Genomic DNA, 60948 nt, shown 5'->3' on the forward strand with positions numbered 1-60948 from the left:
CAGGCTTCAGCAATACATGAACTGTGAACTTCCAGATGTTTGAGCTGGTTTTAGAAAAGGCAGAGGAACCAGAGATCAAATTGCCAACATCCACTGGATCATGGAAAAAGGAAGAGAGTTCCAGAAAAACATCTATTTCTGCTTTATTGACTGTGCCAAAGCCTTTGACTGTGTGGATCACAATAAACTGTGGAGAATTCTTCAAGAGATGGGAATACCAGACGACCTGACCTGCTTTTTGAGAAACCTATATGCAGGTTAGGAAGCAACAGTTAGAACTGGACATAGGACAACAGACTGGTTCCAAATAGGAAAAGGAGTACATCAAGGCTGTATATTGTCACCCTGCTTATTTAACTTCTATGCAGAGTACATCATGAGAAACGCTGGACTGGAAGAAACACAAGCTGGAATCAAGATTGCTGGGAGAAATATCAATAACCTCAGATATGCAGATGACACCACCCTTATGGCAGAAAGTGAAGAGGAACTCAAAAGCCTCTTGATGAAAGTGAAAGTGGAGAGTGAAAAAGTTGGCTTAAAGCTCAACATTCAGAAAATGAAGATCATGGCATCTGATCCCACCACTTCATGGGAAATAGATGGGGAAACAGTGGAAACAGTGTCAGACTTTATTTTTTGGGGCTCCAAAATCACTTCAGATGGTGCCATGAAATTAAAAAACACTTAATGCTTGGAAGGAAAATTATGACCAACCTAGATAGCATATTCAAAACCAGAGATATTACTTTGCCAACAAAGGTCCATCTAGTCAAGGCTATGGTTTTTCCAGTGGTCATGTATGGATGTGAGAGTTGGACTGTGAAGAAAGCTGAGCATTGAAGAATTGATGCTTTTGAACTGTGGTGTTGGAGAAGACTCTTGAGAGTCCCTTGGACTGCAAGGAGATCCAACCAGTCCATCCTAAAGGAGATCAGTCCTGGGTGTTGTTTGGAAGGAATGATGCTAAAGCTGAAACTCCAGTACTTTGGCCACCTCATGCGAAGAGTTGACTCATTGGAAAAGACTCTGATGCTGGGAGGGATTGGGGGCATGAGGAAAAGGGGACGACAGAGGATGAGATGGCTGGATGGTATCACTGACTCGATGAACATGAGTTTGGGTGAACTCTGCGGGTTGGTGCTGGACAGGGAGGCCTGGCTTGCTGCAATTCATGGGGTCGCAAAGAGTCGGACACGACTGAGCAACTGAACTGAACTGAACTGAAAACATTAAGTTACTAGTCTTTTAAAACATGAAAATTCTCAAAAATATAGGAACAATGATTATAACAAAATAATTATGGCCAATATGCTTGTGATTTTTTGGGAAATGTTGCCGTGTTTATGTTTTCCATCATAAGTACAGTTTGAATGAATGTGTATAGCTCAAGAGGTCTTCATGCCTGCATTTTAAGATTAGGTAAATGACCTCATCTTTCAAGCTTGAATTCATTTTTAATTTTATTTTAATTTTAGACAATGTGTAAATGGTTCCTTGGTCTCTGCATTTAGAAGTATAAGTGATATAACTCTGTTGATTCTGTATGTCATTTTTATAATTATGGTGAAACTCTGTCCTTAAGATATTTAAAATAAACCTTATGTGTGCCAGAAAAACAAATAAAAGCTGTAGCATGTATTGTATTCCTTGGTAACAGTGAGGTCACCTGAAGCTTGCCTGTCTTTAGGCTCAAAGCCCTTCATCCCCTACACTGAAAATATACCATCCTCAATTCCTCAACACACTCAGATTTTCTTATACACACATTTTTGCGTAACTGTGGCTCCCCTGTGAGTACACTCCCTTGTACACTTCATTCTACATACTGAGTTTCTAAAATAAAACTAGAAGTCACTTTCAATTCCTTCCCTTCCCTGTCACTCAGCCTGGGCAGCTGCCACTGACTGCAGTCTATCTTTTTACCAACCCTGAACACCACCCTCTCCCCTGCCGCCTCCCACAGATCTCCTGCAGCACTCAGTCCGCTGCATGTCATCATGCAGAGGCAAAGACACAGACCCCTTGCCTGTGTCTTCTGTAAAGACACAGACACACCTTCCCATGGCCTTGTGACTTGGTCCATTACAACATCAGTTCAGTGCACTTCAGTTGCTCAGTCATGTCTGACTCTGTGACCCCATGGACAGCAGCACACCAGCTTCGCTGTCCATCACCAACTTACGGAGCCTGCTCAAATTCATGTCCATCAAGTTGGTGATGCCATCCAACCGTCTCATCCTCTGTCGTCCCCTTCTCCTCTTGCCTTCAATCTTTCCCAGCATCAGGGTCTTTTCCAGTGAGTCAGTTCTTCGCATCAGGTGGCCAAATTACTGGGGTTTCAGCTTCAGCATCAGTCCTTCCAATGAATAGTCAGGACTGATTTCCTTTAGGATGGACTGGTTTGATCTCCTTACAGTCCAAGGGACTCCCAAGAGTCTTCTCCAACACCACTGTTCAAAAGCATCAGTTCTTCAGTGCTCAACTTTATAGCCCAACTCTCACATCCACACATGACCACGGGAAACACCATAGCTTTGACTAGATGGACTTTTGTTGGCAAAGTAATGTCTCTGTTTTTTAATATGCTGCCTAGGTTGGTCTCCATGACATCATATTGCCTGGCAAATCACACCTTCCCATGGTCTTTGTGACTTAGTCCATGACAATATAGCACCTGGCAAGTCACATTATCATATTAAGTGAAGTAAGTCCAATGGAGAAAGACAAATATCTTATCGCTTATATGTGGAAACTTAAAAAATGATACAAATGAACTTAGTGACAAAACAGACAAAAAAACATAGAAAACAAACTTATGGTTACCATAGGGGAAACAAGAAGGAGGGATAAATTAGGAGTTTGGTATTAAAATATACACATTATTTTATGTAGAGTAGATAACAAAGACCTACTGTATAGCACAGGGAACTACATTCAATTATCTTGTAATAACCTACAATGGAAAAGAATCTGAAAAATAATATTAACTGATTCACTTATAATTGATTATACATAATTGATTCAGTTTATATATGACATTGACATTGAAGTCACTCAGTTGAGTCTGACTCTTTGAGACCCCGTGGAGTGTAGCCTACCAGGCTCCTCTGTCCATGGAATTTTCCAGGCAAGAGTACTGGAGTGGGTTGCCATTTCCTTCTCCAGGGGATCTTCCCGACCCAGGGATCAAACCCGGGTCTCCCGCATTGTAGGCAGACGCTTTACCGTCTGAGCCACCAGGTAAGTCCCAGTTTAAATCACTTTGGTGTGTTCCCAAAACTAACATAATATTGTAAACCACCTATATTTCAATAAAAATGTTTTTTTAAATGACATGTGTCCTCTAAGATAAGAATTATCACTTCAGATTAATTTGTTTAGTCAACTAGCAAGATTAAGAATGGAACACAGAATAGATGAGTTTTGATGGCTGACCAGGTCAAGTGAGATATATATCATAAAACCTAAAATCCCTAAGGAGGGGCTAGGTCTAAAGGAAAAAATCACAGAAATAAAATCCGAGACATTTAGGCTTTGCCTCTAGAATGAGATAAATCACAAGAAAGAAAAGTGAATACTTCGTGCTTGAGTCAGAAGTAAGAGAGACTGTTTCCTGTCTTGGGCCACAGCTCTTATGCTCTGCTTCCATGTAGAGCGATAATTCTCCTTTGAGACGTGAATTTAATAAAACCATGTGTTTGGGTTTCCTGGAATTTTTCTGACTGAATATGGACTTGTTCCCCAAAACTTCCCTGTCCCATCTGCTGTCATGAATGGGCAGTTTCCATGATGTCTGCAGACGGGACTCAGAAAGCGGCCTAATGGCTGCTGTGGCTGCTGGATGTGACACAGCGGCCGGTGGAGATTTATCCTCCTTGAGATCTACACACCGCTGAATTCACCTTTTAATTTATTGCCCGCAGCAAAGCAGAATGAAATAAGAGCTAATAAAATAACCCAGTTGGCCAGAAAATGTTTTCCATCCTATTTCTTCAGAGTGCTCTAAACGAGTGTGAATCATCTCCACATCTATCAGACGCGGTGGGTGGTTAGCAATGCTACAAGTCTCTGAGCTCCCCTTCCAGGCCCCACCTTCTCCTTTTCTGTTCCCTTTACCTTGCTTCTTTCTGTTCTTTTCTTCCTTTCCTCCCTTCCCTCTCCTGAAGCTTTCCTTCCTTTCTTTCTTCATTTCCTTCCATCCTTCATTCATTCAAAAAAAAGGAGGGCTTACCCCAAGTAAGGTGCTGCAAAGAGAGTAATAAAATTATTGCACAGAATCCTTTTCCTGCTCTCTCTCTCTCTCACACACACACACACACAGAGACACGCACACTCCTATTTGGGGACACCCCTGGTAACTCCTGGGCATGAAGTGGATACTGGCGTTGTCACGTTTCACTTGGTGGCCAGGCGCAGCTGATGCACACCCACGGCCCGGACAGGGCGGGACCGCGAAGGCGACTGATGGGAGGTCTGGGTTTGCCTCCTGGCTCCGCCTTTGCTTCTGAGTGAGGATCTGGCCCAAGGATCTGGGCCGTAAGATCCTAGACGGTCTTCTCAAGTCCTCTCGGTCTCCTCAACTGGTTACAAGATCCGAAAGACCTGAAGTGTTTGAGGATAATAATGAGAAAACTAGTCTTTCAAGGTCAGAAATGTTCAAATGAAAATCATTTTTTAAAACCTGACTTTTTGATATCCTTGTTTATCAGGGATTATATAAGAAATGGAAGCAATTCCTATTTCCCCTAAGGTGGTTGTTGTTTGGTCACCGAGTCATGTCTGACTCTCTGCAAACCAACAGACTGTAGCCCGCAAAACTCCTGTCCATGGGATTTCCCAGGCAAGAGCATTGGAGTGGGTTGCCATTTCCTTCTCCAGAAGATCTTCCCAACCCAGGGATCAAACCTATGTCACCTGCATTGGCAGGCAGATTCTCTACTGCTGAGCCACCAGGAAAGCCCCTCCACTAAGGTAAGATTTTCAAATTGTGTGGTCTGGCCTCTGCAATAGCAATGTGGGTGAGAGGGAGGCTGATGAACGCATCAAAAAAAATTTCTGCAGAGAAACGGCGCCACCTGCTTGGATATTATGGTGCTGCATGTGGTAACACAAATCATGAAGAATCGTGGAGTCTGAGGTTTCACTGAATACAGAATCCGGAGCATTTGTCTTAATCAGAAGCTGAAACTTTAAACTTTGACAAGACCATCAGACTGTGGAAAGATTTCTCCACAGGTTAATTTTAGCCATGTCTTAGATATACTTCCCTGGAGGAGGAAATGGCAACCCACTTCTTGCCTGGGAAATCCCATGGACAGAGGAGCCTGGCGGGCTACAGTCCATGGGATCGCAGAGTCGGACACAACTGAGCGACTTTCACTTCACTTCACTTCACTTCACTTCACTTAGATATACTTGTGTTTCAAACTGTTCATGCATGCTATACATCTTTCTTTATAAATCAACCTCAATAATATATACTAATAAAGCCACTTAATCAAAATTGATTATTTTGAGTATATAGCTAGGTTCAAAAGTTTAAAGTGTTCTTTAGTTCAGACTCCATTAATTGATCGACCAGCTTGTCAGATCTCCAAATCTCCATCCAGCTCTAGAATTCTACCACATGGAGAAAAACCTGTGTCTGATGAGTGCAATTTCACACAAGGCATTTTCAATACTGAGGGGTATATACAGTGTAAGACAGGCTTCCCAGGGGGCTCAGTGTGTGAGGAATGCACCTGCAATGCAGGAGTCACAGGTTTAATCCCTGGGATGGGAAGATCCCCTGGAGGAGGGCATGGCAACCCACTCCAGTATTCTTGCCTGAGAATCCTGTGAACAGAGGAGTCCATGGGGTAGCAAAGAGTCAGACATGACTGAAGCAACTGACCACACAGACTTGCACAGTGTAATATGCATTCCTGATGTCTCATTGTGGAGAATTGGCATGAAAACATACAAACATAAATGGCAACTATAAAGAATAAAAAATCAGGCTAATCAGCAAACAACGTAGGCCCCAGAGTGAAAAGGACCTGATTGCTTTGAGAACCAGGGCTGCAGGCAGGGGACCAGAGAAGGTTTTATGGAAAAAAGATTTCTGGAGTTACATCTGGAAAAATTGCTAGAATTCAGATAACATTCAAGGATGATGGGGGAAAATGGAGCAAACATAAAAAATAGAGGCAGAAAACATGTTAAAATTCTTTATTTTTAAAGAAAATGAAATGCAATGTGCTAATAAACAACAGGAAGATCCACTTAACCTGAGTAAGACTTTTTAGGAGAATAGAGTGAGATAAGGCAGGAAAGGGAAGTTGAGACATGATTAAATGATTTCATAAATGCAAGAATAAGGAGTTTGAGCTTGTTCCTGTAAGCCATTGAAAAGCATTGAAGATTTCTGGGAAGGAAAATAAAATGATAAGAACTGGGTTTTAAGATGACTCACCTGGCAATCAGACACAGGACGAAATGACACTAAGATGTGAAAAGATGTCCTGAATGTACAAAAGACACATAAGTAAAAAAGAAGGGTTTTCAAGATCACAAATGTATACACAAAAACCGAAGAGGAATCTGACTCTGCAATACTTCTCTGAATCAAGGCATATATAATAACTTAAAATAACTCTGAATATTAAACCAAGAGAGGCCCACAAAACAGGAAAGATTAAAGTTAAAACATATATATATATATATATATATATATATATATATATACACACCCCATCCTCACCAAAAAGAAGGTACTTTAGAGGAAAGAAAGAGATCCTGACCCAAAGCCTGAGGGAGGCAATAACGGTGTTAAGGCGTCAGAAACATCTGGATTAACAAGAATTGAGAAACGAATCCATTAGACATGGTTCCACGATGTAGACAATCCATAAATAATAAATGGGTTAACTGATTGATTAATTGTTTAATATGTTGCTGAAGCTGAAGCTCCAATACTTTGGCCACCTGATGTGAAGAGCTGATTCACTGGAAAAGATGCTGATACTGGAAAACACTGAAGGCAAAAGAGAAAGGGGCGGCAGAGGATTAGATGATTAGATAGCATCATCTGCTCAGTGGGCTTCCCTCGTAGCTCAGTCAATAAAGAATCTTCCTGCAATGCAGGAAACTTGGGTTCATTTCCTGGGTTGGGAAGATCCCCTGGAGAATTAAATGGTAACCTACTCCAGTATTCTTGCCTGGAGAATTCCATAGGCAGAGGAGCCTGGAATCGCAATTCCAGTCCATGGAATCGCAAGCGTTGGACACAACTTAGCGACTAAACCACCACCACTCAATGGAACTGAGTTTGAGCAAACTCTGGAAGATAGTGAAGAACAGGGAAGCCAGCATGCTGGAGTCTATGGGGTTGCAGAGAGTCGATTTACCTGTGTATCCATACAGTGGAATAGAAATTAACAGAAAAAAAAAAAGAGTAAAATATATGTACTGTGGCATGGATGAACAGCAAAACCATTATGCTCAATTAAAAAAAAAAGCCAGATACAACAGACAATATGTTATGTGAATCTATTTATATGAAATAGAATAGTGTGCTTGAAAGCCCTGCCCCCTCATTCTCTCTCTTTCCCTCTGTCTCTATCACTCTCATTTCCTCTCTTTTCCCACTTTGAGTTCCATTATAAGAACTCTCTTCTGTTATGCTTTGTATGTGCCCTGCCTCTCTTGGGAGAGAGAAATGCTTTAGGGAGGGAGGAGGGAGGAGGGTTCAGGATGGGGAGCATGGGTATACCTGTGGCGGATTCAATTCGATGTTGGGCAAAACTAATACAATATTGTAAAGTTTAAAAAAAAAAAAAAAAAAGAATGGAGCAGAAAAATCCAAAAAAAAAAAAAAAAAAGAAATGCTTTAGCAAGGGAAAACTGGAGAGGAAAACCCCCAAACCATCAGGCCACCAAAAATGTAGATTTAGGGTATTGTTAAAAACAAAATGCAACCAAGTAAAATTGAAAATGAAATTGGCTTAATTCAACAATTCATGAATGAGGCAGTATCCCATTGAGCAATTGGAAGAGCTCTCTGAGAAGCTGTACAAACTGGAACATTTGTAGAGAGAAAAGGGTAGGACAGGGAGCTATTAGAAAAAGAAAGGATTATTTGTGGGCCAGGACTTTTTTGCAGGGAGAAGAAAATGGCAAGGGTTTTAACTTACTAATTCATTAACAAATAGCAAGTAAGAGTTCTGCTCAGAAGTAATCACATTGGACAGAGGAAAGATCTGTTTTTATTCTTTTGGGGGCTGTCTTTTGTGTCTTTTGGGGGCTATCTGTTTGTGGCTGTTGCACTTTCTTTCAGTCAAAATTAGTCAGGACTGTGTCTCTTATTTCTCAGGAGCCACACCATTAACTAGCAAATCTGGGACAGAATCCAGTTGGTGTGCTCACGGGAAGGTCTGTGGTGAGAAAGGGAGTACACCCAGGGAGTATTTTAGAACTTTTCCATCCTTGTAACACATTTACTGTTAATCTGCTTTGCCCACCGTGTCCTCTCCCCTCCACCCTGCCCACCACTAATCTACTTTTCGTTCTTAGAGCTTTGCCTTTTCTGGATATTTCATATAAATAGAATCACATAACATGTCATCTTTTGTATCTGGCTTTTTTTTTTCATTGAGCATAATGTTTTTGCTGTTCATCTATGTCACAGTACACATATTTTACTCTTTTTTTTTTTCCTGTTAAATTCTATTCCACTGTATGGATACACAGGTAAATTGACTCTCTGCAACCCCATAGACTGCAGCATGCTAATTGCCTGCCAGTTGCCTCTTCTTCCTCAGAGTGGAGGTGGGGAGGTTAATGGAGAAGACTTGCATGACGGATCACCTCATTAGTGCTGACCAGAACATTCCAGATTGGTTGATTAAGATGACACTTCTGGAGAAGATGGAAGCTGCAATAAGGGCAAGTATTAATGTGGTTTTCTCTTTAACAGTGTTCACGCTGCTTCATTGCCTTTTTGTTTTCATATTATACCACAAACATCTTTTGCTGTATTAAAATTCATCTTTTGTTCTAGCAGTAGTTCTCACATTTAGTATTCACTCCACTGTGCTTTTCTGGTTGGAAAAGGATGTGACAGGCTAGGAACCCCCTACCCTCATCCTTCATAAGACCGTAGCATTAGACTCCCTGGGCCATACAGAGCAGCACTGGAAGGGCTGTAATCACAACATTCATTTTAATGGTTGAGTTGCATTTTATAAACTATGGTTCAACATTCAAAAAATGAAGATCATGGCATCCGGTCCCATCACTTCATGGCAAATAGATGGGGAAACAATGGCAACAGTGACTGACTTTACCTTTTGGGGCTCCAAAATCACTGGAGATGGTGACTGCAGCTATGAAATTAACTTGCTCTTTGAAAGAAAAGCTATGACCAACCTAGACACCATATTAAAAAGCAAAGACATTACTTTGCCAACAAAGGTCCATCTAGTCAAAGCTATGGTTTTTCCAGCAGTCATGTATGGATGTGAGAGTTGCACTATAAAGAAAGCTGAGCGCCAAAATATTGATGCTTTTGAACTGTGATGTTGGAGAAGACCCTTGAAAGTCCCTTGGACTGCAAGGAGATCAAACCAGTCAACCCTAAAGGAAATCAGTCCTGAATATACATTGGAAGGACTGATGCTGAGACTGAAACTCCAGTACTTTGGCCACCTGATGCGAAGAACTGACTCATTGGAAAAGACCCTGATGCTGGGAAATATTGAAGGCGGGAGGAGAAGGGGATGACAGAGGATGAGATGGTTGGATGGCATCACCGATCGATGGATATGAGTTTGAGCAAGCTCCGGGAGTTGTTGATGGACAGGGAGGCCTGGCATGCTGCAGTCCATGGGGTCACAAATAGTTCGACACGAATGAGCGACTGAACTGAACTGAACTAAACTGATAGCTTACATGCAGGTTTTCATTCTTTTAAATAAGGCTGTAGGAAGCAGCATGTAGCTAAATCATTGTGCATATTTAAAGCATTTTCTGAAATAAACTCCTAAAAGTATTACGGCTGATTCAAACTTATGCACACGTGTATACAGATTGAAAAATTATACTCTAAAAATGTTGTCCCAATTAAACCATAGCAGTAGTATATGAGAAGGCTTGATCCCTTAGTCATCGGATTTTGTTCTTTTTTTTTTTTAATATCCTTTAGGCTTATACGTGGCAAGTTGTATTCCTTGTTTAATTTGCAAATCTGTGAATACTCGTGCAGTTGCATAATTTTTCTATTTTTATTAGACATGTATGTTGCTAGGTTGTTCTGTGCTCATTAGCTCTTGGTTTTTAAATTCACAGTTCAGTTAAATTCTTTGAGAAGAAAGCCTTAGAACAGCAGCTTCCTGGAGCTCAGGCTCAAAGGAGAGTATGAACCCAAGACCAGCCAGCAAAACAGAGTCCAGGACTGGATTCCAGGCCAGAAGTCTGCAGTTCTGGATCACTCTCTGCCACTCTCAAACTCTTGACCAGCTCTTGAAGTATAATAGATGGTTTGGATACAGATAGCCCTTATCATAATTTCATAATAAAACCTCAAAGAGTTCTCTGTGCTACCTCTGAGGAGACAGACAAGCTCAGAGGTCTTAGAGTCTTTAATCAGACCGGTGCTTCCTTATTGAGCTAAGAATCTGGCTTGCAACAGACTCTTTGCAAAATAAATTTAAATAACAATAAACTCTTTAGTGTAAAGTTAAAGCAGAGAATGAGAGCCCAGCTCCCTTCTGCTCAGTCCTGAGGGTCCCATTGTCATTAATTAGTAATTCCTATCCTGCTTTCCTTCTTTTCTTCCTTCCCTTCCTCCCTCCTACCTTCCCTTCCTTCCCACCCCCCTCCCTCCCTCCTTCTTTTCTTCTTTCCTTCCTTCCTTTCTGTCTTCCTGCCTTCCTGCCTTTAGCATGTCCTATTTGGGAATAGGTACAAGGTCTTTGGAATTTCAAAACAAAGAAAGTAAGACAATATATTCTATTCCAAAGGTAGCCATAGAACACACATTCAGGAAATAATTTTTAAGTTGGGTGGGGAGGAGGTTTGAAAGGAAGTCTTTAGCTGTTTTGATACATTTGCTTTCCCCAGTTTAGTAAAAGGGAGCTTCCCAGAGGAGAGTTATTCATGGTTAAATTTTTGTATATATAAAAGTAGAAAAGGTTGTTTTCAAAAGTTAAGCAGTATAAAGCTGTGTAAAAAGTGGTCCATGCATGTGCATGGGGGATAGGAAAGAAGCCAAAAGAAGCCAAAATGTTTCACTTCCCAGAGGAACAGTGTGAACCTGCCCTTGGAGACATGTTTCCCTGTCCCCCCCGCCCCCCCCCCCCCCCCCCCCCCCGCACATTTGTGATGCATATGTAACAGAATGCTGCATGAATTCTCTGCCTTAGTCTTGAATGGCTAAAGTTCCAAAGACACACATTGTAAACAAAGCTGCTAAGGAGCTGCTCCGACTCCCTTCATCCTTCTAAAAGTTTGGCCGAAAAGAGCCCTGACCCTCAGCCCCACATCCATTCTCCAGAAACGGAAGCCAGGCTCATGGAAGGACACGGGGAGTCATCCAGGATATGAATAAGATCATATCCAGTTAGTGAAGGATCTTAATCCAATACGACTGGAGTTCTTATGAAAAGAGGAGAAAAGACACAAGCGCAGGGAAGTAATGGGTTCAGGGCTGGCCGCCCCGGTATGCTGCTCTAGCATGCACATTTCAAGCTGAAAATGATAGCGATCCAGAAGACTCAGGAAAAACCTTCGGAGTTTCTCCTCCTTTGGAGGAATCCTAACTGCCTTGAAGAATGTAAGACAGGAGGCCTGTGCCAGTAGGAGCTTTGAGACCCTGTGGATTGTAGTCCACCAGGCTCCCCTGTCCATGGGATTCTCCAGGCAAGAATACTGAAATAGGGTTGCCATTTCCTCCTCCAGGGGATCTTCCCTACTCAGAGATTGATCCCACATCTCCTGAGTCTCTTACATTGCAGACAGATTCTTTACCCACTGAGCCATCAGGGAAGTCCCCATAGACAACTACAGTAAAGTATTAATGTCAGGTGTGGGGGACAGGGAGGAACCTAGTGAAGCCCATTTGATCCAAGTCCTCTCCGTGCCTCATTGTCTTTGAAGGGCCCACAACATTCGTTTACATTAACTCTTTCTATCTTCCTGTGAATAACTTTGTGAAAGTGAAAGTGTTAGTTGCTCAGTTCAGTTCAGTTCAGTAGCTCAGTCGTGTCTGACTCCTTGCGTCCCCATGGACTGCAGCACGCCAGGCTTCCCTGTCCATCATCAGCTCCCAGAGCTTACTCAAACTCATGTCCATTGAGTCAGTGATGCCATCCAACCATCTCATCCTCTGTTGTCCCCTTCTCCTCCTGTCTTCAATCTTTCCCAGATCAGGGTCTTTTCCAAAGTCAGTTCTTGTGACTCTTCCCAGAGTCAGTTCTTAGCATCAGGTGGCCAAAGTATTGGAGTTTCAGCCTCAGTATCAGTCCTTCCAATGAATATTCAGCACTGATTTCCTTTAGGATTGACTATCTTCTTGTAGTCCAAAGGAGACTCAAGAGTCTTCTCCAACAGCATAGTTCAAAAGCATCAATTCTTTGGCACTCAGCTTTCTTTATAGTCCAACTCTCACATCCATACATGACTACAGGAAAAACCATAGCTTTGACTAGATGGATCTTTGTTGGTAAATCTCTACTTTTTAATATGGTGTCTAGGTTGGTCATAGCTTTTCTTCCAAGGAGCAAACGTCTTTTAATTTCATGGCTGCAGTCACCATCTGCAGTGATTTTGGAGCCCCAAAACAGCAGAGTCTTTCACTGTTAGTTCCTCAGTCATGTCCCACTCTTTACGATCTGTAGCCTGCCAGGCTCCCTGTCCATGAAATTTTCCAAGCAAGAATACTGGAGTGGGTAGCCATACTTCTGTTGCAGGGAGGAAGCAATTCTGACTCCATGTTGGAAACTGTTTCTTTAACTTGCTTTCTTTATTATAATTATACTCCATGGCTGCCTGGAGGACCCTGCCCTCTGCTGACTGTAAACTGAAGTGCCTTTGTTCAGCTCATGGAGAGAGAGTTTGTCCCGGTCACCTGTGAATAGAAGAGATTAACACACCCCTTCTGAAGGCTGGACATTCCCTTGGAGATGTTTTGCAAGACTGCAGACCCTTTCACTTTACTTCCCCACTGCATCTCCACCTCTATTCTGCCTTTTGACTTTAGTTCCTATTTGCTACTTTCTCTCTAATCCATAAAAGAATCTGGCATCCAGACCCCAATAAGATGGTTATTTTGAGGCACTATTCTGCCATCTTCTCAGTCTGCTGGCTCCCCGATTAAAGTCTATTCCTTGCCTCAACACCTCATCTCTCAGATTAATCGGCCTGTTGTGTGGCGAGCAGAGCAAGCTTGGACTCAGTAACACTCAGACCCCTTTCTCCTTAGTCCAGAAAATATACTTTGCCTTACCTTGCTGTCGTCAAAATTCTTCACCATTATGCAAATTCCTCATGCATACATAATAAATTTGATTTTTTTCCTATTAATCTGCCTTATGTCATTTTTACTGCCAGCAAAAGAACAAAGAAGGGAAAGAGGCGAAGTTTGCCCTCCCCCACAAGAGAACACATCGTGACAGAGGCAGAGAATGGAGTGATTCATCTGCCAGTCAAGGATGCCGAGATGACCGGAAACTAAGAGAAAGGTGCGAATAGAGTCTCCCCTAGACCTTCACAGAGAGCATGGCCCTGATGACACCTTGATTTTAGACTTCTAATAAATCTCTGTTGCTTTAAGCCACCTCGTTTGTGGTACTTTGTAAGAGCAGGCTTGGAACACTAACACAGAGGCCAATTGATGTGTGGGTCAAGAAGGAGAAGAGGGACGTCCCTGGTGGTTCAGTGGTTAAGACTACATGCTTCTGACACGGGGGGCACAAGCTTGAACCCTGCTCAGAGTACTAAGATCCCACATGCTATAGGGTGTGGCCAAATAAATTTTAAAAATTAAAAGGACATCAAAGTGTTAGTCACTCTCTGACTCTTTGCAACCCCATGGACTATATAGCCCACCAGGCTCCTCTGTCCAACGGACTTTCCAGGCAAGAATACTGGAGTGGGTTGCCATTTCCTTCTCCACAGGATCTTCCCAACCCAGGGATCGAACCTGGGTCTCCTGCATTCTTTACTGTGAGTCACCAGGGAAGTCCCAAAGGACATCAAATGCATTACCAAATTGCACTATTTAAAAAAAAAAAAGAAGAAGAAGGCAACAGAGAGATCAAAAGTGACCTAGATATGCCTGGCTTGGACCAGCTATAGAGGCTAGAGGCTACTACTGGATAGAAGCTAGTGCTATAAGCAGATGGAGTAGGGGGTCCCAGAAAGAGAATCAGGCAGGGCTTTCTGGGCTTAAGAGAAGCCATTTTTTGGTGTAAGCCTCTTGGTGATGTAAGCCTCACTGTAACACTTGTCCTTTAACAGGTCTGAATAATTAACCATCCTAATAGAATGAAAGAATGCAAGAACAAACCATTGTTTTCAGGCAAGAGAATTAACAATAGCAAAGATTTTTGCTATGTTAATCAAAGTCTTTAAAGACCCCCAGTTCTGTTTCAATGTTAAAGATCAACTGGAACCCAAGGGATGATGGTGCTGACCATTCCTGACCCTCAGTGACATCAGTCAACTACAGCTGTGTACCCTGTCGGCCTTTGCCCCAACTCTATGCTGGAATCCCCTCTGCTCATTCCTCATCATAAATAAGCATACACCAGACACTCCCCTTCATGAATGGGCATCTACTCTTAGCTCAAAACTTCCCCCAATTTTGCTGTTTGGGAGGACATCACTTTGGGAAAGATCTCCAGTGTTCTTCTTGCCTTCCTTCTCCTAATTGATCTCTGGCTTGGCTGTCTTTTGGCTTAATATCCTCCAAGAAGTGAACCCAGATTTCCTCACAGTACCCTGAACTGTAGTAATGAATATAGAAGATATACAAGGAGAGGGGCAGGGTGTGAGCAATGAGTTCGGTGTCTGACATGGTTTAAGTCATAGCCCCATGGTCCACCTATTTAGATATGCCCAGTCTGTGTTCAGAAGGAGAAGCTAAACTGATCGCAAGGAGTCTAGAAGTAGAGATAATAATGGGAACTGTCAAATTCATTTGAAAAGTGTCCATGTTCAAACTGGAAAGCTTTTGTTCGATTAAATTGACAGACTTTGCTTTGGGGTAGAGACACAAATTTCTTGGCAGATTTATACCCAGAACTGATCTGGTGAGTTCTGGGAACTAGCTTTATTTCCCACCCAACAAGGATCACTACTTTGAGCTGATAACTCTAGAGCTGATGTAGGTCTGCGTGGGCTCTGTCTGCCTCCGCATGACACAGGCAGCCCAGTGGCCCAGACTGTGTGGGACTCATTGCAAGAAGAGTGGGAGGTGGGGAGCCGGGGGACCTGTCCCTGACCACGGGGGCGGCCCTGGCCGGGATGCCTATCTCTCAGAGCCCCGTTTCACAGTGAGAAACCACAGTGGGCCAACAGATAAAGGAGAGTGAGAAACTGAGAATTTTCACAGTCTGCAAAAGCAGGTTTTTTTTTTTTACAGAGGAGGAAAATCAAACACAGAGAAGTTCAGTGGTTTATTCAAGGTCACCAACAATCAGGTTTCCAAGCTGAAGCTGGAAAGCGTTCTTTTCATTACAGCATTTCTAAGGTCTCTTTCAGCCTTTAAAACCTATGCTTTATAAAGGCAGTTTATAAATAGAATGGGGGTGCTAGAAGTTTCTAAATAGCACCACACACCAAACACTGCTATTTAAAAGAGAGAACTAATTGGAATTCATCAATCTCACAATTCAGACGCCTCACATTAATTTTGTGCATTGGAGCAAAACTCGAATGGCAGATCATTTGAATGCTGGTCAGTCAGATAGACTGTGTTTTCAGATCTTCCAGAACATTCAAGAGCTCTTTCACACATGTGAGATTTTCACTGATCTTCTCTGGGACACAGTAACAGGGCTGGTAAAAAAAAAAAAAAATTTCCCCAAGATGTCCCCAGCTCAAAAAGGAAAAACAACTGTGGTAATAGAACACATTTATAGATAGATTAAGCCATTGTCTAGAAATGGTAAAAAATAGCAACTGATGACTCCTCTGGCTGATGTACTCACTGGAAAGGGGCTTCCCTCAGGTCACACCAAGCCAGGCTTCCAGAGCTGGACTTGGAGTGAATCAGAGAGATGAAGGGTGGGGTCTCAAGAGGACCAGGCTGAGAGGCTCTCACCTGCCAGCTGCCACCTGCAGATGCAATCACAGACCCAGACTCGGCTGTGGCTGGAAGCCGCCAGCTATAGAGCTAACAGTGAAGCTTCCAGAGAACAGGAGACAGGAAGGCAATATGTCCCTCCCTGATCCCATCTCATTTCCTCTCTTACTCTTTTCTCCGTTTGGGGTGACCTAAATTTCCCCTCCATCATTTTCCTTTGTCTCATTCTTATTCTTCCTTCTCTGCCCCTCTTTCCCTTTCTTTCCCCCCTTTGCCATGCCTCTTCTCCCAGTCTTCTACTCCAACATCATGCTCAGGCGCTCAATCGTGTCTGACTCTTCGCAAGTTGACGGACTCCTATAGCCCGCCAGGCTCCTCTGTCCGTAGAATTTTCCAGACAAGAATACTGGAGTGGGTTGCCATGCCCTCCTCCAGGGGATCTTCCCAACCCAGGGATCAAACCCATGTCTCTTGTATCCCCTGCATTGCCAGGTAGATCCTTTACCACTACACCATCTGGGAAGCCCATTCTCTACTCCAACCCTGGTCTATTACTGGATGCATAGAAATGAAGTTGCTTTCAATCAGTATAACTCAATAATGTCAGTGTCTTCAAAAGACTAGCTTTATGGTAATAAGTGAGACCTGTTCTTCCCTCCTAAAAGGCTCTAGTGACTCCAAGTGATCATGGACAGAGCCACCAAGGGATCAGGGACCACCAGCCCTAGGAGGACACACCAAGCTCCAGAAAGAGCACCATCTTGGTTCCCTGGTTGCCTGGATGGCCAAGCATCAAAATCTTCAGAAGTTACTAATATGGATTCCAAGCTCCATTCTTAATTGAGATGGTAAACTGGACATATACAGGAACTACCCTTATCAACACATAGCATAGGTAGAAATACTGGATTAAAAAAATACATCTATTGTTGTTTTTGCTTAGTAACTAAATTGTGTCCATTCCCTTCATATATATATATATATACACACACACATACATATATATATATATAAATTTGCTATATAACATATGTATATGCTGTATAATACAACCAGATTCAAAAGAAAGAAATAAAATCTTGAGAACAAGACCTCTAAGGACATAGCTATGGAAAGATGTTTGACTCAGGTAATCCTTAGATGCTTTGGGAGGATTTATGTGTCTCAGAACTGTTGCTCTAGAGTTTTAGCCCCAAGCCCTTATTCAACAGGTGGCTAGAACTGGGCTCCTTGCATAAAGCCAAGAGTTAAAAAAGCCAAGTGCCACCCCTGATGAGTGACCAGAAAATTCTACCCCAAAGTGATAAAGCTGCTAGTATTCCTTCCAATCACTTTTAAGGCTGATCAACCAGTAACTCTAATAATGGGCCCTCTCTGAAAGTTTCAACCTATGCAGATGACAGAACCAGAAGAATCTTGCAATGAAACCTGCTTTAATTCTGTACTTTACGTTGCATGGGCTTCCCAGGTGATTCAGTAGTAAAGAGATGCAGGAAATGTGGGTTCCATCCCTGGGTTGGGAAGATCCCCTGGAGGAGGAAATGGTTACCCACTCCAGTATGGAAAATCCCATGGACAGAGGGGCCTGGTGGGCTACAGTACATAAGGTCACAAAGAGTCACAACTGAGCACAGCACAGCAACATACAGCAGCAGCAAATAAGCAGTTAGAGAAAGAGGCGCATGGATGTCTAGAGCCATAGCCTTAGAATATCACCTGGGATCAATCACTCTTTCATTTGCCCAAACCCTGTACCAGACACAGGTCATGTGTATCCAACAGGCACCCCTTACTGGGTTTTATGGATGTTAATTAAGAACTTTATTGGTGGCAGGCCATTCAGAGACACTCAGCTGGAAAGAGGCAGCTTCACTGAGGTTGTAAATGTGTCCGAGCCTCCCATGGAGACCTAACGGAGCAGCAGCATGGTAGGATGACTCGGGCACATGGTGATTTTGCAGTATATCTGTGAATCCAGATCATCCAGGTCAGTGAAATATGAATTTACAATAGGCTTTTCCATCCCCTTAGGTAGTAATGCCTTCACAGTAGAATTTGTGGTAGAATGCCTTTGTGGTAGAATTTTATGAGTTCACTACATACTTTCACAAGATAAGCCATTTCCTCTGAGGTAGAACATGGGGTCCTGGTTTCTAACCACAAATGAGAAGAAGAGGACAAGGAGGTTTGGTGACTTGTTCACCAAGAGCTGGGCTTGGGTCCAGGTTTCTGATTCACTACACCAGGTGCCCAGATGGCTTTTCCTTCCAACGACCATGACCTTCTACTATCCTTCTCTTGATACGTTGACTTTAGCTATCCCACACTTGTTTTTTATTGTAGTAAAATATACACAGCATATTTTAACCAGTTTTAAATGTGCAGTGAAGTTATATTAAGTACATTTCCACTATTGTTCAACCAACAGTACCATCCACCTCCAGAACATTTTTCTCATCCCAAACTGAAACCCTGTACCCATTAAACAATAATCCTCCATTGCCTCGTCTCCCAATCCCTGGTAACCACTGCTCTACTTTCCATCTCTGTGAATTTGATGATTCCAGGAGAAGGCAATGGCACCCCACTCCAATACTCTTGCCTGGAAACTCCCATGGACGGAGAAGCCTTGGTAGGCTGCAGTCCGTGGGGTCGCTAAGAGTCGGACACGACTGAGCGACTTCCCTTTCACTTTCCACTTCCATGCATTGGAGAAGGAAATGGCAATCCACTCCAGTGTTCTTGCCTGGAGAATCCCAGGGACGGGGGAGCCTGATGGGCTGCCGTCTGTGGGGTCGCACAGAGTCGGACACGACTGAAGCGACTTAGCAGCAGCAGCAGGAGCAGGTACCTCCTGTAAAATCATACACTGTCTGTCCTTTTGCATCTGGCTTATTTCACTTTGCATCATGTTTTCAGTTTCATCCATACAGTAGCAATGATCAGAACTTCCATCATTTTTTAAGGCTGGATAGTATTCCATCGTATGTATAGACCACATTTTATTTATTAATCTGTTTAAGTTGCCCTGGTAGGATAGGCACCCTACTACTTCCAGCTGTTTGCACTGCCGCCCCCTAGTGGCCATTGCCACAATGGTGCTATCACTTCCTACCCCAGCTCTGCGAAGCATCTGGACCTTTAATGCCTGCCCCACTCTTTTGGGGACAGCCAGTGCAGGGTCCTAGCTCTTTCTAAACTTTGACAATTAACCAGGCCATGCCTCAACCATACCTGATCCTGGCTGAACTATACAGCAAAACCACCTCTCCTTACCACCTGGTCCAAGCTCTTCTCAAGCCCCTATACATAGTAAATAAAGTTAGCTATGTGCCAAGAAAATCCCATGAACAGAGGAGCCTCAAGGGTGGGGTCACAGAGAGCTAAACATGCCTGAGTACACACACACGCATGCACACATGTTAACTAGGATTTGTGAACTCCAATTTAGATGTAAAAAATAATTTATGATTAGAGAGGAATTTTCCTTTCGTTACTTGAGAAGCACTTTTGTTCTCAGTGTATATTTCCTCAGCTGGTCAAGAAACATTCATAATGAAGCCATCTTCAGCCTGATGAAAGTCACACTGTCCACAGACTGAAAGAGACCAGGAGCCATAAACCGAGTGGCCAGATCTCACTCACTTCCCCTCCCTGAGGCCCACCAGGATTCCTGTGAGGACAGGCTACCTGGAGCTGCAATGCCCACCCAACTCTCCCACCCCAGGACTCTCCCACTCCAGGACCCTCAAGCCAGCAAAGAAATGAAAGGCATCATCTCTTCCTGTCTTCCTGATACAGAGCAGCCCTGTGCAGAGAAACAGCCAGCTCCAAAGGAGTGCATATTTCCCCAGACACCTTCGGTCACTGCACAGGGAAGGCATTCAGTGGACATCAGCTCATTGGCTAGGTCAATGCCAAGGACAACCAGCCAGGTTGGACTTTCCTTTTTTTTTTTTTTTTTTTTCTGTTCCTGCCTTTGAGCACAACTTGAAGGTACAGTGAGTTTCTCCTCATCCGTCCCCATCCCCTGCCAGCAACCAGAACAAAACCACTCAGCCATTTCCTTGAAAACTGCACAGCCTGCAGAAAGGCCAAGTTCAGAAACCACACCAGGGAACATTAGTTGTCACGCCACCTCACATGCTGTCTCAAGGATCTGTAACCTAATATGAGTCCCCATAATCTTCACATTTCATCTGACTTAGCAATACTCAGTGACAGATATGCATGTACAGATCACAGGGGAGCCCGTGATGCGAGTTCTGAGCACAGGTTGTTCCGATCCTATCTGAGAAATACCCAAGGATGGGGGAGGTGGATGGAGGGGAAACTGCATGATGATGCAGATCTAAAAAAAAAAAATCCAGAGACTGGCACACATACAAAATTACTCTGTAAAACACACCAAAAATAAAAAATGAAAAGAATGAGGTGTTCTACATCCCCAGTCCTGGATGAGGGGCTCCCAGTGGCATCACACTCATGAATGCAGTTCCCACTGCAGGCCCTCTGTCTGGTTCTATAGAGAGGGCTTCATACTGTTTGTAACAGGAGCCACCCCTACTTCCTCATCTCTGGTGAGCAGACACCACCAGGCCGGGAATACAAAGAATTATTATTTTGTTGTTGATGGTGGTGGTCATGCAGCTCACAGGATCTCAGTTTCCCGGGACCTGAAGCCAGACCATGGCAGTGAAAGCTCAGAATCCTAACCACTAGGCCACCAGGGAACTCCCAAACAATTATCTTCCAACAAAATTAAACTCTGAAGGCAAACGAAGGTGAGCAGGATGTGGTCCCAGAGCCCCCATCCCTGCCCTGCCCCCTACCACAGTTGTAAAGCACAATTCACTAATATCATTCCTGCTGAAGAGGATTTGGGGTTGGGGATAACTAGGTCAACTCTGGATTCTATTTCCCCATGATCTTAAAGCAGTGGTCCCCAAGCTTTTTGGCACCAGGGACCAGTTTTGTGGAAGACAATTTTTCCACAGATGGAGGAAGGGGCAGGTGGTTTTGGGATGATTCAAGCCACATTAGATCTCAGAGGTTGGGGACCCCTGCCTTAAAGCCACCTGCCTATTGTTTCAGTACATCCCAAACCCAGATAAACAAATCCCTTCCGAGCCAGCCACAGGGCTCCCAGGCACCATCTCAGTGTCAGCATTTTCCATCCATCAAGTAGCAGAGAGAGCCAAGTGGGACTCAAGGACTGAATAAGGCCAAGTAGGACTGAGGCACGGTGAGTCCGTAAATCTGGCCAGTTGCAGTATTTACAGCATTTCACAGCTCCAACAGAGGGCGATGGGTACAGAAATATTTGCATCTTAAAATCCCACCCTAACATTTTTGAGGTAAACCCTGCTAGAGAAATGGAACAGCCTACGAACTTAGGCTACAAAGGACTTACCAAGTTGTTAAAAGAAAGGAAGTTTTTCTTATGAAACATGCACTTTCAGGGATGCAATTATTTAATTCAGGAAATCTCCATTCAGTGAAAAACATCAGGTCAAGAATAAATATCCAAATGGGAAAACTCCACACCATAAAAATATCTAACAGACCAAGTGAAGATTAATGGAAAACCAGAAATTCCTAGAGGAAAGGAGATGAGGATATGAAAGTCATCATGAACCAAACAGCTCCCCAGAAGACAGCAAGTGTCCCCAAATTAAACAGAGATTCCCAGGACCAGGATGCATTGCTTCAGTTAACCTGCCTCCAAGGACCTGGCTTCTTTTAAAGAAACTCACAGTGAACACAGTTCACTCACAGTTACCTCAGGCTAAGAAAAGGGATAAGAGAGATATCTGTTTAGAAGCATCCTCTAAACCCACCAATTCCTGAGGAATGGAATCATCCTAAGGAAAAGGGTAACAGCAATGCTTTACTCAACTGTCTCCATGCTCGGAAATACATTTCCTTTTCTAGCATTTCAGTGTCCCACCCCTCAACAAAAACCTGTGATTTTCCAGATCTTCTTGATGGTTTCCCTTGGGGAGAATACCGCCTTGTGATAATATCTACCTTGCTTTGTATTGTATTTATTTACATGAGTTTGTGTTACTCAATTCTGTTTCTGTTGTTTAGTCATCTTTTTTCATTCTCCCTCACTTAAAACCTCTGTGAAATGAAAGACTCTGAACCTGTTCTTTTTTAGTTCCATTGTATGACCCTACAAATAGCAAGGGCATTCAAAATATTCCCATTATATATTGAAAATATAACACACTAAGCATTAAATCCTTGATGAAATCTCTGTTCTAAGTTATTACTGAAAAGATTCCTTTCAGATACGAAGTCTTGAGAAAACTATGAAATAGTGTCCACTTCCATTTCACACTCAGGACCTGGACTTCCTTACCACTTTTATTTTACGAATAAAATTTCGACTTGGTCAATCCCTGTGGGTAAGTTCAACTCCTTTTTTCATAGATCTTCTTAAAATGATGATTCTACCCACTAGAACCCACTTTTTTCATTTCTGTTCTTGAACAAGCCTGGAACCCAGAAGTGCAGAATCTGTACTAGCCTTTGCATTTTTTTGTTCAGATGCCACTCTCTGAGGACACGGGGCCTTGAAAACCCAGTTTAAAAACCTCAATTACTCACAGTATCTACATCACTTGCCCTCCAACTGGGTATGTTTTTCTCCCAGAATGTTCTCATCCAAGCATAAATACAAATATTTCTTCACTTAGCTGTAATGGGCATATTTTCTTTAAGTGATGGGAAATATACAAAATAAAGGGGAGGGACTTCTCTGGTGGTCCAGTGGTTAACAATCTGCCTTGCAATGCAGGGGACCAGGGTTCCATCCCTGGTCAGGAAACTAATAACCTACATGCTGCTCCACAACTAGAAAGCCTGCACACCACAACTACTGAGCCTGCATGACACAAAGATCCTGTGTGCAGCCAAATAAATAAATAAGTAAAACAAAGGTGATCAATATATGCCAGGCTTCCCTGGTGGCTCAGATGATAAAGTATCTGCCTGCAACGCAGGAGACCAGTGTTCAATCCCTGGGTCAGGAAGATCCCCTGGAGTAGGGAACGGCAACCCACTCCAGTGTTCTTGCCTGGTTCCATGGACAGAGGAGCCCGGCAGGCTACAGTCCATGGAGTCGCAAAGAGTCGGACGTGACTAAGCAACTAAGCATGGTATATGCCACGCTAAAGTACACTGCTTTGGTATAGGGATTATTTTGAACTGCAAACAAAATATTTACAAAAAAAAAAAAAAAAACAGGGCATAAATTCCTGTGTGAAGGTGTCTCCCACCCTCTCCCAAACCAGAAAGAGAACAACCTCTATCACAGAGACAGAGACTAGATGAGTCTGCCTGAACAACCTTACGAAATAATCCTCATTTACTGATCACTTCTGGAGGAGGAAATGGCAACCCGCTCCAGTATTCTTGCCTGGAAAATGTCAAGGACAGAGGAGCCTGGGGGGCTACGGTCCATGAGGTCTCAAAGAGTTGGACACGACTGAGCGACTGAGCACGCACACACTGTTAGCTTCCACCCGTGTATTTACCTCCCCACAACTCGCCATTCCCAGAAGCCCTAACTCTCTTTCCTTCTTCGCTCAGTCCTTTCTCCACCATTTATCACCTTTGTTAAGATGGCATATAAGCCCTTCCCCCCAAGTATAACTGCTGTTCAGAGGGCTTCATTTCTTTTCTCTGGAGCCCTCATACTCATAAAATTCAAATTGTCATGTCTTTGCTCTTGTTAATCTTTTGTCAGTTTAATATAGAGGCCCCAGGTATAAACCTAAGAATATAGAGGAAAAGTGTTTTTTTTTTTTCCTATGCTACAGAAATAAGGTGAAAATTTTTATTTCTCATCCATGGATGGAATTCAGAATTTTGCATTTGTCACAATAAAGGAACCATCATAGGAAGAAAGGGTTGAAGGAAGGAAAATAATGGCTTTAGGGTTTTCAGGAGATGAAAGTAGAAGTTGTGAATGACATGTCCAAACTCTGGCCCCAGGGACTTTTCTGGTCCATGATGTCACCTCTTCATTGAATGGCCAGATCACCCCGCCAAAAGGCTTCATTTGATAAGGTACAAATTATTGCTTTAGTGAGTTTAACCCAAAACACTTGAGTCAATACATATCTGATTTTAAATTCCCACAAAACTGTAGCTCATGCTACCAATTTAACATTTTGTCATTAGATTGACTTATCAGTACCTACACTCTCTCTTATGTCTTCAATTACAAAGTGTTTCTTCCTCCTTCAGATCCCAGACACACATTTTGGAGAGTATTACAGAAATTCAGTGAGTCATTCTAGGGGACCTAAGGCAATGGTGGTTTAACCATTGCCTTTCAGCCACATAGTGAAGCCTACGCCCTTCCTGAGAGGTGGTCTAGAGTTCACATTTAATGAACTCTCTGAATACTCTGCACCAGAACAAGACCTGGGCCAGGCCACACCTCTGAGTGGTCTGAGGGCCTGACTCCATTACCCACCACTTGGGCCACAACTCTCTGCCAAGAAACAAGCAGCCTGGCTTTAGATTTTACGTTGTCTGATGGGCCAGGACAACTGATTTCTGTACTTGTGTTTGTGGGATGGACGGGCCTACGCAGAAATCAGTCAAGATTAGCCTAACTATTACAACTCAGTCTCAGCCTCACTGTAAACCATACATTATTTCTCCAGAACAAAAGACAGTTGATAATAGTCATATAATGATCCTTATTTTTATTAAATTCAGTCTAAGTACAGTAAAGTTGTATTCAGTTTCCATGCTGTCAAAGGCACTGATCTAGGATCTGCAGGAATAAAGAAAAATCCTGGCATTCATCTAACGTAAAATACAATCTCTGCCTTCCAGGAGTTTACACTCCGCAGAGAATGAAACAATGTTGAAACTCATCTTCAGAGCACTGCCTGGAAAACACACAGAGGACACTTACATATGTTTCAAAATACATAAATGATGAAAAAAAGGGGGAGGGAGGAAACAGGACTGGGCCACCTTCGGATCCTACAGAACTTGAAAATTAAATGCTGCCTTCTATATGCTTGACCTCTAAAGCAATCCACATAGGATATACAAAGCTATAGTTGCCAAGATTTAAGTCATTTTTCCAAAATGGATTGACGAAGACAGAAGCAGGATTTTCCTGTAATGGAGGAGAGGTGAATGACAGGGTCAGTATGCTGTCTGGAGTAATCACAGCATTTATTTAGGTTTCTAGGGTTATGTGACTACTTGTGATGGATAACTAAGCATAAAGAACAGTCAAAAGGCAGAAATAGTAATGGCTCACCTTATCACGCCAGGGGACTGTCATATTCTTTTTAATAAACAATACGGTTCAAAGGTTCACAAGAGTGAGAAGTCTGGCATGGGGCAATGTTTTCACTACTCATCTCATTCTGACAGTTACAAGAAATCTAGGGAAGGGATTTTCTTGTCTAATTGTTTCTAACCTTAAAGTTCATGGAGTTAGTCTTACTCAAGATTAGGATGCACTAAGAACATCCTGAGGAAAGGGTGCAGTACATTCCCTGCAACCACTGTCCAGGAGATGTGAACTCTCTGGCTTTATTTAGGCCATCAGAGGAAGGGCAGAGGGCGGAGCGAGTGCGGTCACAGCTCAGGGCAAGTGCTTCATCAGCGCTTTATGTCGCTTCCACCGGGAACAGGGCATGTCCATCCTGATGATGGAACCGCAGTCTGACCGCAGACCGCTAACTCAGCCCAAGTGCCGGCCAGGGGCCATGGGATCCCAAGGAGTTATAAATAACCCCTTAGAACTGCTTCCTGGTGATTTATTACTACTGAGTGCGAGAGTGTATTTCCCCGAAGATACCTGAACTGAATGCAAAAGTGAACTCCAGAAGCATGTATTTTGCTGAACTTGAAACATCAGAGAAATGGTTTAAAAATCCAACCCCACTCCACCCCCACCCAAGAGATAAATAAGATGATCATCAAGTTTTTACCTGTCTTGATGATTCTTACACGCTTTGATTTCACAGGGATGTTGCAGGAAAATCAGATTTCTTCTGTTTAGAGACTCACCCGTCCCTGCTGTTCATTTCCCAGTGGCAGACCTTGTAATCAGATAAGCAGACCCCTTGAGAGGTTGCGGGGAGAGCACTCAGGGCCCGCTCAGCCACACAGGCAGCGGGCACCTGGGGCATAGGGTGCTGCCCTTGCTGTCAGACACTGTGCAATATCCTCCAGGGCTCCCCCACCTCATCCCTGCCGCTCATCTGCCCCTGACAGGGGCACCACCCTTGCTTAGAGCCCAGAAAGGGGTCCCCCCCTCCTCCACCGTTCCTTATTTCTGAAAAAGAAACATTGAAATGAAGTACTTCTTTTACATAAAAACTCAAACTGTTATTAAGAACCTCCCCCCGCCCCACCATCCCCATATCTTATCCTCAGTGGAGACAGAGGCCAGCTGCTTACTATTTATTGGAGGAAGTACAAAATACTTATCAGAACTTGCAATTATTTCCATTGTCCTCAGAATACCTCTCCCTCTCCCATACTTGTATCTCTGTATGTCCAATTCCACTGAGAGGCTTTGTTTGCTGTTAAGATCTTTGGCAAGTCAGGTAATCCCCCCGTGCCTCAGTTGTCCATGTGGGAGGAGAGGGGAGCTGGACACGGTGAGCTCAAGGTCCCTGGCAACTCTACCTTGTTATGATTCAATGACTCCCCCAGTCCTTACTGTTCCAAGGAGTATTTTTCAGTGCTTCGTTGGATACGGTTGAGTCACACTGGAATGGTAATTATATGAGATTGGAGAACAATGATATCTCCTGAAATAAAGATTGGGCCGAGGAATGTGGATGAGGAGGCAATGAGGTGTGGGATGGGAAAGCTTAATCAGAACGGGGAGATGGCATATCCGGGGCCAACAGACAAGATTGGGGCCAATTCCAGACCCTTGATGAATGGCCAGCTGCAGTCAGAAATACGACTCTTCCCAGAAGACTGCCTAGCGTTTGTTTGGCAGAAGCCGCAGAGTATTGACGCCAGCGGTTTGCACAAGGCCCCTGAGTGAGTCAGTACTGATGGTGGCACTGACAAGCGTGGCAACAGAAACCGACAGTGTAGATGCTTGGGACCGTTAGACGAGTGAACACCGGGACACGTTCCAGAGGCTTGCTTTAGACACACATGAACATAATGTCTTCCTCAAAGTACACCCTGAAACGGGTCATCCGCAAAGCCTGCTACGAGGGGCTCATCGTGAGACATTCTGGGGTGGATCCACCCACTGTTAATGGGGGTCACAGGAAGCTGCAGACACCTCCAAGAAAAAGATTAAGCAAATTTCCAGGAGCTAAGCAAATCCAAAAGAAAGGACCACAAGCTTTGGAGATTCTTTTGAAAGTCTGGGCTCTGGCTTAGGGCAACATTCACCACAGAGGGCCAGAAGGGCCTCTCGTCCTCCTCGTGTTTGTAGGAGGGAAATGATGGGTGAGATGGGAAGAGGATTCTCCTAGGTCGGCCTCTCTAGAACCTCGTGCTGGGCAGACAGGCAGCACTCGGGGCACTGGAGGACACCTTCCAAGCTTAATTTAGTTAAGTTTCCAAAATAGTTTGACTTTAAAAATTGAAAACCAGTAACAGATATTGAGATATTCAAAACGTTGTTATTCAGTAGCTAAGTCATGTCCAACTCTGCAACCCCATGGACTGTAGCAGGCCAGTCTTTCTTCCCCGTCTTCACTATCTCCTGGAGTTTACTCAAAAGGCAATGGCACCCCACTCCAGTATTCTTGCCTGGAAAATCCCATGGACTGAGGAGCCTGGTGGGCTGCAGTCCATGGGGTCGCTAAGAGTTGTACACGACTGAGCGACTTCACTTTCACTTTTCACTTTACACTTTCATGCACTGGAGGAGGAAATGGCAACCCACTCCAGTGTTCTTGCCTGGAGAATCCCAGGGATGGGGGAGCCTGGTGGGCTGCCGTCTACAGGGTCGCACAGAGTCGACAGGACTGAAGCGACTTAGCAGCAGCAGCAGCAGCATGTCCACTGAGTCAGTGATGCTGTCTAACCATCTCATCCTCTGCCACTCTCTTCTCCTTTTGCCTTTAGTCTTATATATTCAAAATATATAAATATTAATTTTACTATTAAGTAGTGTGTAAGGCCCATAAAGATAGAAATGTGATTTTTATATTACCGAAAATTTCCATCCAAAAAAAAAGATGGAAAAATGGATTCTTTTTACACTTACCCCTTCAATTTTTCCAAATCATGTCACATTTCAGTTTGCCTTGTCTTATCATGCTATCTGAATAGCTTTTTGTTTCTCTTATTCTAATGGATAGAATAGCCTACATGTACTTTTTTACATGTCTAAGATCTTCCAGATTATTAAACATATTTTTAATCAATGTTCTCCAGTCACTATCTCCTGTCTTCCCTGTTCTAATTTGAGCCAACTGCTTTCTAGGCCTGATTAACAGCTGATAACTTGAAATGTCTTTCCATTTTATTCCTCAGACAGTTCTGCTCATTGCTTTCAGTTTTATTTTTCTACATTCCCAAGTCATTTCAGGAGGAGGACATAGGAGAAAATTTCTGAGTCATTGGATAACTTGCTGCTGCTGCTGCTGCTAAGTCACTTCAGTCATGTCCGACTCTGTGTGACCCATAGACGTCAGCCCACCAGGCTCCCCCGTCCCTGGGATTCTCCAGGCAAGAACACTGGAGTGGGGTGCCATTTCCTTCTCCAATGCATGAAAGTGAAAAAGTGAAAGTGAAGTCGCTCAGTCGTGTCCGACTCTTAGCGACCCCATGGACTGCAGCCTCCCAGGCTCCTCCGTCCGTGGGATTTTCCAGGCAAGAGTACTGGAGTGGGGTGCCATTGTTGGACAACTTGCTTTGCCTTAATTCTGAAGTAACAGTTTGCTGGCTATTAAATGAGGCTCAAACAATTTTCCCTGAGAACTTTGAAGTCTTGCTCCATTGTCTTCTAGCATCAATAATATTAATGTAAAGTATGATGACAGTCTTTTGAGCTTTCTTTTTGTATTTTTTACTTTGTGTGGCCTTTGTTTTTTTTTTTTTTTGGTAGGTATCCTGGTAATTCTCTCCACAAGCTTTATATTAGGAATTTCAGATTTTCAAGAGACTAGTTCTTGGCACTTGGTGAATATTTTTCATCTGAAAATCTTTTTTTTAGTTCAGGGAAATTATCTTTTCTAATTTATTTCATTACTCATTTTTGTTCTCTGAGTGTGGATTATTTACATATTAATAAGTTTCTAGCTCTATCTGCCATTTCGGCTTTTGGACATTTTCCTTTTCAGTCATTCTGTACATTCTGAGCCATTTTCTCAACTTCATCTTCCAGATACTAATTTAGTTTTCAGTCAAACCAGTGATTCAATTCTACTGATTTTTAAAATGTATTTGGGGAATGTTTAATTTGTCGTGGCTTCTTTCCTGTTTTCTGCCTGCTCTTTTTTCATAGCAGCCTATTCTTTTGTGTGAATCCACTGTTGTCTCAGACCTCTCTGAAGATGCTAATTCAATTTTTTTTTTGGTTGTCTTCCTTTTGTGTTCCCCCTGTGGTGCGTCACTTTTCACACATCTTGATATTTCTCTTTTACCAAATATTTGATGGTCCCTGATTGGTCAGTAATACTTTTTTAATAAAAAAGCATTCTGGCTGATTATTATAGGTAATTGGCAAAGTTATTCTTTGCAGTTTGGAAGGACAATTTACCCATGAAACTCATCACTGAATGGGGGACTAACTTTACACGTCTGTGTGTGAGGGGATCAGAAACAGGCTTCTTTTTAGGGTATGTGGACAGTCCAGCTTGTATCCTCATAACTATAAAAGTGAGGAGGACTTCACCATGGGAAGTGAAATTCTTTGGTGAATTTCACTGCTAGGTGGGGTTGCCTTTCCTTCTGCCTCCTCTGAGTTGCAAGCAAAGGGCCTGAGTTATCTCAGGCTCTGTGCCAACATCTCCCTTGATTTTTTATTTCAGTTCTGAGCAAACTCACCCCGCCCCCTGCCCCCCCCCCCCCCCCCCCGCAACACACACACACAAAGGCAGCACTCCCCTCGGGTGGAACTCTGTAGTGGGGTGGGCACAGACACAAATGGTACCTTTAGCGGGTATGAGATGGCTGGAGAAGGATAAGGTCTTAGAACTAAACTCACCCACTTGGGACAGAACTGATGAGGAAAGGTCTAACAGAGGTGCTAAGACATTGTATCTAATGGTTTGAAGGACTGAGAACCAAGGCAGTGGTGAGTTGAGGGAGAACGGCCTTTGGTCAAATCTGCATCCATGAGACTGACATGTGAACCCAGAGGAGCTTCTAGAGACCACAAGAGACACAGAAACAGTAAAATGGCCCCCAGGATGTCTGTCGGCAGGAAGCAGGCACCTTCACAAGGCAGGATCCAGATCCTGGACAGGGCTGACTCCAAATTCCAGAGAGGACAGATTCCTGGACAGAAAACCAGCATGTTGGGAGATGGGTATTCAGGCACCAGGAGCTAAGAGCTTCAGTTGTCAGAATTTGGACTGAAGATAGGGCTTAGGTATTAGAAATAAGGATGAAGCTTGGGCCAGATCAACTACAAGAGTGAAGATGTAGATTCTTAGACATTGGAGCTACTGAATTTCTTCCTGCCGACACTCAGAATTCGTCCTAGACTTACTGTCCACATACCCTAAGTCTAGGATCAAGGTCCTAGACTTAGCCAGGGAAGAGGGAAAGTGAGGAAAGGAATGGGGGTAAAAGGTAGAAGCTAAGAACCAGGTATAATCTGACACTATCAGATCAGATCAGCCGCTCAGTCATGTCCGACTCTTTGCGACCCCATGAATCCCAGTATGCCAGGCCTCACTGTCCATCACCAATTCCCAGAGTTCACTGAGACTCACGTCCATCGAGTCAGTGATGCCATCCAGCCATCTCATCCTCTGTCGTCCCCTTCTCCTCCTGCCCCCAATCCCTCCCAGCATCAGAGTCTTTTCCAATGAGTCAACTCTTCACATGAGGTGGCCAAAGTACTGGAGCTTCAGCTTTAGCATCATTCCTTCCAAAGAAATCCCAGGGCCGATCTCCTTCAGAATGGACTGGCTGGATCTCCTTGCAGTCCAAGGGACTCTCAAGAGTCTTCTCCAACACCACAGTTCAAAAGCATCAATTCTTCAGCGCTCAGCCTTCTTCACAGTCCAACTCTCACATCCATACATGACCACAGGAAAAACCATAGCCTTGACTAGACCAACCTTTGTTGGCAAAGTAATGTCTCTGCTTTTGAACATGCTATCTAGGTTGGTCATGACTTTCCTTCCAAGGAGTAAGCGTCTTTTAACTTCATGGCTGCAGTCACCATCTGCAGTGATTTTGGAGCCCAGAAAAATAAAGTCTGACACTGTTTCCACTGTTTCCCCATCTATTTCCCATGAAGTGGTGGGACCGGATGCCATGATCTTCGTTTTCTGAATGTTGAGCTTTAAGTCAATTTTTTCACTCTCCACTTTCACTTTCATCAAGAAGCTTTTTAGTTCCTCTTCACTTTCTGCCATAAGGGTGGTGTCATCTGCATATCTGAGGTTATTGATATTTCTCCTGGCAATCTTGATTCCAGCTTGTGTTTCTTCCAGTCCAGCGTTTCTCATGATGTACTCTGCATAGAAGTTAAATAAACAGGGTGACAATATACAGCCTTGACGAACTCCTTTTCCTATTTGGAACCAGTCTGTTGTTCCATGTCCAGTTCTAACTGTTGCTTCCTGACCTGCATACAAATTTCTCAAGAGGCAGATCAGGTGGTCTGGTATTCCCATCTCTTTCAGAATTTTCCAGTTTATTGTGATCCACACAGTCAAAGGCTTTGGCATAGTCAATAAAGCAGAAATATATGTTTTTCTGCAACTCTCTTGCTTTTTCTATGATCCAGCGGATGTTGGCAATTTGATCTCTGGTTCCTCTGCCTTTTCTAAAACCAGCTTGAACATCTGGAAGTTCATGGTTCACATATTGCTGAAGCCTGGCTTGGAGAATTTTGAGCATTACTTTACTAGTATGTGAGATGAGTGCAATTGTGCGGTAGTTTGAGCATTCTTTGGCATTGCCTTTCTTAGGGATTGGAATGAAAACTGACCTTTTCCTGTCCTGTGGCCACTGCTGAGTTTTCCAAATTTGCTGGCATATTGAGTGCAGCACTTTCACAGCATCATCTTTCAGGATTTGGGTTCCACTAGCTTTGTTTGTAGTGATGCTTTCTAAGGCCCACTTGACTTCACATTCCAGGATGTCTGGCTCTAGGTGAATGATCACACCATCGTGATTATCTGGGTCATGAAGATCTTTTTTGTACAGTTCTTCTGTGTATTCTTGCCATCTCTTCTTAATATCTTCTGCTTCTGTTAGGTCCATACCATTTCTGTCCTTTATCGAGCTCATCTTTGCATGAAATGTTCCTTTGGTGTCTTTGATTTTCTTGAAGAGATCCCTAGTCTTTCCCATTCTGTTGTTTTCCTCTATTTCTTTGCATTGATCGCTGAAGAAGGCTTTCTTATCTCTTCTTGCTATTCTTTGGAACTCTGCATTCAGATGTTTATATCTTTCCTTTTCTCCTTTGCTTTTCGCTTCTCTTCTTTTCACAGCTATTTGTAAGGCCTCCCCAGACAGCCATTTTGCTTTTTTGCATTTCTTTTCTATGGGAATGGTCTTGATCCCTGTCTCCTGTACAATGTCATGAACCTCATTCCATAGTTCATCAGGCACTCTATCTATCAGATCTAGGCCCTTAAATCTATTTCTCACTTCCACTATATAATCATAAGGGATTTGACTTAGGTCATACCTGAATGGTCTAGTGGTTTTCCCTACTTTCTTCAATTTAAGTCTGAATTTGGCAATAAGGAGTTCATGGTCTGAGCCACAGTCAGCTCCTGGTCTTGTTTTTGCTGACTGTATAGAGCTTCTCCATCTTTGGCTGCAAAGAATATAATCAATCTGATTTCGGTGTTGACCATCTGGTGATGTCCGTGTATAGAGTCTTCTCTTGTGTTGTTGGAAGAGGGTGTTTGTTTGTTATGACCAGTGCATTTTCTTGGCAAAATTCTATCAGTCTTTGCCCTGCTTCATTCTGTATTCCAAGGCCAAATTTGCCTGTTACTCCTGGTGTTTCTTGACTTCCTACTTTTGCATTCCAGTCCCCTATAATGAAAAGGACATCTTTTTTGGGTGAGTTCTAAAATGTCTTGTAGGTCTTCATAGAACCGTTCAACTTCAGCTTTTTCAGCGTTACTGGTTGGGGCATAGACTTGGATTACTGTGATATTGAATGGTTTGCCTTGGAAACGAACAGAGATCATTCTGTCGTTTTTGAGATTGCATCCAAGTACTGCATTTCGGACTCTTTTGTTGACCATTATGGCCACTCCATTTCTTCTGAGGGATTCCTGTCCACAGTAGTAGATATAATCACATGACCTCAAAGGGACTTACAATTTTCAGCATTTGTAAACAAGCCAACATACGCTAAATCCTACACAAAATGACAAAGATTATTCTGTACACCTGCCCCAATCCCCCATACATTATGCAACCAATACACTAGGGCCCCAGGAAGACCTCGTTCTATCTTGTGACTCATTCTGGGCACCCTCTGTGCACAGCCAGGCACTGGACTGTGACTCTGAGACTTCAGAGGGGAGGAATGTCTGCCGTGACCTGTGGCAACTCCCGTCCCATCAGGAAGAGAGAGAGGTGAATAGATAGTCTTGGTCAGTGTGGGAAGAAGCATACCAGAACTTGGGAAAGGGCTGGCTGCATAGATTGGGTTGCATGGCTGAGTGGAGTAAGGCAGGAGAGAGGAGGGAGAGGCAAAGCAGGAGGGAGACACAGAGGGGATACCCAACATGATGTGTTCTACAAACCACTGAAGTGTGAAGTGTTAGTTGCTCAGTTGTGTTCAAGTCCTTGTGACCCCATGAACTGTAGCCCACCAGGCTTCTCTGTCCATGCAATTTCCCAGGCACGAATACTGGAGTGGGTTGCCATTTGCTTCTTTGGGGGTCTCCCAATCCAGGGATCAAACCCAAATTTCCTGCATTACAGGCAGATTCTTTACCATCTGAGCCACCAGGGAAGCTCTAAGGACTTCATTTTTCTGAAATATCCAAGGCAAGCATGAAATGGCCAGAGATCATAGGGTATGGCGTCTGAGAGCCCTGGATTCAAGTTCTTCCTTTCCCCACATTATTTGTGGGACCCCAAATGTGCTACTTAATGTCTGTAAATCTCAGATTTCTCCTCTGAACATTGTGAGATTCAGGAAAAAAGAGCTAAGAATATCACTAATACTTGGTAAAAAGTCTACGCTCCTAAGAGGATGAAGATAAGAATAAAGGACAATTCATGAAGAAGGTGACTGCTTGCTAAAATTAACATTTATTGTTTCCTTTAAGATTAGTAAAGTTTTTAAACTTTTTATTTTATACTAGAGTATAGTTAACAATTCTGTGATAGCTATAGGTAGACAGCAAAGAGACTCAGCCATACAGTATTCAAAAATTTTAAGTCTCCTGAGATACATACACTTTGAATTGGAATTGATTAGACTCCATAGTAGGAAAATATCAAACTCCTTGTTCTGAGTTTCTTCCAAAAGTAGTCATTACTTCATTTTTCTTTGTCCTCATAAAGATATATTTAGTAGGACCTACCATATACGGTTACTCTGACAAATCCCACATAAATTACATCATCAACATGCAAAGCACCCTTGCATAATGAGGTACAGTCGATTACTAATGAGCCATGCCAGTGGCTGATGGATGGAGAGACCATTTCTGCAGACTCCCCAAAGTTAGAGATTATGGTGATGTGTTTCTCTTTAGCTTTGTAGATTTTTTTTTTTACCATATACTTGCAAATGAAAAAAAGAAACTAATTATCTGTGAATTTTTAAGAATTGAACCAAAATGATGAAAAAATACAATAAAAACACAGCCTAGGAGGAGCCCAATGTTTCTGTGGCTTCCTTTGCATGCCTTCCTACTCAGAGATCTCTTCTTTGACTCCTCACTGAAAAGAGCAAGCATCTTTTCACCAGTCGGTAAAAATACTGAGTACAGAGGATAAGCTATAGAGAGAATCTTCTGCTGAGTCAAGACTTGGCTGAAATTTATGCAGGGATTTCTTTTCACCACACTGGACGACAGATTCTCTGCAGCCAGGCATCAGCTTCTGTACTGGCTGAGGTCAGTGTTTAACAGTGATGGTTTTGACTTCAGTGAAGAATTCGTAAGAGTCTTTGGCTCCTTCTCTGCCCACCCCAGAACTCTTCATCCCCCCGAAAGGTAGGTTCAGCTCTCTAATAAGCCAGCAGTTGGTCCAGACCAAGCCTGACTGTAACTTCTTGGCCACCCGGTGGACACGCCCCACGTTGCCTGACCACACGGTAGCAGCCAGTCCATATTTAACATTATTGGCTCTTTGAATCACTTCCTCTTCACTATCAAAGGGGACGACACACGTCACTGGACCAAATATCTCTTCCTTCATGCAGCAGGACTCATCCTTAACATCTGTTATCACCGTGGGAAGCATGAAGTACCCTGCCTGATTCCTGGGGGGAAGGTTCAACTTATCCACTCCCTCACCACACAGAATTTGGGCCCCTTCCATGCGAGCTTTCTTGATGTAACTTCTGACCTGGGCAGAGAAAAAACATAGTAACAACTTATCATTGGTCTTCACATAGCACAGAGAAAATTCAATATTTTTCAAGCACCTAGGAAAGACATATTGGAGTAGGAAATGGCAACCCACTCCAGTATTCTTGTTGGAGAATCCCATGGATGAAGGAGCCTGACAGGCTAGAGTCCATGGGGGGGCAAAGAGTCGGACACAACTGAGCATGCACACACAGGAAAGACATATAAGGTTATTCCCCCCATAACATCTATGGTTGATTATATTTTCACTCAGCTGCTAAGCCTGAAGGCAGACATGCTGTAACCATCATCTGGCCAGTCAGCCCTCACAGGTAAGAAAAGGAGAGTTGTTTATTTAAGGTCTAAGAGCCAGGCATGTGGATAAGTGCTTTTAACACATTCTCACATAATTCTCTCAAAACTCTATTAGCTACATATTACTGTTCTCTATTTGCTGATGACATAAGTGAATCTCCGAAAGGGTACATAGTTCATATGGCTGATAAACAATAAAGATAGAATTCTCTTTCTCCTGCTCTCTTGCCCCTATTGAAGCAGCACACTCACATTAATTAAAAGATGCCAAGAGGCAGCGTTCTGTGTGAACAGGGTGTGTGCAGGTGAGTCTGCAGAGGCCCGGCTGGATGCAGAGCCAGGACTTTTAGCAGCCATTCAAACAGTGCAAGGAGCGCTCTGCCTTCAGATGATCGTGTCTAAGCAAAATTACCCAATTCTCTCTTCGAAGCTTTTAGGATAATAAAATGTGAAGGGAAGTGTCGGTTTTCACATTGTGAATTCACCTAATTTAGCATATAAGGTGACTCACACGAAACTGAACTTCTTTTCTAGAGAAAATATCCCTAGATGACACAATGATATCTACACTCCTAACAACCTTGTGACTGATAAAGGTGATACAAAATGGAATGAACTATTCCTCTAAGACCTTTCCTTGAGAGGAGAGAGCAGAGAATCGTCAGCACTTGGTAATTTTGGACATAAAAGTCAAAGCCTGGAGGTTGGAAGAGCGGGCTTAGGAGTCCAGTAGAGCTCCGATCTCAGGTCCTTACCAGCTGAGGGATTCAAATGCTCTAGGCCTCGGTTTCCTTGTCAGAAAAATGGGATTGACTGTGCCACCTCTTTCATAGGTTCTTGCAAAGACTAAATAAGATAATATATGTAAAGTCCTTAGCGTGACACCTGACACATAGCAAAACTTCTGAGGGTCAGATGCTGCTGCTCATGTTGATGGTGATGATGACAGTATAACGCATAAACTGACATTCGCAAGCTGTGAGACTTGAAGGATGTCCCCTACTCTGTATGCCAGTTTTCTTAACTGACAAAGGAGGACAGGAAGCTGGATTTGGGGGAGAATGATGTATATGTATGACTGAGTCCCTTCACTGTTCACCTGAAACTGTCACAACGTTGCTAATTGGCTATACCTCAATACAAATGTTTTTGGTTTAAAAAAAATAATAAAAGAGTGGACCTTAGTTAGACCCAAAGCTTGGCCTTACTGGGGGATAAACCCATGAACTTCCTCTGTGCTTCCTCCAGACTCACTGTCAACATCCAGCATTCTCTCTCTCCAGTTACTTGCATCTTTGGTAGGCTGGCCTAGAGCCAGATTCTCCAGACAGTCATGTAGGTGAGGATTCCAGAGAGTAAAAAAAAAAAAGCAAAAAACAAAAACAAAAGGCAACCCTGTGAAAGAGACAAGGGAGACATTTCTGCATCCCCTGAGGATAACATCACCTGCCGTTCCCGTGCCTCCCCTGCCATCACCAGGAACCTGGGACTCCACGCCTGCACCCAGGAGCCCTTTGCCGTTACAGAGCATCCGTCACACGCTCCAGTTGGCTTCTTCTGTCACCACATCTCCATCTGTTGTGACAATCCCACAGAAGTAGGATGGACACAAAGACCCCCTGGCTAAGTTGGTTTGGAGATGCCAGAGACCCACTGCAGAAGAGGAGGGTCGGAACGCCAAGATGGCAGCCGGCCTCTCCTTGACTCGCAGCCCCACAGCTTCCTGGTGAAAGGTGAGGAAACACAACCACCAGTGGAGCGTGTCTGCTGCCTCCTTGATCCCAGACTAAGGTTTGGCAGACTGAACTGAGAAGAATCGCAGCCTGAAAAAGACACATATGTGCTTCCCGAGCTGTTTCCACTGGCTCCCTCTCAATGGGCAGAGACGCACAGGGTCCACTCACAAGACTTAAGCTGGCAAAGCCCCCCTCCAGGGGCTCATGGGGTGAGAGACCCAGAAGGTAAAGCTGCGACTCCTGGCATCCAGGCACACATGCTCTGGGCGGAGTAGTGAGGATGGCAGGTGTCCAGGGACCCTCTGAACCTCAGCAGGATGGTTCTGAGACTTTCAGTGTGTGTTGGGGTGACTACGAGCCAAGCTGAGAGATCTGCGCATGGAACCACAAAACAAGGGGAACCCCACAGCTACCTGCACTTCTGTGTGCATTAGAATAATGGAAATACCATCTGTACTGTTCTTCCCTAAAATACAAAAATAAATGGCTGATGATAAATACTATTTTTAAGTTCTTAACTGTGAAAAAAATTTTTTAACACTGCAACATCTTCTAGTAGAACCTCAGAACTTTTTGAGGTGTGTGTGTGTGTGTGTGTGTGTGTGCAGTCACTCAGTCATGTCCGATTCTTTGCAACCCCATGAGGTACCCTCTTTTCAAGATGGATGTTTTAAAAGGGCAGTGTGTTTGAGCTTAGCACAACCAGACTTTAAGTGGCCTCCTCTTGACTGTCTTGTCATCATGAGGCATCATCTAAAGGGCACCACAGGGTCAAGACTCTGAAGCTGGGAAAGACTGAGGGCAGGAGGAGAAGGGGGAAATGGGATGAGATGGTTGGATGGCATCACTGACTCAATGGACATGAGTTTGAGCAAACTCCAGGAGATGGTGGAGGACAGGGAAGCCTGGCGTGCTGCAGTCCATGAGGTCGCAAAGAGTCAGACACATGACTGAGTGACTGAACAGCACAACAACAGGGTCAGAAGCTGGCTTTGTTTACTCTTCTCCTCTGAATGGAACTAGGGCTCAGTAGACAAAGGTCCTGTTGCCCACATGGGGTAGAGTAGCTTACACAGCCTGAGGCTGCTTGTTGTTGGAGAGCAGAGGAGAGCCTGTGGTGGAGTTCAGGAGGGTGCAGGGGGGTGGGGGGCTAAAGAGAGGACAGGACCCTTTGTGCCAGGAGGAATATGCTGAGCATCACAAATATTGCATTAACGCTCCCAGGACCTACAATACGGGAAACCCAGCAAGTCTGTATTTGGTCCGAGTTCACGATATAGGGCAAAAGGGAGAAATAATCAGAATATGACCAAGAAAAGTCGTAACTACCGATAGGAGTCTGTAAATGGTGTCGGTTTCTCTCACACACAAAAGACAGTTGTGTGTGTGTGCATGCATGCATGCACATGCACACACATAGAGGGGCTACACATCATTCAACTGCTACAGGAAAGTCAAATACTTTGATTTGCTTCACTGACATACCTCCCCTCACTGGAGAACTTAATGATATGACAGTGCCTAGGACAGAAAAACAGTTTCTCTGCTGCGTTGATGAAGAGAGCTTTGAGTCTCCGGCGAGTTGGTGAACTGCACAGGGGACCTTAGATGGTCCCGTGGCCTGAGCTTCCCTGGTAGCTCAGACAGTAAAGAATCCACCTGCAATGTGGAAGACCTGGGTTCGATCTCCAGGTTGGGAAGATCCCCTGGAGGAGGGCATGGCAACCCACTCTAGTATACCTGCCTGGAGAATCCCACGGACAGAGGAACCTGGTGGCTACCTCCTGGTGGTCCATGGAGGTACAAAGAGTCAGACACGACTGAGCGACTAAACACAGACAGCACATCAGTTTAGTTCAGTTCAGTCACTCAGTTGTGTCCAACCCTTTGCGACCCCGTGAACTGCAGCACGCCAGGCCTCCCTGTCCATCACCAACTCCCAGAGCTTACTCAAACTCATGTCCATTGAGTCAGTGATACCATCCAGCCATCTCATCCTCTGTCATCCCCTTCTCCTCCCACCTTCAATCATTCCCAGAATCAGGGTCTTTTCAAATGAGTCAGTTCTTCACAGCAGATGGCCAAAGTATTGGAATTTCAGCTTCAACATCAGTCCTTCCAATGAATATTCAGGACTGACTTCCTTTAGGATGAACGGGTTGGATCTCCTTGCAGTCCAAGGGACTCTCAAGAGTCTTCTCCAACACCACAGTTCAAAAGCATCGATTCTTCAGTGCTCAGCTTTCTTGATAGTCCAACTCTCACATCCATACATGACTACTGAAAAAACCAAAGCTTTGACTAGATGGACCTTTGTTGGCAAAGTAATGTCTCTGCTTTTTAATATGCTGTTGAGGTGGTCATAACTTCTTTTCCAAGGAGCAAGCGTCTTTTAATTTCACTTGGCCTGAGCTTAATGAAAGATGCTCCTGGAAAGGTAACTTTTCTCCACAGGAAGCATTCGGAAAGAGGCAAAAGTTATTTTTCGCCACTTATTTGCATGCATAGGTTTACAGCATGGATCCCTGAATTCAGAACAGTCAGATGAGAGAGAACCAGGGAGCCTCTTACACCAGGTGACACCTTGCTTCACAAGATGGGAACATCCACAGCTGTGGGTCCCCCAGGGGCACTCTGGGGACTGCTACCTATGTGCCTGCAATTATGCAGGTGAATCTGACTGGAGAAAGACACAGCCATGCTGGCTCGCCTCACTTTAAATCAATGACCATATGCTTTGTTAGTGTGACCACAAGTGATCACAGCTCCAGGGGGAGCCCTTGGAGCTGCCCCGCTGACAATACTGTCACTTCAAGTCCATTTCTCTCTCCTGATCGCCTTGAAGACTATCTCAGAACTTTTCCTCCTCCTTGAAACCTTCAACACCATCTCCCCTCCTCACTTTGCTTCCTATTTTACTGAGAAAAGAAAAGAAATAAGAAGAGACTGGGAAGACTGATGCTACATGTTCCTACCTGTGGGAATCTGTGCTTCACAGTATAGTGAAAGTCAAAGTTCAAACGTAGCAAGTCTGCTGAATCTACGTAAAGGCTCTGTCCCTCACTGGTTAACCCATGGGGGCGTACTACCATTACCCTTGCTTGGTCTTAGTTACCATAGCTCAAAATGACATCTTTTAACTCCAAAATTCTATGACTTATTGTGGGAGTTTTATCAGGAAATGAAAATGATCTTAAAGACCCAAATTCCACAAAGCACCCGAGAACACCTTCTTCAATGGCTTTTCCCACGAAGACCCCACAAGTCACCCCACCAGCTAAAGTCCACATTGTTCAGACTGGATGCGCACTTCCAGAACCCGTGTTTGCTATCACCCAGAGGCAGAACCTCACTGCCTGAGAACTGACTGGGAACATTTACCTGTGGAAATCCCTGCCACCCTCAGCCCACAACACTCTCATCAGCTGACCTTTATGCTTTGAAATTTGCTTTCCTCACTCTGACTGGCTCTGTGGAAGCCTGACTCCATGCTGACTTCCCAAGTTTATTTACATCATGTAGGTACTGCTTTAACTTGATTACATTTGTGTATCTATCTTTAACATATTCAGACTTGGGACCCGGAGACAATTTCTCACAGATCATAATTTTTAACAAAAGAATAGGACAGTAATTTAACAGTATTTCAAAGATGGTGCTATGCCTTGGCACTGAATTTCTCTCCCCATAAGAATTCTTTCTGGACTCACAGATTTAAGAGGACAAATTTACGGTTGCCAAGGGAAGGATCAGGGAAAGGGAGAGCTAGGGAGTTTGGGGTGGGCATGTACACTCTGCTGTATTTAAAATGGATAATCATCAAGGACCTGCTGTATAGATGGCCAACTCTCTGTGGCTACCCCAGGGACTATAGCCTGCCAGGCTTCTCTGTCCATGGGATTTTTCAGGCAAGAATACTGTAATGGGTTGCCAATTTCTCCTCCAGGGGATCTTCCTGATCCAGGGATCAAACCTGGGTCTCCCGCATTGCAGGCAGATTCCTTACCATCTGAACCACCAGGGAAACCCCGCATAGTACATGGAACATGGGTATATTTAAAATGGAAAACTAACAAGGCCCTTCTGTATAGCACAGGGAACTCTGCTCAATGTCATATGGCAGCCTGGATGGGAATGCGTTTGGGGGAGAATGATACATGTATATGTATGGCTGAGTCACTTTGCGGTTCACCTGAAACTGTCACAACATTGTCAAGTGACTACACCCCAATACAAAATTAAAAAAAAAAAATTTTTTTAAGAATTCTTTCTGAAACTTACACAGAGGGTTTTACTTACTTTCTCCAGATGAGCTTTACTGATCAGAGCGCCCATGTCAGCCGATGGATCAGAAGGAATACCAACTTTCCACATTCTGGCCGCCTCTACAAACCTCTTTAAAAATTCACTATAGATGCTCCTCTGGACAAAGATTCTGCTGGTACAGAGGCAGATTTCACCCTGCCAAGAATGACTCATGAAGACAAGGACAAGACAGGGGGCTCCACTGCATGGACAGATCGCCCCGCACTTCTGAGTGCCTGTCAGATATCCAGCACTGGTCTAGACAATAGGGAACAGCAGTCAACAAGACAAAGTCCCAACGTCTGGAATACATTGTCTTGTGGGAAGACAGGCAATAACGCAATAATGCTCAATAAATAACACAACTTCAGGCCATGACCAAAACAATACAAGAAAACTAAGCTGAGGATAAGAGTAGAAACTCGTGGGGAGGGAGAACTTTTACTCCCTTTTATTAAAGGGAGTCCTGCATGATGCTAGTGAACAGGAAATGTTTGAATTGACCCTTGACTGATGTGAAGGAGCCAGATGGATAGAGGTACAGAATTCTCAGCAGTAAGTGAGAAATGAGCTTGGAGTGTGTGAGGAAAGCGAGGAAGGTGAATGGGGCTGAAGGGGGTGGGGGAGGGGAGGCAGGAATGGGGGTCAGAGCAACATAGAGACAAAGGCAGGAGGTGAGGAGCGAGGCAACATCATGCAGAATCTTATAGGTTCACAGGCTCACAAGGAGCTTGCATTTTATCCCCAGTATCATGAAAGGATCATGGACAGCTTTAAGCAGCAAGAAGATGTGGTCAGGATTTACATTTTTAAATGACCATTCTGGCAGCTGTGTGGAGAATAGAATTGGAGAGAATGAGAGTGGGTTAGGAGAGCTTTTCAGACACCCGGTAAGGGGAGGTACCTTGGACCAGGTGGAACAGAGATGAGAGACGTAAAAGGAATCCACTGAGGTCAACAGATTCTTAAAGGGGCAAGGGGACTCCAAAAGGGTAAAGAAACTGGCAAAGGTGCTCCCAAGAAGATTCCGGATATACCTTAAAGATAGAACCAATAGGACCTATTGGTGGATAAGTGAGGTGGAAGGAAAAGAGCAGGTTAGAACAAGGATGAGTCCCAGATTTTTGGCCCAAGCACACAGTGGATGGTAGTCTTTTCTTCAGAAAGGAAAACACGAGGCAGGGAGAGCAGAGATGGTGCAGGGAAAGGAGGGAAATCATAAGTTCTGCTTTGTTCAGGTGAAGTTTCAGATGATACTGGACATCCAAACAGAGACACTGGGTGCTCCCGGGAGAGGCACTAAAAGGTTTCTGAGTGAAAAGCCATCCTTACTATTATTTGAGCATAACATGTAATAGTTTACAAACCACACTGTGGACTTGTCAACATTGTGTATATATGATTGCACCTGTACACATAAACATATATTTTCATCACATTGATATTGGATCTTCACAATTCTTCCAATGATCAGGAAATACAAAGTTGCTTGAGGCTCCTCCATGATTTTAAGGTAAGAAACTCACTTGAGACTGATTCAAATATTTATTTCTAAGTGTGTGAATGCATTTGAGGTGCTTTTGGGTGAGGGCAGAGAATAAGCTTTCCAAGAGATAGGACTCTTGGACAGCAAGAAAAGACTGGGAAAAGTATAAACAGAGGAATGGAGAAGCTAGAAAGCAATCATTGGCCCATGGCTGGTCCCCCATAAAAGTTCTGAGGGCAAGAGGAGAAGAGGGTGACAGAGGATGAGAGGGTTGGAGGGCATCACCTACTCAATGGACGTGAGTTTGAGCAAACTCCAGGAGAGAGTAAAGGACAGGGAAGTCCATGGGGTCACAAAGAGTGGGACCTGACTGAGCAACTGAACAACTGGAGAAGAAAAGCTCGCTAAACAGGAGCTGTGATGCCACAATGCCACCAAGTGACAATAAGATTGAAGAGATAGTCAAAAGAGTAACACAGTGTAACCATTCTCCTCTCACTGAAATAGCCCTGCATTGACCTACGCACCCTGGTTTTCATTGTGATACAACAGATGCTGTTTGACAAGCCTGCTGAGTTAAAAAACAAGCGAAAAAACAAAGGGGGAGAAAAACAGAGGACATACCTGGTTGGCAAAGCTGGACCTGACAGTTGTCGGAATGCACTCGGCCAGGTTGGCATCTTCAAAGATGACGGCAGGATTCTTGCCCCCCAGCTCCAGCGAGAGCTTCTTGCAGTGGGGGGCGCTCAGCTGCATGATGCGCTCGGCGGTGGGCTGGCTCCCAGTGAAGGAGATGAGGGGCACCTCTGGGTGGGACACCAGGGCCTCGCCTACCCTGGGCCCCGTTCCAAACACAATATTTACCACACCTGGGGGAACACCTGGATGGGAAGCAGTACCCGTTACAGCCATTCTTCTCAGCGTGTCAAGGGCTTCAGGTTACACAGGGATTCTCCTTCACAGTGTTTGTTTGTTTGTTTGGGGGGTGGTGTTTTGGGGTTTTTTTGGCAAAATGATTGCTGTCAATGTTGTGTTCGTTTCTGTAGCTTGAATGGGGGTGAGAAGGGACGTTAATGGTTGTCTCTAGTCAATAGCAAAACAGAGACGACAGCATCATCTCTGCCTGTATTATGCCCCAGGTGGAATTTCTCTGGGTGCTTTGCCCTAGGAAATGCAGGGTTAAATGTCCTACGTAATTCATTCCAGAGTATTGACTAAGCCTCAGGGGCTGAGGATGCAGAGATACCCTCAGGCAGGTCAGGGCCTGTGAGAGAGGACAGCAAAGGTTAAGTTCAGGGAGCATCCACACTGCAGAAGCCAGAGAAGAGAACAGCTACCTCCCTAGGAGAGAGACGGAGGGTCCCCCGGGGAAGGTGACTTTTGAGATGAAGGTCCTGTTCCCCATGATCTGGATGCACCATCACCCTCTAAGACTGAGTGTCCAAGAACACCCCCACGTAGGTGCTCCAGGCTTTTCTGTTACAAAAACTTACTGCCCTATACCTGCACGTATTCACTGTGTTTTATGGATTTACCTGTTCACTACACATCCACCACCAGAAGGGGCATCAGCCAAGGGCAGACACGGGTCTGCGTTTTGCCCTCTGTTGTATCCCCTGTGCCATGGCCTACTTTGCCAGATAGAATGAATACTCAATTTAAAAACAATCTTTTTTTGGCCATGCTGTCGGTATATGGGATCTCAGCTCCCCAAACAGGGATCGAACTTGGCACCCACTACATTTGAAATGCAGGGCCTTAACCACCAGACCGCCAGGGAAATCCCTAGAAAAATATTTTTAATGCATCACATTTAAAACAGATCAATGAGAAAAGAAGATATAATGCTACTTATATATGTTATTAAAATAATTTTACTAATAATAAAAATAAAAATGTAAAGAGATAATACCAGTAAATGCTCACATTTATTGGGTGCTCACTGTGAATCAACTGTAACTATAAGTGGGTTACACCCTTTAGATCTCCCAATAGCTCCGCATGGTACATCATATTAATATCCTCACATCACTCATGAGACTACTGAGGCAAAGTGAGGTTAAATAAGAGCTTCCCAAGCGGTGCTGGTTGTAAAGAACCCACCTGCCAATGCAGGAGACGTAAGAGACCCAGGTTTAATCCCAGGGTTAAATAACAACCAATAGAAGGCAAAACTAGGTGTTGGTTAGTAAGTAACTATTAAGTCAATGAATGCATGAATGTGTACAGTATCCAATTCAGAAAAGGTTCTTGATTTCGGGAAGATTTAAGTGTTGAGAAAAAAAAATCTATGTGCATTCGATTGTGTCCAGGAAACTCTTAGGGTTTGCCTGGAGGTAGCTGAGTATATTCCCTGTGTTTGCAGGTTTGAACAACAGGAGATGCAGAAATGCTCTTTTGTAAGGTAACTACTCTCTCTCTCCTATCATCATTCCCTTGCTCCGACTTACACATACTCTCTTGGATTAAAATCATCTCTTCAAGAACATGCTCTTAAGGTATACATGATAAGTTCTCACTGATGATCCATGACCATCAAGAACCCCTTCCCACAGAGCACAGCCTTCACCATATCACCTTGAGGCCCTATCCAGATGAGCCCCTAAAGAGACAGGGATCTGGCAGAGTCTCCCTCTAATGGCCCCACCTCCGCATTCAGCCTGCGTACTTCTTTGAAATCCAGCTCAAGTGTATCCTGGCTCACAGACACCATATGAGAGCAGCTGGGCCATGGGTTGGGCCAAAGAGGAGGTTTGAGGGAGAGGTCCTGCCAGCTGATGATAGGGGAAAACAAGGACAAAGTTTCCCGTCATTCACGTTCTCATGAGTCCTGCATCTCCATCACTAGCGAGCTTGTGGATATTTGCCCGGTATTCAGATGGAGAGTTGAGAGCCAGAGAATGTGGACTGTTGGACTTTGTGAATCCTGAAGGCAAAAAAAATGGCTCAAATCACTTCTAATGCTTATTTTAGCATTTTTTTAAAAGGGTGAGAAAAAACAGAAATACCACATATTTATCATTACAGGAAAATGAGCTCATTTCAGCAGGCAGAGTGCCTTCTACTCAACGGAATTTACATTTTGATTACATTTCCTTGAACTCCAATGCTAATAAATTGAGTTATGTATCTAGTGGCTTGTATTTCTCAAAACCATTTTGCCATTTGATCCAGACATTAATGAAATTTTTCTAGAGACATTCACCCTTTACCCTTAAGAGATTCTGGTTATAAGAGAGGAAAGACAGTTTAATTGGCAAATAACAATTCACTAAAACTCAGTGTAGGTGGCTAAGAGACAGCGAAGCGAAGGGAGGCCTGCCAGTGCCAGGATATGGCTGGATGGTGATAAGGAAAATTTTAAGCTTAAATAGAGCAGAACAAAAATTAATAGGAAGGGCCAGAAATCTACCACCAGTGGCCACTTCAAGAATAAGGGCAAACATTTGGTGCACCCAAGATAAAAACAAATATTCTAAGATTTGCAAAGAGGTATTCATGGGGTACTTCAAAACATCTTAAATGATTTTTTATTTCAAAGGAAGTTCATCTTCCAAGTCTGTTTGAACACTCAGGACTAGAGGAGCTAGATCTTGCAATATCCAGACTGTATTAGCAGGTGGTTTTAGCTTTCTTACACAGTTGGAAGTTTCTCTTAGAGTGCTCTAAACAGAATTAAGTAGATGAGATTGACACCCCTATCCCAGTGGAGAAACTGAGGGCTCATATCAGGTGTGATTGGATCATCACACTCTCAGTGTTTGTTAGAGGAGGAGAGTTTGGCAAAACCAGCCCAGAGTGGGAGGGAGGGAAGGACCATCTTGGTATAACAGGTTTATTTACCCATAGGAATAAGAGTGCAGTGCTGCGCAAATAAATGGAAACATTAAACTCTCATGCAGACTGGGTTCTGGGTTATTTGAAAGGGAAGGGTGGTTAGACAAGAACAATCCTCATAGATCAAGACGTAGCTGATTTTAGGACAGGGAGGTGTCTAGGATGTGGCCCTGTGGTCCCTCCCCACCTCCTCATGCATCCTCCCAACACAGGATGAAGCAGAGCAGAGGCCCCCCTTTTGTCTCACACCAAAGAACCAGCGGGCAAGAGACAGGGAAGAAACCCCTTGGACCTTTGCAGATACTAGAGACTCAGTTTTGCAAAGAAAGGGATAGAACACGGTCACCTTTGTAAGGAAAGGATGACACATTCTGGGATGCAAAGAAAGTAAGGATGTCCGCTTCATCCTTACCAGTTTGGTAAGGATGTTTCCAGAGGTCCAGAGCAGCCATTGACGTCAACCCCGAGACCTAGCCTGGGTAACCTCTTTCCTCCATAGGATACGAGCGAAATAAACCAGGGTCACAAGGCCCCATGTGCTTCCCTAAACAAGCGCCACTTAACTTGTCATCTATACCCTGGAGTAAGGAACTGGCTCAGCTATGCTGGAAGCCAACATGTATGTTTTTGCTTTGAGAGAAAAGGTATTTAGGAGAGAGAGACAGGCTTTCAGCAACCGCCCCCTCTTTGGTCGTGAATGAGCGGGGAAGCACCTTCTCTGGGGGCTGGAAGGAAGCGAGCACAGCAGAGACTGACAGGGCCCGAAAGACAGCCTGTTCCCTCAGCCCACCTGCGGGTCATTCCAACCCAGAGACATGAGCTCAGGGCCTCACAGTGAGGGGCTTCCTTGTGGGTTACAAGCTAAAGCCTCCTGCCTGTGACCTTCCAACCCTGGCACGGTGTCGGCTCAACACTCTGGAATGAAGCCAGGAACACACGTGGCCATTAAACCATCAGCAAGAGAAAGACAAGGAGCCACAGTGCATCATCATCCACACGGCAGTGGGTTCCCGTGCAGGGAAAACTAAGGGGTGTCTATTCAATTGTCTTGAAAATGGGCTATTTGTCTCAGGCATTCTGTTTCTATGCAAATCAGAGTGGTATCTAGTAATATTTTCTTTTCATCAAGATCCACTCGTGGTGCCAATGCAGGATTTAAATTGATGATTGGAGACACTGTCTGGGGAAGGCTGGTGTCGGATTTGGTCAGGCTCTTGTAGCCAGCCTCTGTGCCGCTGTCCTTTGCTCTGGCTGCTGTCCATGGAGCCCCGCAGGGAGGACTGTCTGACAGCAGTGCGTTCTGGGCAAGGTTAAAGGAAGCAGTGGGAGCAAAGCCCGTGGATCTGCTCAGAGAGTGTATTTCTCAGAAAAGGTTAAAGAAGACAAATAACCAAAGATGTCCCTGGGATCTGCCAAGCAGATTTCTATTCAGAATAACTTTTCAGATGTCAGTGGCCCCAGACATGGAGAACAAATGTATGGACACCAAGAGGGGAAAGGGAGGGCGGGATAAATTAGGAGATTGGGATTGACATATATACACTCAGTCACGTCTGACTCTTTGTGACCCTGTGGACTGAAGCCTGCCAGGCTCCTCGGTCCATGGGGATTCTCCAGGTACAAAAACTGGAAAGTGTTGCCATTTCCTTCTCCAGTATATACACTACTATGTATAAAACAGATAATAATGAAAACCTCAGCACAAGGAGCTCTACTCAATGCTCTGTGGTGACCTAAGTGGGAAGAAACTCTAAAAAAGAGGACATGTATGTATATGCACATCTGATTCACTTTTCTGTACAGTAGAAACTAACATAACATTGTAAAGCAACTATACTCCAATAAAAATTTTTTTTCATTATTTTAAAAATGTCAGTGACCCTACAGTGGCTGAAGCCTACAAACATACATCTCCAAAGCCAGTCATGTGCCTCTCCTCTGACACCCTAACACTGATTACCTGCTTTCTCCAGGAGTCTGCACATCATCCACGCGGTCACGGAAGTCAGCTCGCTGGGCTTAGCTATCACTGTGTTGCCAGCAGCGATCGCTGGCGCGATCTTCCAGGTCAGCAGATAGAGGGGCAGATTCCAGGGACTGATCAGAGCAGCTAACAGAGGAGAACAGAAGCATTGCCAGCAATGACATACCCTTCAAAGCAGATGGGCCAGACATGCTTTACTAATGAAAACTCCTTCGTGCTACACCAAATGTCAGATTGCTCTTCCAAAATCCCAATCATTTGTGGAATTTCAATGCTTCAAAAAATTCCACAAAGAATCTCCAATCTTTTGCAGAATTTCTGTAGAATTTCAGAGAAATAAGTCTAAAATATATTACAAGCAGCCATACCTTTAAAACTATAGTCAATACAGCTTACTCTTTTCTTGATGACTTTCAATTATATTTATGAACAAGAACAGTATAAGTACCAGGGCTAAAATGCTGTCACCTCTCCCTAAACAGTCTCAGAATGTGATCAGTTTTGAGGTTTGTAGACTGATCTTTGCACTGTCTCAACAATCTTTTTTATCTTTAAATGGTCTAGGCACTATTTCTTCTAAATTTTTCCACCTGTTTTTCTAATTAGCTGTAGATTGAGACATAAGATCTTAAATCGTTCACATTTGTAATAAATAAGAGCAAATAGGTTCTGAGATGTGAAATCCATTTTAGCTAACCCAGGGAATTTTTTAATAAATAAATTATCTCTAGGTTCTCACCTGTATCCTAATCAGATAGGTTTGCTGGCTAAGTAACATCTATAACATTTAGAATGTGTCTTCATGTAAGAAGCCATCCAGATTTCAGACCACAAAACGCATAAAAATAAAACCCATGTTATGAATAAGTAAATGGAGTCACTTTATTTTATACTCTACCCTCAAACCTGAGCTATGAAAGTAAATATGCTTTATATATTATTAAATTTCCCACTGAAAAATCTGCTCTTCAGGGAGTTAAGAGAATATTTTTGCAGCATAGTGTGTTAGTATACTTCTTGGAGACTAAAGTTTTGTTATACTGCCTTGAAAATGTTATTTCTGAAGGGTTCAGATAATCAAAGTGGCAAAATGTCCATTTTCTTTTCTTTAACATCTTCTTTTATCCTATCATAAAATGGAACTAGTATAACAGTTAATGGTTTTTTCTCAGAGGAAACAATGACATCTAGTGGACATCTTTAGTCATTGCATATATTTCTGAAATGCAGGAACCACAGAAATAAGTATCAATAGATAAGACAGTCAAGGCTTATTTATCACAGTACCAGGCACTGTTCTAAGTGCTCTACATCTGTTAATTTATATAATTCACATACAACATATATAGACAAAATTAAACTATTCTCCCAATTTCCAGATAACAATACTGAAGCACACAAAAGTGACGTTTACCCCACTGTGATCTTAACCACACTACTTTCCTGAAAGTTTTTTTTTTTTTTTCTTAATTACAAGGAACAAAACATCCTGGTTTGTGAATTTATTCTCAGTGTCATTCCTTTCCCTGTGATTCCTCAAGAACAATGTAGGGATAAGTAGGGAATTTGACACAAACAAAATAAACTAGATTTAGATTTTTAAGGTCAATTAAATTTCAGATAAAGCAGAAGTTTCTTTGTTTAAAGTCTGTTCCCTTAGATCACTTCTACAGGGCTGACCAAGCATCTCTACGTGCCACTGTGGCCCAGCTGTCATTGCACGGCACCTACCGATGCCCACGGGGGCCCGCACTGTGTAGTGCAGACAGCCCAGGTGGTCCATCTGTGTGCATTCAGACGTGTGGTGCAGGATGGAGGAGGCGAAGAACCGGAAGTTGTGCACAGCCCGGGGAATGTCCATGGTTCTCGCCAGGGTTATGGTTTTCCCTGTAAGAAGTCAACAGCAGAAGGCACTGTCAGCGTACTTCACCTCGAACTTCGAGGGGACGCTACCGCACACTAATCCCAGCTCCCTCTGAAGCAGCTTCTGCTCCTTCCAGCCTGGGATGCGCATTGCTTGATTACAGAGAGTGTTGATCATGGTTTAATAAGACTTTGAAATAATTAGATGTGAGATTATAAGATGAAGTAGAAGTGGTTAGAATTGAGTCAAATAATCTTTGCTTATTAGAATGAACGATTCATAGCTATCATCATTCCAGATGCTACCGCTTCACCCGAACCAGCTCTTTCAATTCAGAATCACCAAGCTTTGGACATGCTGCAGAGGGGATGGAATAATGGGTGTTAAGACAGCTGTGTTTGCACATCACCAAAAAACATGTGATGATATTAATTAACTCCTCAGCACACAGTGGAGCCATTAAGATGAGCATGTGGCAGAACGCTGATGGGAACCAGCAGAGGATGCTGTGTGGGCCTTGCTCACCGTCACGGGCCCCCCGCACTTCCTAGACACACACTTACCTGAACTGTACCTAAGTTATCTTTAGTGATGCTGGGAGACTCTGCCATGTCAGGAAGCATTTTCTACTTAAAGGTTTGGGGTCAAGATGCTTTCTAACTTTAGGCCCCTTTACAGCACACATATGCATATACACATATGTACATACATACATACAGGGCTTCTCAGATGGCACTAGTGGTAAAGAACCTGCTTGCCAATGCAGGAGACTTTAAGAGACGCACGTTCGATCCCTGGGCTGGGAAGATCCCCTGGAGGAGGGCACAGCAACCTACTCCAGTATTCATGCATGGAGAATCCCATGGACGGAGGAGTCTGGTGGGCTATGGTCTATAGGGTTGCAGAGTCGAACACAACTGAAGCAACTTAGCAGCAGCAGGAGCAGACATATACATATATATACATACACGTATATCCTAACCATCTTTACAGAGATTTGCAGACGTTTACTCCATTACGATGACTTCTGGGAAGCAGTTTTAAAAATTGGGAAATTGTGTTGGGAGTGGAACAGTGACTGACATTGGAAATCTTTCTACATTACTTGACTATGTGCCCTTCAAATTATCTTTGCTTTTAGGAAACAAACTTGGGTTACCAAAGGGAAAAGGAGGGGAAAGAGATAAATTAGGAGGTTGGATAACATATACACACTACTATATATAAAACAGATCACCAACAAAGACCTACTGTACAGCACAGGGGACTATACTCAATATCTTGTAATAACCTATAAAGGGAAAGAATCTGAAAAAGAATATATATATATATATGCACACACACACACAGAGACTCTTGAGAGTCCCTTGGACAGCAAGGAGATCAAACCAGTCAATCCTAAAGGAAATCAGTCCTGAATATTCACTGGAAGGACGGATGCTGAGGCTGAAGCTCCAGTACTTTTGCCACATGATGCAAAGAGTCGACTCTTTAGAAAGGACCCTGATACTGGGAAAGATTAAATACAGGAGAAGGGGATCACAGAGAAGGAGATGGTTGGATGGCATCACCAACTCAATGGATATGAGTTTTGAGCAAGCTCCGGGAGATGGTGAAGGACAGGGAAGTCTGGCATGCTGCAGTTCATGGGGTCGCAAGGAGTCAGACATGACTGAGCAGCTGAACAACTAATACACACACACACACACACATACATATACATAGGCTTCCCTGGTGGCTCAGAAGGTAGAGTCTGCCTGCAATGGGTTCCATCCCTGGTTCAGGAAGATCCCCTGGTTCGGGAAGAGGGCATGGCAACCTACTCCAGTATTCTGGAGTGAAGAATTTCATGGACAGAGGAGCATGGCAGGCAACAGTCCATGGGGTTGCAAAGAGTCAGACATGACTGAGCAACCAACACACACACACACACACACACACACACACATAAGACAGTTTGAAGAGCAGTCACACTTTTACATGAATGTGTATATAGACGTATATAACTGAATCACTGTGCTGTACACCTGGAACCAACACAAAATTTTAAATCAACTACACTTCAACTTTTGTTTGTTTTGTTTGCTTTTAGCTTTTTATTTTACATCGGAGTAAAGCCGAGTGATGATGCTGTGACAGTTTCAGGTGCACAGCAGAGCAATTCAGACCGTACATACACATGTACCCATTCTCCTCCAAACTCCCCTCTCATCCAGGCTGCAACATAACATTGAGCAGAGTTCCCTGTGCTACACAGTAGGTCCTTGTTGGTTATCCATTATCCTTGTTGGTTATCCATTATAAGTGCAACTATACTTCCATTTAAAAAAATATAATAAAAAACAAATGAATAATGCAGTAAAAAAAAAAAGAGACAAAAAATTTTTTTTTTGGTTTGAAACTCTCTACTTAGAACTGGTGGAGGGCTGCACTCTCAGCCTTCTTGTTCTACCTCTTTCCCCAAATCCATGCCCTTTGCTATAACATCTTTGTAGTTCCTTCTACCAACAGTGTGTTTATTTCCCTGCCTCTTGAACTTGGGTTCAGCCTTGACTTGCTCTGACCATCAGAATGAGGCAGAAGTGGGCCAATTGCAAGCCTCAGCCTTCAGAGGCTTGCAATTGAAGCCTTGGCTGGTCGGGCTTTCCAAGCTTTATCGCTGCCAAGAGAAGCACTGGGTGGGCGGGCCTGATGGACCCACAAGGGGTCACGTGATGGAAGAGTCCTGAGTTCTATTCATATGATTAAGAGGCAAGAGATCAATTGACAACTTGGAAGGAGGGTGTGAATGGCCAGCATCTGAGTAAGCGCATTTCCATACAGGACAGGGCACTAAACTTGGCTCCACTAGAGAGGGGGCAGGAGAAAGAGGGAAGAGGCTGACACAGACCCCTCTCACCTTGGTCCTTGGACTCAGCCTGGGCCAGCTCCTCCAGGGACTGTTCCAGCAAGTCCGCCAGCCGCTGCAGCACCTGTGAGCGCTCCTGGGGGCTCCGGGAGGACCAGCCCGGAAAAGCTGCTCTGGCAGCCTCCACCGCGGCTTCGACCTTGCAGGAGCAAACAGAAAAGGGTCACCTTACCCTGTTGCTCTTGTGGAACAGAAGCTAATAGCTTCTAGTAGTCACGTACAGATGTGAGAGTTGGATCCTAAAGAAGGCTGAGTGCCAAAGAATTGATGCTTTCAAATTGTGGTGCTGGAGAAGACTCTTAAGAGCCCCCTGGACAACAAGGAGATCAAACCAGTCAAAAGGAAATCAACCCTGAATATTCATTGGAAGGATTGATGTTTAAGCTCCAATACTTTGGCCACCTGATGCGAAGAGCTGATTCATTGGAAAAGATCCTGATACTGGGAAAGATTGAGGGCAGGAGGAGAAGGGGATGACAGAGAAGGAGATGGTTGGATGGCATTACCAACTCAATGGACATGAGTTTGAGAAAGCTCCAGGAGATAGTGAAGGACAGGGAAGCCTGGCATGGTGCAGTTCATGGGTCACAAAGAGTCAAACATGTCTGAGCAACTGAACAACCACTCGAGGGTAGATACGTCCAGAATCCAGGTCTGTATTTATCTCACTTTTTTTCTGCCTACTTCCAAATATTTGACACTCTTCAGTGCTGAGTGCCCATGAAGCATTGTTTACTTAACCAGCAAAGCAGGGCACCACAAAAAAAACCCCAAATTCTCCATTTCAATTAAGTTATCCAGAATGTGGTAATAATCGAAAGAAGCTATTTCAATAGCTAGTATACGTTTTCAGTAATTTCAAAATACCGAAGTTTTTGAATATCATATGAGAGAGGAATCTTAAGGGTGTACTGAGTCCCTAAACTCTTAAAGAAGTTTTGACATACTTGATAAGTCTAAAAGTTTGAAATCACATCCCAGACTGTCATTCTGACTTGGAATGACTTGTCATATTAGTTATGTATTGACTATTTTTTATACATAAAGGAAGGTGCTAAATGCTTTGCACAAATTATTTCATTAAACCCCCTTTAAAGTTCTGTAACATGAGTATTGTTAAGCCCATCTTACAGATGAACAAACTGAAGCACAGAGAGCTCAAGTAACTTGCCAGAGGTCACACAGCTAATAAGTGGCAGAATCAGGATGTAAACCCAGGTCTTTGTAGTTTCCAAGACCACAGCTGGCCTGCTATGGCATAACCACAGTCCCTGCCTCTGCCTGGCTCCACCCAGTGGAAGGGTCCTCTGTTGGAGAAGAATTTGAACAGATGGCTTGGGGACCAGGTTTTAGAGTTAAATCCAAAGCAAACAATGAATGGGAAGATATGAGCAAGGCCAGTTCATGCAGGCGAAATGAATTATCAGGGCATCTTCTGCCCCTTCAGGGCTTCCCTGGTGGCTCAGTCAGTAAAAAATCCACCTGCAATGCAGGAGACCATTTGTGATGCAAAAGATCTGAGTTCGATCCCTGGGTCTGGAAGATTCCCTAGAGAAGGAAATGGCAACCCACTCCAGTATTCTTGCCTGGAGAATTCCATGGACAGAGGTGCCTGGCAGGCCATAGTCCATGGGGTCACACGAGTTGGACACAACTAAGCAACTAAACCCCTGCTGCCTTTCTCCTCTCTTAAAACTGATTGAGGGATCATTATACAACTTGTGACTGTTGTTATCATTCACATTTTGCTTCCCTGGGTTTTTGTTCCAATCCTGTGTATGTTATAAACGCAAGTTGATTTCTGTAAAATTTTCAAAAATGATGCATCATGAAATTCTGAGTGAAGAAAAGTTTTTTAGTGAATTTTATACAGCTACTTTGTCTGACTGTCTCAGAAGATGACAGTTCTTCAGAATATAGTTCTGATTCAGACGATGTAAATATCAGGCCAAGAAAAAGACAAATATCCCTGTGATCCAACATTCACTCACCTAACAAATCACCAACCACAGGCACTGTATGTGCTCAGTCGTGTCCGACTCTTTGCAACCCTGTGGACTGTATCCCACCAGGCTCCTCTGTCCATGGGGTGTTCCAGCAAGAATACTGGAGTGGGTTGCCATGTCCTACTCCAGGGGATCTTCCTGACTCAGGGTTTGAACCTGTGTCTCTTGCCTTTTCTGCATTGCCAGGTGAATTCTTAACCACTGAGTCGCCTGGGAAGCCCACAGCCATAGGCATTAGGTTCTGTAAAAATCCCTGGTCAATAATGTGTTAAACAATATCTAAGCCATGCCCTTTCCAGAGACGGCAAATCCAGAGGCTGCGTCTCACTCCTCTCCTCTCTCACCTGCATAGCACTTTTAATCACACATTTTCTTCCACCATGGGACCCAATCTCAGTCTCAGAATCTTTTCCCACAGTCTTCCAGCCAAGCATCTTTCTTGCCATTTCCTTCTCCAGGGTATCTTCCCGACCCAGAGACCAAACCCACATCTCTTGCATTGGAAGGCCCCTTCTTTACCACTGAGCCACCAGGGAAGCCGTTCTTGCATCACATGATGTGACAATTCAGTTGCCCTCTCACTCCAAATCTGATCTACACGCCTTCCTGTTTTCTTTACGTAAACAAGGTCACTTTCAGATAAGCTAAAGGTATAAAAAATGATTCTCATCTTAATTATAAATTTCTGGGAATTGGGTAGTTTCACCTCAAAAACCAAATCTCAAATCTCCACCAGGAGCTGTAGCCTCAGGGACACCTTACTGCCAGCCAACAAGAGGAAAGTCAGTGTCAAATCTGGTCTTCCTCCAATTGTCCATGTAAAACTCTGATCTTTTTAAAAAGCAGAAAATTCAAGTCCAGTCATATTTTCTAAGTTGTCTTCGGTCACACGTCCTATGTCTATTTAATATAGAGCACGTATTAATCCACTATATACAATAATAACAGCAAAAGCTACTTGGAAAGCTTTTACCGATGCTAGACACAAAGGGCTCTACATATGTCAGTCTGTTTAATCTTCAGAACAACACTGAAGATGTTATTATTATCCCCATTTTATAGATAAAGAGACTGAGGCACAGGGAGGTTCAGCTCTAAGTTCAGACCATACATAGTAAGTGGTGCTGCCGATCTTTGAAGCCAGGCAGTCGAACCCCAATCTGTGCTTATGACGGCAACACTACAGTGCAAAAGCTATGAAAGTGTGTGCCTGCGTGTGTGTACGTGTGATCACTGATATAAGCACGCTGTCACCCGTAAAATAAGGATGATGATAGAGTCTCATTTACAGGTGTTACAATGCTGATCTGGGATGATTTTTGCTCCATGGCTTAGTGAATGCCCAGCACAAGGCAGATGCTGAAAGACCACAAGCCCCGTCGGCAGCATCGCAGCACTTTTTGTGAGTGACTTTTGGGGGACACTGGGCTTGTAACCTGCATGACAACCATATTCTTCAAGCCAGAAAAACATGAGATTTGTGGGATCAGATGCAATGTTTGCAAGCTAGATTACTGGGAAATCCAAAATATACATTCCTCTACCGGCAGGTGTACTGATCCCTCTCTCTCATCTGAAAAGGCTGAGTCATTAGCTGCAGAAAAGATTTCACCTGAATTTGATGTACTTGTCATTTTTAACTTTATTTCAGAAAGGACTCAGACAGGGAGAACTGGAAAACACAAAGCTGGATTTTCCGCATGTAATCCCTGGTCATTTGAAACAGATAAAACTGTGGGTTACAGTTTAACCAACAAACTAGTCAATATTTGCAAACTTTAATCCAGAAGTCTAAAGGTTTTTTTTTTTAATACAAAACAGATTTACAATATTATTAACTTAGAGAAAAAAATATCTTAACCCTTTTTTAAAAAAATGCCTTGCATATACTTATTTGCTAATATATATATAAAGACTACATTTATCTTTTAAATAATCTAGTTCTTTGTGCTTTACAAAGTAAATTAAAATCTATTAGGCTTTAGATGAGTATACATTCATCAGCCACATTTATCACCTCAAATATACTTATTTTCTCAGTGCAATAAGATACTAATCAAATATATCTTAAATATCTTACAAAACTCTTGAATAATATTAACTCTACATCACTGAAAAAAAGTTTTAATGTGTGTGTGTTTCCTTTGAGTAAGAAAAAGTAATGTTAAATTTAAATCCAAAAATATGTAGGAATTTGATTTTGCATTTCATCGTTCAAATGATCGGTTTTTACTTTATTAGATAATTTTAAGACATGAAGAATTATTAGAGGATAAGTAATCCCTGGGTTTAAAAATTTTGTTTACTTTAGTGAAGTAACAGGTTTTCTGGAAATCCATGAATACAGTGGCAAATTCAGGCAAACTTGATCAAGAAAGGGAACACTTAGTAATATGATAATTCTTACAAATACTACTTTTTACTAGCAGCCACTGAGGAATATCTGAGAGTTGTGGCTCCCTGTGAGGTTATCTAGCTTATTAGTCATTTCTGCATATGATCACCTGAGATTTGTTCCATACATCATATACACCCAACTACAAAATAAACCTTCTTAGAACTAAAAATCTTCCTTCGGCTAACATTTAGCCATCCTCTTTGCTCCTCGAAAATTAAGTACCATAAGTCACTGCCAGGCTAAGTAGATTTCAGTCTCCTCCAGCTGAATGTACTCACCTCTTCTTTCCCACTGTTTGGCACATGGCAGTACACTTCCCCTGTGGAGGGATCATAGGAATCTAGGTATGAGCTACAAGGTAAAAATTTTCCACCTATGAAGTTTTCCAGCATCAAAAGACCTCCTCTTCCAGCCATAGTAAAGGATTCGCCTGCCCTTCCCCTTGGCTTTGCTGGATGAAGTTACCGCCCCCGACTCCAGGACTCCTGACTTAGTCTCCTCCTCACTTCCGGCCCCAGGGCCTCATCTGCCAATCACTGAAAGTGGGCGGCGACCTTACAGTCTGAGAGTATTTCAGTCTCCAAGCTTTGAATGAAGAGTTCCCAAATATGTCACAGCTGACCAGGACATTATGACAAATGGATAATAAAAATATATTAAAGTAGCATCAGCTATGGGTTGATGATCCTTCAAAATGGCCAAAAAGCATCTGTCTATATCATGTTATTGGGTGCCAGACGGATAGTGCCAGGCCCTGAGGCAGGCTGTTTACACGAATTTACTCATTTGTTCCACACAAAAACCTATAGAAAGCAAATTTCCCCTCTTTTGTAGAAAAGCCAGCTTCAAAGAAGTGAAGTCCAAATGGCATAGTTGGTAAGGCTAAACAGTCATCTCGTCTCCAAGTTGCCTGCTTTTTCCTCAGTGCATCCGTCACTGCCTTCACCATCAGAGGTGGTTGAGGGCAGACTCTCTCTTTCCACCACCCACCATCTTCTACCCTGACTGTCTTGTGACTACACTGTCCATCCTGAAACCAGGGTGGTTGCTGCAGCAACATCTTCCCAGAGGTGCTATGAAGATGATGACATCAGCCAAAACTATGCATGATGTGTATAACACAACCAGGATCCATGTCCATGATGTAAGAATTTCTGCAAATAGGTAAGAGAAAGGAACAACCTCATAGAAAAGATAAGCAAAGGATAGTGTGAAAGTGTTAGTCTCTCTGCTGCTGCTGCTAGTGCTGCTAAGTCGCTTCAGTTGTGTCCAACTCTGTGCGACCCATAGACAGCAGCCCACCAGGCTTCCCATCCCTGGGATTCTCCAGGCAAGAACGCTGAGTGGGTTGCCATTTCCTTCTCCAGGGGATCTTCCTGCCCCAGGGATCAAACCCAGGTCTCCTGCATTTCAGGCAGATCCTTTACCTTCTAAGCCACCAGAGAAGCCCCAAGCAAAGGAAAGGAAAAAGCAATTCACAGCAAAGGGAACAGAGTAGACTAATGAGGGTGTGAAAAGATGCTACATATCACTGTTAAGCAGGGAATGTGAAAGACTAAGAGGAGCTATGTTGCCAAGCTGCCTGAAGAACAGCTTCTTTATTTTTTTAATATGACATTTTTTGTATTTATTTATTTGATTTGTGGTTGCTGGGTCTTGGTTGCTGCATGCAGGCTTTCTCTAGTTGCAGTGCATTGGCTTCTGGCATCAGTGGCTTCTCCTATCATGGAGCACAGGCTCTAGGCACACGTGCTACAGTAGTTGCAGCTCTCAACCTTAGTTCCCCCACGGCATGTGGAATCTTCCGCGACCAGGGATCAAGCCCATGTCCCCTGCATTGGCAGGCAGATTCTTATTCATTGTAGTACCAGGGAAGCCCCCAAACAGTTTCCTTTTATGTTGAAGTATAGTTGTTTTACAACATTGTGTTAGTTTCAGATGTATACTCTTTAAGATTCTTTTCCCTTATAGATTATTATAAGATACTGAATAGAGTTCTCTGGGCTACACAGCATGACCTTGCTGCTTATCTATTTTATATTTGCTGCTAAGTAGCTTCAGTTGTTTCTGACTCTTTGCGACCCTATGGACCATGGACCACCCCTCTTGTATATG

The 60948-nt window shown here is 43.6% G+C and overlaps 1 protein-coding gene across 4 annotated transcripts; it reads right to left on the reverse strand.

Moving 5' to 3' along the window:
• Positions 1-34703: 34703 nt before the first annotated feature.
• ALDH8A1 (aldehyde dehydrogenase 8 family member A1) lies at positions 34704-59306 on the reverse strand. Of its 4 annotated transcripts, none has more exons than XM_027551619.1 (7): positions 59112-59305; positions 54421-54568; positions 51389-51544; positions 49634-49783; positions 44461-44717; positions 42345-42506; positions 34704-35992 (listed from the first exon to the last, which is right to left on the reverse strand). In XM_027551619.1, the coding sequence occupies exons 1-7, from the start codon at positions 59247-59249 to the stop codon at positions 35540-35542; spliced, it is 1464 nt and encodes a 487-aa protein (XP_027407420.1). In that variant the 5' UTR covers positions 59250-59305; the 3' UTR covers positions 34704-35539. The 4 variants fall into 4 exon arrangements, with proteins under 4 accessions (XP_027407420.1, XP_027407419.1, XP_027407421.1 ...); XM_027551618.1 differs by having other exon boundaries at positions 54412-54568; XM_027551620.1 differs by lacking the exon at positions 42345-42506 and having other exon boundaries at positions 54412-54568; positions 59112-59306.
• Positions 59307-60948: the final 1642 nt, after the last annotated feature.

Source organism: Bos indicus x Bos taurus, chromosome 9 (genome assembly GCF_003369695.1).
Source record: "Bos indicus x Bos taurus breed Angus x Brahman F1 hybrid chromosome 9, Bos_hybrid_MaternalHap_v2.0, whole genome shotgun sequence".
Taxonomy (NCBI): Eukaryota; Metazoa; Chordata; class Mammalia; order Artiodactyla; family Bovidae; genus Bos; species Bos indicus x Bos taurus.

Bases quoted from the DNA above. Each gene is read 5' to 3' on its own strand.
- ALDH8A1 (XM_027551618.1), bottom strand. From the start codon at position 59,249: ATGGCTGGAAGAGGAGGTCTTTTGATGCTGGAAAACTTCATAGGTGGA. The intron at 51,545-54,411 runs GTCTGTGTCAGC...GACTTCTTACAG, and splicing joins CAAGGACCAAGGTGAGAGGG to GGAAAACCATAACCCTGGCG. The intron at 42,507-44,460 runs GTATGTCCTCTG...CATTCTTGGCAG, and splicing joins GGTCCAGCTTTGCCAACCAG to GGTGAAATCTGCCTCTGTAC.